The 72089-nt window shown below is 43.1% G+C and overlaps 1 long non-coding RNA gene across 1 annotated transcript; it reads right to left on the bottom strand.

Moving 5' to 3' along the window:
• Positions 1-43339: 43339 nt before the first annotated feature.
• On the bottom strand, positions 43340-68021 carry LOC117523664. The gene is made up of 3 exons (XR_004564573.1): positions 67999-68021; positions 60271-60275; positions 43340-43561 (listed from the first exon to the last, which is right to left on the bottom strand). It is a non-coding gene; the product is annotated as an uncharacterized LOC117523664 (long non-coding RNA).
• Positions 68022-72089: the final 4068 nt, after the last annotated feature.

The raw sequence follows: 72089 nt of genomic DNA, 5'->3' as shown, positions 1-72089 counted from the left end.
TAGGTCAGATAAGATAATTATAGTGGGCGATTTTAACATCCACACAGATGCTGAGAATGACAGCCTCAACACTGCATTTAATCTATTGTTAGACTCGATTGGCTTTGCTCAAAATGTAAATGAGTCCACCCACTCATCCTTACTTGAGTCCTTACTACTCATCACTAATTGAAGAAAATAAGAACAACCCTAGGTTTCTTTTCATCACTGTAGCCAGGCTGACAAAGAGTCAGAGCTCTATTGAGCCGAGTATTCCTTTAACTTTAACTAGTAATGACTTCATGACTTTCTTTGCTAATAAAATTTTAACTATTAGGAGAAAAAATTACTCATAACCATCCCAAAGCCATATCGTTCTCTTTGGCTGCTTTCAGTGATGCCGGTATTTGGTTAGACTCTTTCCGATTGTTCTGAGTTATTTTCTTTAGTTACTTCTTCCAAACCATCAACATGTCTATTAGACCCCATTCCTACCAGGCTGCTTAAGGAAGCCTTCGATCTTAAATATGATCAATCTGTCTATTAGTTGGCTATGTACCACAGGCTTTTAAGGTAACCATTACTTAAAAAGCCATCACTTGACCCAGCTCTCTTAGCTAATTATAGGCCAATCTCCAACCTTCCTTTTCTCTCAAAAATTCTTGAAAAGGTAGTTGTAAAACAGCTAACTGATCATCTGCAGAGGAATGGTCTATTTGAAGAGTTTCAGTCAGGGTTTAGAATTCATCATAGTACAGAAACAGCATTAGTGAAGGTTACAAATGATCTTCTTATGGCCTCAGACAGTGGGCTCATCTCGGTGCTTGTTCTGTTAGACCTCAGTGCTGCTTTTGATACTGTTGACCATAAATTTTTATTACAGAGATTAGAGCATGCCATAGGTATTAAAGGCACTGCGCTGCGGTGGTTTGAATAATATTTATCTAATAGATTACAATTTGTTCATGTAAATGGGGAATCTTCTTCACAGACTAAGGTTAATTATGGAGTTCCACATGGTTCTGTGCTAGGACCAATTTTATTCACTTTATACATGCTTCCCTTAGGCAGTATTATTAGACAGCATTGCTTAAATTTTCATTGTTACGCAGATGATACCCAGCTTTATCTATCCATGAAGCCAGAGGACACACACCAATTAGCTAAACTGCAGGATTGTCTTACAGACAAAGACATGGATGACCTCTAATTTCCTGCTTTTAAACTCAGATAAAACTGAAGTTAATTGTACTTGGCCCACAAATCTTAGAAACATGGTGTCTAACCAGATCCTTACTCTGGATGGCATTATCCTGACCTCTTGTTATGTGCAGACGCAGGTTGAGGAGCGGACCAACGTCTGACCGAACCCAGCGCTAAATAACCAGAAAGCGGTTCCACAAACAAAACGATTTTATTTCCCCTCCAGTGCAATAATTAGTGTACAACATAAATATTTGGTTTGTCTGGCGGAGTGAAGGACGGCGCGCTCTCCAGCGCCCAAAAGGATCGAAGCCTCGGCGCTTCTGGACTCAGATTCACCGCCAAACACCCCCCAGGTGGACACGACAAACTGACTCTCTGAAGGATGGAAAAGGTGAGGTAAGTCAACAGACCTACAGCAAATATCCTTCAGAGGCACACACTATCAGCAACACATTCAGGTCTGAATTTAAGCTTTATGTAAATGAGCAGCTTCTCACAACAGGTGGAGGATCATCAGCCACGGCAGTGAGAAGCAAACTGCACAATTCTCATCAATGTTCAAATATACTGCGTAACAAAATGCCAAATTACTATTAACGATCATTCAGACAATAATCACCTCTGATGTGTGCTGACAGCATGTGTCCCTCACCCGTCCTTCACAGGCACGATGTGTCAAACCCTGGCGCAGTCCTCAGCGTCTCACAAACGAACGTCACAAGGTCGAGTTCCCGGCAATTCTGCTTGAACCACTCATGGCTTAAATGCAGAACGCCATCTCATTATCTGCTTCAGCTGAAAGGCTTTAAGTTTACACGTGAGCATCATCCACAGGTGCTGCGAGTCAGTAGGCCTGCACGTGAACATCCTCCACAGGTGCAGCTAATAATGCTGATGAGGGTGAAGGACTCTTCTGCCAGCACCTTCTCCACAGACAAAAACCAGTTTGCATACCACCTGGAGAGCAAAGAAAAGAAAACAACACAAAAACATCCAGCCAAACCCCCCAACACACAACACCTCTAGTAATACGGTGAGAAATCTTGGAGTCATTTTTGATCAGGATATGTCATTCAATGCGCATATTAAATATGTAGGACTGCTTTTTTGCATTTGCGCAATATCTCTAAAATTAGAAAGGTCTTGTCTCAGAGTGATGCTGAAAAACTAATTCATGCATTTATTTCCTCTAGGCTGGACTATTGTAATTCATTATTATCAGGTTGTCCTAAAAGTTCCCTGAAAAGCCTTCAGTTAATTCAAAATGCTGCAGCTAGAGTACTGACAGGGACTAGAAGGAGAGAGCATATCTCACCCATATTGGCCTCTCTTCATTGGCTTCCTGTTAATTCTAGAATAGAATTAAAAATTCTTTTTTTTACTTAGAAGGTTTTGAATAATCAGGTCCCATCTTATCTTAGGGACCTCATAGTACCATATCACCCCAATAGAGCACTTCGCTCTCAGACTGCAGGCTTACTTGTAGTTCCTAGGGTTTGTAAGAGTAGAATGGGAGACAGAGCCTTCAGCTTTCAGGCTCCTCTCCTCTGGAACCAGCTCCCAATTCGGATCAGGAAGACAGACACCCTCTCTACTTTTAAGATTAGGCTTAAAACTTTCCTTTTTGCTAAAGCTTATAGTTAGGGCTGGATCAGGTGACCCTGAACCATCCCTTAGTTATGCTGCTATAGACTTAGACTGCTGGGGGGTTCCCATGATGCACTGAGTGTTTCTTTCTCTTTTTGCTCTGTATGCACCACTCTGCATTTAATCATTAGTGATTGATCTCTGCTCCCCTCCACAGCATGTCTTTTTCCTGGTTCTCTCCCTCAGCCCCAACCAGTCCCAGCAGAAGACTGCCCCTCCCCGAGCCTGGTTCTGCTGGAGGTTTCTTCCTGTTAAAAGGGAGTTTTTCCTTCCCACTGTCGCCAAGTGCTTGCTCACAGGGGGTCGTTTTGACCGTTGGGGTTTTTCCGTAATTATTGTATGGCTTTTGCCTTACAATATAAAGCGACTTGGGGCAACTGTTTGTTGTGATTTGGCGCTATATAAATAAAATTGATTTGATTTGATTTAACAAACGGAGAAGACAAAACCTGATTGCAGCACGGGCGAAGGGAATGAGAACACTACAGTTGTAATTATCAATTTCATTGTCTAAAACGATCACACCACATAAAGTTAAGCTCAGCGCTGCTCTGGCTCCAGGCAGCGCTGTGGCCACGGATCATGCTCGAGACCAACAATCGCAAAAGCGGGATTTGTATTGATTATTATGTAGTATAATCAGGAAAGTGTTATCTAACATATGCATTGATTTGTATAATGGCACTGTTTATCATGTTGATCATTTTCATTTTTATGTGGATTCCTGTGCTGGTTCATTTTGGTGTATAATTTACGCCACCTCTCGACCTGGTGTATATTTTCAGCGCACCAACGACCACATTGATAAATGCCAAGTAGCGCAGCCATTTTGGCGTACACCCCATATACGCTCAAATATCGCCGTACGCATGTTGATACATGAGGCCCAATGTGTAAAAAAGCAGCCTTTCATAGGAAGGTAAATGACCTGTTCTCAAGAGAACCAGCCAAAGTGCACTTTCAGCTGAAAAAAAAAAAAAGGCCTCAGAACAGACACACCCAGGAGCTGAGAGAGAGCAATACTGAAAGGACACCTGGGAGGCTTCACACCAAGGTAATGCCTAGTAGGTGGTGGATGCGAGAGTTGACCAGAACAAAAAATAGTCACAATCAGAATGGCACACATTAATCAAGTATGATCAGCCGACCAGCCCCATCCGCTGGTATGATCCAGACCAACTGGATTAACAAGCTAACAGCACTACATAAGTGACTGGAAGGACATATGAATCAGCTGCAAGCATCACGGTGTCATCTGGACTTTGTGTGAGAGTCATCCTAATCATGAGGGATCTCAGCAAGGAGAGGGTGATGCTTTTAAACTACAGGCCCCAAACCTGCCTCACTTTGGCCAAGGAAGTCACCACAAGTGAGCATCAATTTACCAAGTTTACCATGCTGATGTTCAGAGTAAGCCTGAGCAATCCCATGTAAGATTATCACAAACAGAGGGTATGGGAACAGGTACATGTTCAGAAGTGGTGTGACAATGCTGTGATCTTTCTAGAATGGTAATAATGCTAAATGGACTGCATTGATATAGACCTTTTCCATCTATATCAGATACTCAAAGTGCTTTACAGTAATTCTCACATTCACCCATACACACACCAGTGTCAGGGTGCTAAAGGCAAATAATATTTTCTTTCTTTCTTTCTTTCTCTCTCATGGGTTGGGTTGAGATTTTGGTCTTCATCTTTATGGGTTGGGCGATGTGAATTGGCTGTCATGAAGGGTCAGGCGGATGTGAGTGTTAAAGAAGCTGTTGTTAATCATGTATGTAAAGAAAGAGCCACTGGCAAGTTCAATATTTTGGAACTGTGAGCACCATGGAATCTGAATGTGCATCTATAATTTTGACCCTATGCGACTTGTTCACCAAATTCCCTTTTTTATCTAATAGATAGGTACCGTAAGCAATTATTCTGTTGGGGTTCTGGTTATGTGGCTCCTGCCCAGCGTTCTTTTTTATGTCTCTGTGTCTCCCTATCTGTGTGTGTGTATCTGAGCTTGTGTGAGTGTGTCTGTCTTAATCTTGTGCAAGTGTGGATGGGTGTGGTGTTCTGGAGCGCGTGGACCTGCAACACTGTGCCAGTGTTAGTGTGGGTTTGGTAGGGGTGTGCGTTTGTGCATGAGTGAGTGTGTGTGGATGGGTCGTTGTGTCTGAGCCTCCTGGCATGTGCTGGTCTGTGTGTGTGCATGTGGGAATACATACGTGCATGAATGTTTTCTGATTGTTGTCTTTGGCTAGGCGTAGTCCGGCTCTGTTGCGGCTGCACGTAGCAGGTGTCGGTGTCTCTGTGATCGGGTGTGATATCTCTCGCTCTATGTTTCACTTTGATCCTCTCGTTTATTTTTGATCTTCGTGTATTATGTTTTTTTTTTATTCTTACCTGTTAGTTCCTGATCCACAGTTGCACTCTGTGACTCAGGATTGTGCACGTTTGGCTGGTGCTCACGGTCAGCGCCCCGCCTCTCACACATACTCTGTGTCCCACCTTTTGTATTTATGTCTTTGATTTCCTCTCCGTGATTCTGTTTTAGGTTTACGATGTACAGCTTTGGTAGACGTCTGAGTTCTAATTTGATAATCACGGTTATTTTCTTACTAGGGTCACTTGTAAGTTGTATGTGACTTTCAGTCTGCTCGTTCTGCCTCGCCCTCATGTAATCATCACGTGTTCAACTAGTGAACAGGTATTTAAGTTACCCTTTTGTTTGTGCCAGTTGCTGGTCGGTTTGTTCTCATTCCTTGTGTCTCCTGTTTATTCTGCCTTTGGATCTCCCTGCAATTGAAAGGCTTGTTGTGTAAGTCAGTGATTCTCAACCGGGGTGCCGCGGCACCCTAGGGTGCCGTGATCGATCGTCAGGGGTGCCGTGGGTATTTTTCATATTCGCGATTACCATGAATTATTTATTTTATCCATAAAGCATAAAACGACTCAGCCTCGCGTGCTGCAGCCTCGCTCTCGTCTTAAGGCGGGACAATAACAAGGAGGCTGACGGCCGATTAAAACAGTGCCGTCTCCTTCAAAAGCCGTCTAAAATGCGGAGCTGTTGGTGTGTGTGTCAGTGCCTGTGTGTGTGCGCGCGCGCGCGGAGTTAACAAGCTGCAGACTGCGAGGGAGGGGGTGGGTGAGGGAGATTCCTGAATGCAGGCGCGACACGTTCAGTGCGCAGCGAGCACGGAGCAGAGAGAGGATTTTAACCCAAGTGAACGTTAACAAAACGGAAACATGAAGCTGCCTTTACTTCTCTCAAGGTGTGATTCTGCCGTTACCGTCCTGTTCACACCATGTGCGCGTCGTATGCTGAATTTATCAGATCATGAGATGAAATAAATGGTCAAATAGCTTTAAAAACATATTTAAAAAATGAGAATATATGAATGAACTGAGCCACAAAAAAAAACAAAAAAAACAATGTTCAGACGCAGAGATCACAAAAAGCAGGTGAGAACTCTGAACTTTAACAGCTGTTATTTTCCAAAGGTATTTATTTGTTCAGTCTTGAGCTTAATGCAGTGTTTAAGCACAAAACGTGACTGATAAGGAGAAACAATTTCAGAAATGCAACAGAAAACCACAAATCAGAAAAAGTTGGGACTGTATGTAAAATGAAGATAAAAATAAAAATGTTGCACCATTCCCAGTTTCTCCACTCACAGAAGCCAAAAGTTTTTCCAGAGTTGTGTAATTATACTACAATAGTAGAATATAAAGAAGGGAAAAAAAAAAGAAAAAAAATAGACAATATATTCGTCAATCGCAATTATTTGTCTGACAATTAATCATCTCCAGAAATTCATAATCGTGACAGCCCTACTTGAGATCAGAGCGCAAAATGCTTGAGGATTTTCGAAATGCGGTGTTTTCTGTATCGATTTTCTATTGCGATAATTGGGTTCTGCGCAAAACCAGAGGTAATAGCATTATAATATTATTTTGGTTGGTGGTGTGCCGCAGGATTTTGTAAATACAAAAAGGGTGCCGCAGCTCAAAAAAGGTTGAAAATCACTGGTGTAAGTGACACTTGGCTCAGTTTTTGAACTGTAGATTTTTGTTGTTCTACCTTTTGTCTGAACTAAGACGTTTTGCACTACTGTGGGATTTTTGGACTCAGTCATTTTTGTTATCACTGCTGTTTCTGAATTTTGGATCATTAAACACCTGCTTTTTGCACGTTACCTCTTGTGTTAACTGCCTTGCATTCTGGGTCCATTTCCTCCTGTTGTTGGCATTTATTGTAACATATTCTACTCCATAAAAATCGTAGTTCAAAGCAATCACTGAAAGCACAATATTGATGAGTGCATGTAAACGTCTGGCCATGACTGTTCCTTTACCTCATCTTACCCTTTTTCCTCCTTCTTGTCTACCTTATTGTTTTTGTCCTCATTTGTCCACTGTTTTGCTCTCTTGGTGCTCCTGAAGGCCGCTTTCAGCCTGTGGTCCCGCTCTTCCTCCGACTGTAATACATTAGGAGGATTAACATTCCAACAGTAAGCCTCTGCAGCCTATGTCCAACTTACAGAGCTTTTCTGTCCTCATCCTCAGACCCTCCAGCCTCTGCTAGCTTGCATGTAATTTCCCGTTTGCCTGAGAACTCCCTGTTCATCTGAATGCTGTCCTATAACATCAGCGCCGTGCTCACACAAGTTATATATCAAGATACTGCAGATGTTGCTGCTTCTCTGTTTTTACATGTAAAACATCTATTCCAATAATTGCCAGTAAAAGGTCTTTTTTGACAAATAAAACATATATTAAAAGGGAACCCCCTTTGGATTTTTTAAGATTTAAGTCATAAAAATAATTTTCTTTGGCACCACTATATTAATATTTGTTAGCCTTTTAAATACGGGATTCAATATGACATTGCCAATATGATCAAAATTCACATTGTTTAGCAATAAAAGAATTGGAAAAATTCCAAAAGAACAGACAATCATGAACTACTTATGGTAGCAGCCCATACGGTCTATGGTGGCAATGTCACAGATCACGTGGGGGCTTCCTCCAACTTGCGCAATGGATGCTGGGAAGCACATGACAACAGCCAATCAGTGACATCAGCTGGCTGCTCTGTCAAATAAAATAATCCAACATTGCGGAAAGCATTCCAAAACAGCTTGTTCTCTAAAACTCCCATATGTTTCTCATATATTTTGTAAACGATAGTGAGAAATAAACACTGCTAAATCTGAAAATGCTGTTTTTGTAACCAGATAACACCTCTGAAGTGATTTACACGACATCTTATGGATGTTAGTGTGCACGCCCCATGTACACGCATCACGTGAGGTCAAAGGTAATGTCCGGTAATATCAAAAACTCATGCATTCACACACGGGCTTCCTCCTACAGATGTGGAATTATGGAATTCCCCCAGATGAATATATTATCTTTATTAAAAAGAGCTGTAATTTTGTAGCACGTTTAAAAAATAAACCGACATTATAATGCTTGGATCGGTAGAAACTAAATTTTGTCAGTTTTGTGAAATTTGAAAAGCCGTACAGCTTTAATGTACAGAACAGGAAATCCTTGAAGAATCTGACCTCAACCAAGTTTAATTTGTGCACATGTCACCTCTCCAATCTGCACATTAATACATTCAGATTTTAAACTGAAAATCTGTCATCAAAATTAATACCTGGATTATCAATCAATCAGAACTAGATTTTCTGATAACTACAATTTTTCCACCAAGTTTGACAAACTTGGATCACTGGCTTTAAAGTAGTTTCCCCACAAAAATGATTAGAACTGAATGTATGCTGATGTCTAAGGATTCCCAGTTATTGTGACATTTGTCTTCCAGCCCTTTACAGGGTGGCAGAAAAATCTCCAAGATGAAAAGTGTGGATAGATGTTTCACTTTGATTGAAGTGAAATTTAAATCCAGTGTAAAATTAAAACCTGAACACAAACACACTGTGGCTCTGGTTTCAAACCCGTCCTAGATGCTTCTAATTGACCAGTATTTATCCAGGAGCCCAGGAGAGCGGAGTGCATGGAGGACTGTTTTCACAGAGGATTATCCCAACACACTTCACAGAGAAAAAAACAAAACATTCTCACTGCATCGTGGGCCTCAGATTGGCCCCTGCTGGCCTGTTCACTAATCACACAGACAGCAATGTGCATCCTTTCAGGTCACACAGGAGACAGGTTCTGAACCGGCCTCAATAACAAACAGTGCTTCATTTACGCCAACAAAATTGCTTATTTTAATCTGCTATGTGGCTATTTTCTAATGCACTCCATGAAGTAATTTTGCTGTCATGCAAAATATACTGTGGATGCACCATGGTCTATGGAAATTTCTTTAAGTACTTCATTTTGATCCAGTAGGAGTTTTAATACAACAGCTGGTTAATAGAAGAGCTTTATGGTGTGAGAGCTTCACTACAGCATGATGAATGACAGAGAAGACAATAATGGAGGCTGAATCACTGACAGTGATCTGACATTGCACAGCTGTAAGCGTTGGCACTCTAGTGCCATCTAATGGAATATGAATAAAATGCTCAAACCTACAGAGAAAGAAAGAACTTGAAACAAAGTAGTGATGCAACTCAGGTGATTGATTGCTAAGTGAAGTGTCAGTGTGTTCAATCTCTGAGCAAAGCTGAGAGCTGAAGGGTCCCTGAGCAAATAACTGAATTCCACTACTGTTAAATCTTGGGGTAAATGCCCTTTATGACCTCACATAAATGTGAGATAAAACAGTGGAGAAAAAAATCCTGTCCTCCACACAGGTGTGTGTGTGTGTGTGTGTGTGTGTGTGTGTGTGTGTGTGTGTGTGTGTGTGTGTGTGTGTGTGTGTGTGTGTGTGTGTGTGTGTGTGTGTGTGTGTGTGTGTGTGTGTGTGTGTGTGTGCGCAGAACATATGTATATACTGGGGGCTTTACTTTCCACGTCTTTTCTCGACCTTCATTCAGCCCCCGGTACTTTGTTGATCTTCTTATGCTTTCTATCTGATGTTGCTCTCACCTGGAATGTGCCACAACTGCCCTTTTCTGCTCCTTGTCAATTATATTCCAGTATATTCAGTTGGTTGGCCCTCACCTGTTTGTCTGGAACTTGAAATCTCACAGCACCGTGGTCCCTTGTTTTGTTAGTGGAGCTGGTTATTGGACACACTTGTGGCAGCTGCAACACGCTCCTATTTATATATATATATATATATATATATATATATATATATATATATATATATATATATATATATATATTTTTTTTTTTTTTTTTATTTATTTCTACCTCATTTTCTTATTTATTTATTGCTTACCTTGCACATGGTGTTTGATGCACATTTTCTTCTACTCGCACTCTTGTGTGTTTATTAAGAGCTGACGTAAAGTGAATTTCTCCACTGTGAGATCAGTAAAGTCTTATCTTATCTAACACCTACAACCAATCACCCTCAGTATTTCAACCCTGGCTATTCACTTCATCTTCGCCTGATTCTTGCATTCCTCTGTGTGATAAGTTGGACTAAAACTCCGTAGAACATTGTCTCCATCATTTCTCAGTCAGTGTTTCTATATTTTATTGGCATCCTGTCACTCTTATTTTTATTCTTTATTTACTTATTTTTTCTGCTGCCATCATCCGCTCCACTGGCTCCACTTGGCCTTGGCTACTGCGAGCCTGACCTCCCTCCAGACCACTGGTGACTTCTTCTGTGCTTCAGTATCTACTCCAGTGAACACCATCAAAATTCTCAGTGTTAATAAAGCTTTCAGCATTTTTATCAACTGTTTCTTGCAATTAAGTCCACTTGACTGAGTCCCATTTGTGACAGAACAATCTGGCCAGCGTCATGCAGCCAGGAAGGGCAGACCCCATTCACATGACATTTTCCTCTCTGAAAACACTCATAGGACAACATGAGCAGCAACGCAGAACTTTAGGGAACCAAAACCAAGCAATGACAGCTGAGGTAACCCAGCTTTGTGCACAACTCACTGCTCTCACAAACTCTTGCGCAGCTTACTCCAGCACCACAGTCCACACCACCAAAGCTTCCAGTTTCGGTCTCCTCACCACCACAGTTAGTACATTCAGCACACAACACATTTGTCTGTAACCCTGAACAGTGCTCCGGCACTTTAGACTTATGGCTGCCATTCTCCCTTCAGTGTTCAGTTTTTCTTTTTTTCCCAGTGACCAACTACTTATTCTACAGATCAATCCAAAGTAGCGTACCTTACACCAGCTTGATGAAGGGTAGGTAACAGCTCTGTCCATGAATTCCATAAGGTTAGTGTTCCATAAGATCATGTGACAAAATGGCTTTTTTCCATCCACCAGGGCATTGTGGGTTCCAATTCCACATTTTAGCCCCCAAGTCTGCCGAGTGCTTTTGTTAATGCCGTTAGTGGAGTGCCGAAAGAATGAAATGGATGATCCAGAATGATTTCAGGATGATCCAGATTCACTTGATGATCTGATCACACTAATCATCAAATTTGACAACTGTTGAGAGAGAGAAGGTGGGAGAAAGACCAAAGGGCTGGGTGCTTGTCCTCCATTCAGATCCAACCCAGTCTCACATTTTATTTCATGCCCCATCACGAAAAGCGCAGATTTTCGTGACACTTTTATTTTGCTATTTATAATCCTCCCCTTCTCTTAACTCTAACCATAACCAAAGAGTAAGTGTCTACCCTCCCCTAACGCTAACCATAACCCCCGACGCCCCATCACCCCACATGTTGTGCCCTTGTCACGAAATGAATTTGTGCCTCGTTACGAAAAACACACAACTTTCATGCCCCTATCACGAACCCATAAATTAATGTACTTTTTCTAATACTGCCACAAACTGCCGAGAGACTGGGTTGTTCAGATTCCTCTGTGGCCGGCACGGATGGCATGGTATTGTCTCAGATCACCCATCGTACAGTTCCACTACAACTGGTCACCTCAGGAAACCACCAAGAAATTATTCAGGTTTTTGTTTTTTCCTCTTCCATCCCATTATGTATTTATTTTTGTCAGAGCAAAGTATGAAAAAACAAAACCAAAAACAAAAAATGGGATGGCCCATTAGTACAATTTTCTGGTAGGGTGAGTCCTGCCTTCTTAGATATCTCCAATCTGTCATATTCTCTATGTTTCAACATACAAACTGCCTGATTTATCTCATACCCATGATCTCGCTGAAGTATTCAGTAAGGACCGGACACTTTCTCTTGTACTTCACTGTCCTTTTGACTGTTCTACTGAGTTAGTTCCAGATGCGCCACTAAGATCTTGTCAGTTGTAAAACCTTTCGCTCCCAAAAAGAGAATCAATGGAACATTATATCAAGGACTCACTAGCAGCAGGCATAATCGTCTTTGTCGCTGTTAGGTGTGTTTTTTTTTTTTAAGATGTGACTGCGTCCATGCATTGATTTTGGGGTTTTCTACTCTATAACCATTAAAAACAAGTATTGACTTCTTCTCCTCAACTCAGCTTTCAAACCAATCTGTGGCACCTCAATGTTCACAAACCTTGCTCTCCGGAAAGCCTACCGTTTGGTCCGTATCAAGGAGGGAGATGAGTGGAAAGACTCAGTTTTTTTCAGTTTCAATTTATTTTCATTTATATAGTGCCAAATCACAACAGTTGCCTCAAGGCACTTCACAAAACTAAGATCTAACCTTACTAACCCCCAGAGCAACAGTGGTAAAGAAAAATGTGAGGAAGAAACCTCAAGCAGACCAGACTCAAAGGGGTGACCCTCCGCTTGGGCCATGCTACAGACATAAAATACAGAACAATTCATTTCAGTTTGTGCCAACAAAGACTGCCTTTAATATGCCTCTCTAGGAACTGTAACATCTGGCCATGCCCCCAGTCTTACCAACACTCCTGCCACCTTTTAAGCCTTAGTAAATGATGTACAACACCAATTCAAATGAAGTTGGGACGTTATGTAAAATGTAAATAATGACAGAATACAATGATTTACAAATCCTCTTCCACCTATATTCAATTGAATACAGCACAAAGACAAGATATTTAATGTTCAAACTGGTAGACTTTGTTGTTTTTATGCAAATATTTGCTCATTTTGAAATGGATGCCTGCGACACGTCTCAAAAAAGTTGGGATGGGGCAACAAAGGACTGGGAAAGTTGATGAATGCTCGAAGAACACCTAACTGGAAACAGGTGAGTGTCATGATTAGGTATAAAAGGAGCATCCCCAAAAGTCTCAGCCGTTCACAAGCAAAGATGGGGTGAGGATCACCATTTTGTGAACTGCATGAAAAAAACAGTCCAAAAGTTTTGGAAAAAATGTTTCTCAACATTCAATTGCAAGGAATTTAGGGATTCCATCATCTACAGTCCATAATATAATCAGAAGATTCAGAGAATCTGGAGAACTTTCTACACATAAGCGGCAAGAACAAAAACCAACATTGAATGCCCGTGACCTTCGATCAATCAGGCGGCACTGCATTAAAAACCAACATCATTGTGTAAAGGATCTTACCGTGTGGGCTCAGGAACACTTCAGAAAACCACTGTCAGTTAACACAGTTTGTCGCTACATCTATAAGTGCAAATAAAACGCTACCATGCAAAGCGAAAGCCATACATCAACAACATCCAGAAACGCCAGAGGGCATCCGGAAAAGATGCCCGAGCCACCTCAGCTGGCTCTTTTTGACGTGGAGGAGCAGCGGCTCGACTCCGAGCTCCTCCAGAGTGACCGAGCTCCTCACCCTATCTCTAAGGGAGCGCCCAGCCACCCTGTGGAGGAAACTCATCTCAGCCGCTTGTACTCGCGATCTCGTTCTTTCGGACGGGACGTGGAATATCACCTCACTGGGGGGGAAGGAGCCTGAGCTTGTGCAGGAGGTTGAGAGATACCGACTAGAGATAGTCGGGCTCACCTCCACGCACAGCTTGGGCTCTTGTACCCAACTCCTGGAGAGGGGCTGGATGCTCCACTTTTCTGGCGTTGCCCACAGGGAGAGGCGGAGAGCTGGGGTTTCATTGCTTATTGCACCCCAGCTCAGTCGCCATGTGTTGGAGTTCACTCCGGTAAATGAGAGGGTCGCGTCCCTACGCCTTCAATCAATCTACGTTCCGATCCTCACCTATGGTCATGAGATTTGGCTCATGACTGAAAGTACGAGATTGCGAGTACAAGCGGCCGAGATGAGTTTCCTCCGTAGGGTGGCTGGGCGCTCCTTTAGAGATAGGGTGAGGAGGTCGGTCACTCAGGAGGAGCTCGGAGTCGAGCCGTTGCTCCTCCACGTCGAAAGAAGCCAGTTGAGGTGGCTCGGGCATCTTTTCCGGTAGCCCCCTGGACGCCTCGTTGGAGAGGTGTTCCAGGCATGTCCCATTGGGAGGAGGCCCAGGGGAAGACCCAGGACACGCTGGAGGGACTACGTCTCTCAGCTGGCTTGGGAATGCCTTGGGGTTCCCCCGGAGGAGCTGGGGGAGGTGTGTGTGGATAGGAGGTCTGGGCGGCTTTGCTTGAGCTGCTGCCCCCGAGACCCGACTCGGATAAAGCGGAAGAAAATGGATGGATGGATGGATATTATCTAAATAGTTATTATCTGAACCACATTTTACCAGGAAATTCCCATTACGAATGATTTATTGCTTTATGGCAATCGTATGACAATTTACCTCTGTTGCCATCTGTTTGCCCAGTGTATTTTTATATTTTGGCGGACTTTGATTATTGATTTAACCGCGGAATATTTAGATGACACGATTTGGATATATTGGTGTATATTTGTATTGTAGACAGGTTGTTTTTACTAACCGAAGACAGATGGAAAGCCGCTCTGCGGCAGGGATAGACCGTCTGTAATTCGTGTCCTGGAGGTGCATGGCGGCTCCAATGCAGGACAGGAGTTCCTCAAACTGAGTCCTGGAGAGGCGGAAGTACCCTGAAAGCGGCCGTCATCCAGACGCAGCTCCTGCAGCAAATGATGAAACTCCCCGAACTGGGAACATCTCATGAGGATGCTGTGAACCCAGGGACGACACTGCTGGCAACGTTTGTCTGCTTTCCACAACAAACAGAGCACAGCAACTTGCTCCGTGTGATCAAGGTCCGCCATGATGACTTGACGCTGAGCGGAATGGAAGCTCCTCCTATTTGATGACGCATTGGAGTGAATTTTCACAGCGAAAGTCCACCCAAGCAGAGCAACAAACCAGGCAATGGTGGCGTGTCTGTCGCCTGGCAACCCCCACAAATTTGTAGCGTCTGATCGCGCCCGGTGTGAACGCGGCATAAGAATATCGTCATTCTGTTAACATTTTGCCTAGCTACTTACCAGGTTGTCAGTATCAATCTGTCCTTGGGTCACGTCTTTCTCCTCCTCCTCCTCCATCTCCTCGACCTCCGAATCCACCTGGATTGCTACTTCTTCCTCTATGTTTTGCCTACGACTCTGTTCCACCGAACTCTGTGCCACCTCGACAGCTTGTGCACTCAGGGCTGCTTTTGATTTTGACGGTGCTGCACTCGTTGATGGCCCTGCATCCGCTGCTGTGGCCGAAGCACTGGCAAACATATCTGTAATTTTTGCACATTTTGCTTTTGAGCTTTTCTCTCGCAGCTTCTCTGCGCCTCTCTTGGGTTTCTGTTGTTCATCCATTTCGATAGCCGGATATTCACTTAACTCTCTCCAACTCTGTTCAGCTCAAATCGCAGAAATTGATAACCTGGGTCAATGTGAGAGGGAGGGTGGGCCAAGGAAGGCTGAGAGATTTCATTGGATTAGCCCAGTGTCCTTCGAGAGATCCTACCAATGGCCACATTTTGTGTTTCAAATACCGTCAAGGCCGAGATATATATATATATATATATATATATATATATATATATATATATATATATATATATAAGGGATGTGAATCGTACAACTCACGATTCAATTCGATTCCGATTCTTGGGGTGACGATTCAATTCAGAATCGATTTTCGATTCAAAGATCTCTGAGAAATAGTTATATTACTTAAAAAATGTTTACGTTTAAGAAAATGCAGCTTTACAAGGTTAATCAAGTGATTCTAGATGTAAATTTACTTATCTGCTTTGCTCGTTCGGAGTTGGCTGGCAGGTTAGCGAAGCACTCGTCAGTAGTCGGCAGATAATGCTGCTCCGCTCCTTTTAGCTCCGGGTGATAGCGTAGCATGTGGGCTTGCGGATTTGAAATGTTTCCGAAGTACTTGACTTTCATTTTGCAGATTCTGCACACTGCATAAGTCATGTCAAGCTCCTTCTTACGCAGCAAATAATAAAATCCAAAATGCGCCCAAACGTTTGCCTTCAGCAAAGACGGTGCTGGCTGAATTAGCTCTTTGTCCGCCATGCTAAGCTACAGCCACTGAACTCTCGCAGCTTCACAGTGCTTTAATAGCGAAACAAAGCATGCAGCGAAACGAGACGAGTCATTGGATAAATGCTGGGCTTTGTCCCGCCCATCGGAAGCTCAGCATGTCTGGTGGTTTATGGGGCAGTGGGCTGGCCTCGGCAGGCCCGGACGCCCAGCTTCTGCATGATGATTGGATGATCTGTCTTAGGCTGAATCCTTTTGATTGACAGCGAAATGAGCGAATCAGCGATCTTTTGGTATAAACATCCGTGGGAGCATTTTCATTCTTTTCTGAGTTGAAACGGAGACTTTCCTAATCCTCTCTGCATTTTCTTTGTTAAAAACGACTAGCGACCAATCGAGCTTCTATTTCTGGTGGGGTTTTTTTTGTAGCTGCTTGTGTTTGGAGACTGACTTCTATCGCAATTTCTGTCCCTACCGAGCAGCGGGTGCCACTGAGCTCCTCCACCGTCACAAAGCACTCACAGGCAGAGACACTTCACACTAGCCTCGCGCCAGCTAGCGAGCTATCGTAACGGGCGTTACTCGCTAATAATAATAATATAATAATTATAATATATATTATATATAATTTTGGACTGTTACGCTTATTTTGGACCGTGTAATCAACCGTTTCTGCAGCGCAACTCCACTTTAAAGCGTGAATCACTGAAGCAATGGTTCGATTTGGCTCGTGGCTCTCTGATTCGCTGCTCCTCAGAAGCGGCAAGCCCACTTCCCAACCGCTCCCAAAGCCACCAAAACATCATGAGTCATTCCTGTGTGTCTCTGCAGCGCACGAGTGTTTGAAGCACGCTGGACCACCCCCACCCTTGCGGGGACGCTGTAGTACAGAAGCCGTTGCCTGACAAACAGTACACGCAGCGAGTAAGCAAGATTATGTTTAAAAAAATGCTTTTAAAAAATCGATTCTTGGACATTTTGAATCGATTCAGAATCGTAATAAATAAGAATCGCGATTCGGACGTGAAAACTGTTTTTTAATATATATAAAATTATGACAGCCCCGGCCCAAAATATGCGTCTGCCCACTGGGCATTGCCAGATGGCCCCTATAGCCAGTACATGCCTGACTATCATGACAGTTCTCTGTGCTCCTGTCCTCACTCACACTACCGGCACCATTGGTCTGTCGTCCCTGATTATGGGGAATCTCATCTGGGAGATTGAGAAGGTTGTTAAAGACACCCAGAAACACTGTCCTAATCCAGGGGGACAACCCCCGAGTCATCTCTTCATCTCTCCCTGCACCTGATGGTCAGAGTTGCAGTTCTGTCACTCCTCCAAATTGGCCTGTCACCTTGGTATTAATTGGACTTTGGACATAATTAAAAGACACTTCTGGAGGCCCACACTAACCTCTGATATGAAAGACTTTGTTACCTCATGTAATATCTACGCCTGGGGTGAACAAGCACACTGTCAACCTGCAGGACCTCACCAGCCACTGCCCATACCCACTTTCCCCTGGTTCCACATCAGTTTGGACTTCATCACAGGGCTACCTCTTTTTAGTGGTCAAATGATCATTGTAACTATCATAGATCGATTCTCCAGACTTCCATCCACTCACAAGATGGCTGACCTCTGCGTTCACCATGTGTTTTAGTTGCATGGCATACCAACGGACATTGTGTCGCACCAAGTACCTCAGTTCACATATCATGTGTGGAAGGCTTTCTGCATGACTCATGGGGCCTCAGTCAGCCTTTCCTCTGGCTTCCACCCCCAGACCAATGGTCAAGTGGAAAGGGACCAACCAAGAACTGGAATCTGCCTTACACTGCGTCACATTGAATTATCCATCCACCTGAAGTACCCATCTGCCCTGGGTGGAGTATGTCCATAACACATAGGTGAGCATGGCTGATGGGGTTTCTCCATTCAAGCAGTCTCATATTGGACCAGGTTTTGACCCCAAATGCGATCTGGCTGCAGTTGCTTCATTCACTGCAGATCCACCCAACCTTGGTCCTGTGTCCTGTGTGAAACCAGTCCACACTAGACTGCTGTGCCTTTGGCCGATCCTGCTGCACCACCCAGGCTCACAGATGGTGATGCTGTCTTGATTGTTGGATATGCTTGGTTTACAGTATTTGGTGAACTGGGAAGGTTATAGACCTGAAAAGCATTCCTGGGTTACCCGCTACCTTATTCAGGACCCATTCCTCCTACAGGACTTTTATCATACCTACCCGGATAACTGGTGGGTCACCTGGAGGCTCCCATTGGGGGGAGGGGTAATCTTGTGTTGCTGTGCTCTCTCTCCCTTTCCTCCTTGTTTTGCCAGTGGAGTAGGTTATTGGACACACTCGAAGCAGCTGCATCCAATACATGACACCATCCATCCTCCCTTCAATATGATGCAGTCGTCCTGTTCCCTTTGCAGAAAAGCACCCCCAAAAATAAAGTTTCCACCCCCATGCTTCACGGTTGGGACGGTGTTCTTGGGGTTGTTCTCATCTTCCAAGCTCTGTTTTGGTCTCATGTGACCACATGACCTTCGCAATCATGATCGCAATATACTTTATTTTCCCAAAAAGAGAAATTAATCTTGGACTTATATGCTGCATACAAAGCACGATAAAAACAATAAAAACCACACCCAATACCCCGCATAAATATGAATATAAATATGACACATCAACAATATAAAAAACAATCCCCCTCCCCCCTTTTGCATACATCCTATAACCATGGAGCCATCACAGAGTTCTTTCCACCTTATGCAATCTTATTTAAAAGTTTGATAGATGTAGGCACAAATGACTTTTTAAAGCAGTTCATCTTAAATTTTGAAAGAACACGTTCCCTATCCTGTTGAACACGATGAAATAAACAATGTAAGTCTCCCAATGGTCTTGGTAATTTATTCTAGCTTGAAGTCCGTCAATGGTTGCACAGAATATGAAAGTTTGCAGAGGGTGAAGGCAAGGCAATTTATTTAATTAATTTAAAGCCTGATTTATGCAACTGCTGCTCATTAACTCTGTGTCATGCAATGACATGCGTGGCAGTTTGAAAGTTCTCCGTCTCTGGATTATGATTTATTCTGGACTAATTTGACAATCATCACCTCCAAATCAAAGGTAAGATGTACAGTTTCATCTTTTACTGACTTCGTGCTTTAAAAGTGATGTGGACTTTTCTGATCAATTTATCAGCGTGTGCGCTATATAATATGATGGCAGACGAAGGATTAAAAGCAGAAAAGTGTCAAATCACAGCCTTTTGTGTCTGATTTTACAGGTGCACGTCAGGCTGCAGGTCTGAGTCTGAACACCGTTTGAAAAAACTAAACAGTCCAACTTTTAATCACAGAAATGATTCCTGTCCCACTTTCCACAATTCGGCGAGTGTCAGAGCTGAACTTTAATTTGTACCTCTGCACGTCTGGACTGCTCAGAGTTTTTAATGGAAATACATTGTGATCAGATGGGACATTTTATCTGATGTGAGCGAAAAATCTGCTGTACAAAATCTGTAATATACGGCGTTTATTACATGGAAAACAATACAAAAACTTTGGGACTTTTTTTGTCCGGTGATTGTGAATATCTGGTTTATACGATGATGGTTTTGGTGAGTTTTACTGTACATGAGACTGAACAATAAATGTACCTCACAAAACTTTGATGATGATGTCGGCTTCCATCCCACACGGCTGACTTTATTTTCCCAAATATTTCTTCTGTTCGGATCTGAAGGGATTCTGTACATCTTGAAGTCCTTGCTGTGACTATTTGTGCATCTAAATGCACAGCAACCCGGCATTTTCAGTGAATAAATAAGTAACATACCTGATTTACTTGCAGACGCATTTAACAGCCAATTCAATTTTTGCCCCAAGATGGCACCATGAGTCACATGACCGATTTTTTTGACTCATCATGTCACCACTCTCTTTGGCCAAGTGGTTAATGCACTTGGTTTCAGTGCGGAAGGTTCCCGGTTCAAATCCCACCCCTGCCACATTTCTCCATGTAATGTAGAGTTGTGTCAGGAAGGGCATCCAGTGTAAAACTTGTGCCAATTTAACATGCAGATCCACCTTGGATTTGCTGTGGCGACCCCAAGTGCAACAAGGTAGCAGCCGAAGGGTCTTACTATGTCACCACTCTCTCTAATAAAGGCACTCTAGCATAAACATCTGTAAAAATTCCACCACAGCTGTGGTCTACAGTATCAAAGGCAGCAGTCAAGTTGAGCAGGACAAGAACAACGTAGTTGCCATTATCATTTGCCATTAAAATGTCATTAAAAAAATTTAAAGGGCAGTTTCTGTAATATGCAATGTTTTAAAACCAGACTGAGAAAGCTCCATGATGTTGCATTCATCAAAGAAAGTTTTTAGTTGTGCATCAACAATTTTATCCAGAATTTTAGAGACAAATGTCAAGTTGGAGATTGGGTTGAAATTGGCTAATACAGTGCTCTCAGGACAACAGACATGGACATTAAAATCACAGACAAGAAGGACACAATCATAGTTAGGCATCACTCCTACAAGGAAGTTTGAAATCTCACTTATGAACTCCTTCTTATATGTTGGGGGCTGGTAGATGATGGCACAGATCAACAGATCTGAGTGACCAACTTCAAAAACACTCAGCTCAAAACTGGAAAAGGATGCAGGACACTGTTTACAGTTAAAAAGCTCCTTTAAAAACAGTCACCGTTCCTCCACCTTGGTCCAGTGCCCATGATAGACTGCAGTATCATACTGTGGATCACTTCTTCTCAGCTATGAATGTTTCTCCTCGTTGAATGCTGGCATTGTCCCAACGGAACCCATTGTACAGCTATTCCTGTGGGACCTGTCTGAGCAAATATTTTCAAAAATGGATGACAACAGCTTTCTTTTGAAAAGTCCCGCTGAGTAATGAGGCACAAGTGGCAGCACTGGAGACATGCCTGTGGTGCTGGCACAGCTGAATGTGCCATGTTTGATTGTATAGCTAAGAGAGGGAGCGTGGAGCCACGGCTGCATAGCTGGCAGTCTCAGAGCGCCACGTGTTGGCTCTGTAGTAAGAGAGGAAAACAACACAACCTAACGCCCTGTCTCTCACACACTGTGAATGTACTGGGGCTCAGTGTTACCTTCCTCACATTATACTTTATACACACACACACACACACACACACACACACACACACACACACACACACACACACACACACACACACACACACACACACACACACACACACACACACACACACACACACAAAAGGCTTAGACCTGTTCAAAATGTCAAATGTTACAAAATCTTTTGGGCCACATGTTGTTCTGGTTCCACTAATAAAATAAAAGATCTGTGCCAAATTTGACTGTAATCAGACATTGTTTAGGGCTCCTCCACAAAGCACAAATTTTCCCCAAAGCAATGTACAACCCCTGGCAAAAATTATGGAATCACCGACCTCAGAGGATGTTCATTCAGTTGTTTAATTTTGTAGAAAAAAAGCAGATCACAGACATGACACAAAACTAAAGTCATTTCAAATGGCAACTTTCTGGCTTTAAGAAACACTATAAGAAATCAAGAAAAAAAAATTGTGGCAGTCAGTAACAGTTACTTTTTTAGACCAAGCAGAGGAAAAAAATATGGAATCACTCAATTCTGAGGAATAAGTTATGGAATCATCCTGTAAATTTTCATCCCCAAAACTAACACCTGCATCAAATCAGATCTGCTAGTTAGTCTGCATCTAAAAAGGAGTGATCACACCTTGGAGAGCTGTTGCACCAAGTGGACTGACATGAATCATGGCTCCAACATGAGAGATGTCAATTGAAACAAAGGAGAGGATTATCAAACTCTTAAAAGAGGGTAAATCATCATGCAATGTTGCAAAAGATGTTGGTTGTTCACAGTCAGCTGTGTCTAAACTCTGGACCAAATACAAACAACATGGGAAGGTTGTTAAAGGCAAACATACTGGTAGACCAAGGAAGACATCAAAGCATCAAGACAGAAAACTTAAAGCAATATGTCTCAAAAATCGAAAATGCACAGCAAAACAAATGAGGAACAAATGGGAGGAAACTGGAGTCAATGTCTGTGACCGAACTGTAAGAAACCGAACATGTAAATTTCCACAGTCATTGATGATATGGGGCTGCATGTCAGGTAAAGGCACTGGGGAGATGGCTGTCATTACATCATCAATAAATGCACAAGTTTATGTTGATATTTTGGACACTTTTCTTATCCCATCAATTGAAAGGATGTTTGGGGATGATGAAATAATTTTTCAAGATGATAATGCATCTTGCCATACAGCAAAAACTGTGAAAACATTCCTTGCAAAAAGACACATAGGGTCAATGTCATGGCCTGCAAATAGTCCGGATCTTAATCCAATTGAAAATCTTTGGTGGAAGTTGAAGAAAATGGTCCATGACAAGGCTTCAACCTGCAAAGCTGATCTGGTAACAGCAATCAGAGAAAGTTGGAGCCAGATTGATGAAGAGTACTGTTTGTCACTCATTAAGTCCATGCCTCAGAGACTGCAAGCTGTTATAAAAGCCAGAGGTGGTGCAACAAAATACTAGTGATGTGTTGGAGCGTTCTTTTGTTTTTCATGATTCCATAATTTTTTCCTCAGAATTGAGTGAGTCCATATTTTTTTCCCTCTGCTTGGTCTAAAAAAGTAACTGTTTCTGACTGCCACAATTTTTTTTTCCTGATTTCTTATAGTGTTTCTTAAAGCCAGAAAGTGGCCATTTGAAATGACTTTAGTTTTGTGTCATGTCTGTGATCTGCTTTTTTTCTACAAAATCAAACAACTGAATGAACATCCTCCGAGGCCGGTGATTCCATAATTTTTGCCAGGGGTTGTAGTAATCCAGTAATACCAGTAATGTTCTCCTCTGGGTGACCAATCAACCACCACTTTTTGCGATTAGAAGCCATCACATGTACCTGTAAAAGAAAAATAATGGCATCAGAGTCTTCTCCCATTAGGGTGATGTTGCCTTTCCAGCGGAGGGAGAGGAAAATGTGTCACTCTGGGGGAACTCAAAATTTTATCTGATTGAGTTCAAATTCGGTCTGCCCCTATAAAACCCCAAGTGGAACAAAAACATGTGGCCCGAAGTCTCTCACAACTTTTATTTTTTCACATACACATACACACATGCCTAGTTAATTTCTGTAGAAAACAGGTGGGGAGGTGATCTGAGCAGCTCTCACTTCTGGTGTCAAGCGCCCAGCCCCGTTGGGCTCCGGGGACGATGTCAGGTCAGGAGTTTGACCGGGATGGTCCACCTGTCAAACGTTAACGAAGGCGTCAACCTCACAGATGACAGAAACCTCCCCCTCCAGTAAATGGCTCAATAATCTTAAGAGAAACGTTGTTGAAAAAAAGAACAACACTAGTTTCTCACCTCAGGAAGTTTGACAACAAACTACAACCTTACTTTTATCCATATGAGCCATCTTCTGTGCTGGAAAAATAATACTGATCTGAATGAGTGGAGAAAGTGTGGGGGCTGTCTACAAAGAGCAAAAACAAGACACCAGAATAATATTCAATAAATTCAGGTGTGGTGTCACCAAATACACTGCACACATCAGTGGGGTCCTGCTGGTTATATTACAACACTCAGTTTGGAAAAATGTCATTGTGGAAAAACTTTGAAGAATTTTTTTAAATTTTCAATAGCATTATTATATGGTGTAGTGACACGAAATTTTCTGCACACATTTCCACAGCATGTACTGTGGAAAATGTGCAAAAATTGAATTTTAGTGATTTTTTATAATTAAAATAAGTCATTGAATGGGTGATGATGAATATCATCAGTGCATATGTCCCACAGGTAGGTTGTGAGACAAAGGAGAAGATAAGGTATTGGAGAGTGAACACAAGCATGAAAGAGTGGTGATAGGAGCAAACTTCAATGGGCATGTTGGTGAAGGGAACAGAGGTGATGAGGAAGTAATGAGTAGATGTGGTGTCAAGGACAGGAATGTGGAAGGGCAGATGGTAGTTGATTTTGCAAAAAGGATGGAAGTGGATGTGGTGAATACCTACTTTAAGAAAAGAGAGTTATCACAGGATGACATATGAGTGGAGCAAGGTGCACACAGGTGGACTGCATTATTTGTAGGAAATGCAAGCTCAAAGAAATTGGAGGCTGTAAAGTGATGGCAGGAGAGACTGTAGCTAGACAGCACAGGATGTCTAGCCTGCAGTTTAGCACAATTAGCTAAACTGCAGGATTGTCTTACAGACATAAAGACATGGATGACCTCTAATTTCCTGCTTTTAAACTCAGATAAAACTGAAGTTATTGTACTTGGCCCCACAAATCTTAGAAGCATGGTGTCTAACCAGATCTTTACTCTGGATGGCATTACCCTGACCTCTAGTAATACTGTGAGAAATCTTGGAGTCATTTTTGATCAGGATATGTCATTCAAAGCGCATATTAAACAAATATGTAGGACTGCCTTTTTGCATTTACGCAATATCTCTAAAATCAGAAAGGTCTTGTCTCAGAGTGATGCTGAAAAACTAATTCATGCATTTATTTCCTCTAGGCTGGACTATTGTAATTCATTATTATCAGGTTGTCCTAAAAGTTCCCTAAAAAGCCTTCAGTTAATTCAAAATGCTGCAGCTAGAGTACTGACGGGGACTAGCAGGAGAGAGCATATCTCACCCGTGTTGGCCTCTCTTCATTGGCTTCCTGTTAATTCTAGAATAGAATTTAAAATTCTTCTTCTTACTTATAAGGTTTTGAATAATCAGGTCCCATCTTATCTTAGGGACCTCATAGTACCATATTACCCCATTAGAGCGCTTCGCTCTCAGACTGCAGGCTTACTTGTAGTTCCTAGGGTTTGTAAGAGTAGAATGGGAGGCAGAGCCTTCAGCTTTCAGGCTCCTCTCCTGTGGAACCAGCTCCCAATTCAGATCAGGGAGACAGACACCCTCTCTACTTTTAAGATTAGGCTTAAAACTTTCCTTTTCGCTAAGGCTTATAGTTAGGGCTGGATCAGGTGACCCTGGACTATCCCTTGGTTATGCTGCTTTAGACGTAGACTGTGGGGGGTTCCCATGATGCACTGTTTCTTTCTCTTTTTGCTCTGTATGCATCACTCCGCATTTAATCATTGGTGATCGATCTCTGCTCCCCTCCACAGCATGTCTTTTTCCTGGTTCTTTCCCTCAGCCCCAACCAGTCTCAGCAGAAGACTGCCCCTCCCTGAGCCTGGTTCTGCTGGAGGTTTCTTCCTGTTAAAGGGGAGTTTTTCCTTCCCACTGTAGCCAAGCGCTTGCTCACAGGGGGTCGTTTTGACCGTTGGGGTTTTTCATAATTATTGTATGGCCTTGCCTTACAATATAAAGCGCCTTGGGGCAACTGTTTGTTGTGATTTGGCGCTATATAAAAAAAAAGTTGATTGATTGATTGATTGATGGTGGTTTGTAGGATGAATTTACTGGTGAAGAAGAAGAAGAAGAGAGGGAGAGCTCAACAACAGATCAGATGGTGGAATCTGAAGGAGGGAGAGTGTTGTGCCACACTCAGCGTGGCAGAGGTACAGGCAGATGTGGTGCTGAGGCGTGGTCCAAAAAACAAGCAGAGTTCAGAAGAAAGGCATGGCGGAGTTCAGAGGCAGAGACAGAGGCAAGGTCAAAAACAAGCAGGCTCAAACACTGGTAGGCAATCAAACAGGGACAAAAGAAGGCTGTGCAAAAATACTGGGACAACTACAAAATGTGCGACAAACTGGTGGGGAGGTGGTGAACTCAAAAGGCTTAAACAGGGCAGGAGATGATTAGGAGAACAAGACACAGGTGTAGGAGATCTATCTGGAAGGGGGGTGTGTCAAACAGAAGGGAAAAGACACACCCATACCAAACCCTGAACATCAGACAAGAGAGTGCAGTAAGACAAAAAGCAAAGTGAACAGGACCCAACTAAAAGATGAACCTAAAACCACAGTGATCTAAACAAAATACCAAAACCAAAGATGAACAACACCCAAGGCCTAATAAATAAGAAATAAAATAAAGAAGATCCAACACCACAGAACAAGAAAATAAACCAGGAAACCAAAGTAAGAACTAAAAAGGGACCAAAAAGAAAATAGATTCTAAGACAAAACTAGAACAGAACTCACATGTGGCAAAAGTGATAATGAAAAATACAACTAATGATTACACAATGGAAAACAATGGCTGGACAGAAACTAGACACCTGACTAAAGTACGATTAACAGAGACACATGACTAAGGTATGATAAACAGAAAATAAATGATGAACAGAAAACGAAACCAGTGGCTATAATATAACAAACAGAAAATCAAAGACTGAGGATTAAAGAGGTGGACAAGGGTGCAGACAGGGGACAAAATGTGACACAGGTCAGGACAGGAGCCAATCCTAATAGTGTTCAATGCTTATTTTATCCCCTGTCTCTGTTTGTAGTTTAAAAGAGGTGTATAAACATGAATAAACATCTTTGTGGTAAGTGCTGAAGTAAAAGTGCACAGGCCAGGAGGCCTGGATGCCATAAGCATCCTGCTGTAATACCACTGAAACAAGATGTTGAGAAAGTCTTTCAAGCCTATGACAGCACCCAGTCAGCTGTTGAGTCCACAGGACCAACACCTAGTTGATTCCACCTATCTCGCCTGTTTGCCTGAGCTAGTCAGGCAAGTCCAGACGTCTTTGTCTGCTTTGACATTGAGTCTGGCCCATTCATTAAAGGTTGGGACTTCGTTTCAAGATTGAAATGCTGGTGGCACTCAAGAGGTAATCTGTTCCTGATGACTCAGATGCATGTTGATATTGCCGCTTTAAATGGCAGCTGGATTTCTACATGAAAAAAACTGAGCTTAGTCTGATATTAATGATCATAGCAGAGTTCCTGGGAGGCATCATGTGTCCTCCATCATAACGTGACTCCCAGTTGGGTTAATACTGTGCGTAAAGGCGGACAGGAGGACGAGGGGCCCATATCTGGACCATCACAGCCGGTGTGTGGAGCTGCCACCTGTTGCTGCTCTGTGATACTGATATGGCTGTGAACACTTTCTACAATTTTAGACGTTGCTTTGGCAAGATTGGATTTTTGTGATAGTCAAGGGGGCGATACAGACGGGCGTCCCTCGTGTGTTCCATGGGGAGGGCTTGTATCTGCAGCTGTTGGGGTTAATGACAGTTTATCCCCATTTGGGACACATGTCCCGATCAAAGGAGGCCCAAGAAGTGCTGAAAATGACCTCATACGTCCCTGCTGAGAGATGACAGCACCTACTTGACGCAGACCTCCTAAACACTCTCACGTTTTGTTCCGGCAGCTTACATCTGTAAAATGAGCCTGTTCTGTGCCATAAAACCAATGTTTACGCCTTATTTGTTGTATTTTGAAGTGATATGTGAGGGAGCCTATTCTGTCTCAGTATGTTTTACATTCTGTTCTGAGTATCCTTCACAGGGATAGTGTTTTCCATGTACAGACTTGAAGTGTCCTCTGATGGGCCACTATGCTGACAAGTTCACTGTGACAAATGACATTTCAACCATGAAGTATTTGCCCACCATAGGCAGTTCACAGCCTTTTGGTTGTAAGTACAGTGCTCTTTTTGTTTTCTTGTGAGTGATCTCTAAAGTACCTGAAAGCCACACTGCAGTAAAACTACACAGTCAGGTAAAATTGAAATTCATCCATTTGAATTACAGAGATTACAGAGATTAGAGCATGCCATAGGTATTAAAGGCACTGCGCTGCGGTGGTTTGAATCATATTTGTCTAATAGATTACAATTTGTTCATGTAAATGGGGAATCTTCTTCACAGACTAAAGTTAATTATGGAGTTCCTCAAGGTTCTGTGCTAGGACCAATTTTATTCACTTTATACATGCTTCCCTTAGGCAGTATTATTAGACGGTATTGCTTAAATTTTCATTGTTACGCAGATGATACCCAGCTTTATCTATCCTGAAGCCAGAGGACACACACCAATTAGCTAAACTGCAGGATTGTCTTACAGACATAAAGACATGGATGACCTCTAATTTCCTGCTTTTAAACTCAGATAAAACTGAAGTTATTGTACTTGGCCCCACAAATCTTAGAAACATGGTGTCTAACCAGATCCTTACTCTGGATGGCATTACCCTGACCTCTAGTAATACTGTGAGAAATCTTGGAGTCATTTTGATCAGGATATGTCATTCAATGCGCATATTAAACAAATATGTAGGACTGCTTTTTTGCATTTATGCAATATCTCTAAAATCAGAAAGGTCTTGTCTCAGAGTGATGCTGAAAAACTAATTCATGCATTTATTTCCTCTAGGCTGGACTATTGTAATTCATTATTATCAGGTTGTCCTAAAAGTTCCCTAAAAAGCCTTCAGTTAATTCAAAATGCTGCAGCTAGAGTACTGACGGGGACTAGAAGGAGAGAGCATATCTCACCCATATTGGCCTCTCTTCATTGGCTTCCTGTTAATTCTAGAATAGAATTTAAAATTCTTCTTCTTACTTATAAGGTTTTGAATAATCAGGTCCCATCTTATCTTAGGGACCTCGTAGTACCATATCACCCCAATAGAGCGCTTCGCTCTCAGACTGCAGGCTTCCTTGTAGTTCCTAGGGTTTGTAAGAGTAGAATGGGAGGCAGAGCCTTCAGGCTCCTCTCCTGTGGAACCAGCTCCCAATTCAGATCCTCTCTACTTTTAAGATTAGGCTTAAAACTTTCCTTTTTGCTAAAGCTTATAGTTAGGGCTGGATCAGGTGACCCTGAACCATCCCTTAGTTATGCTGCTATAGACGTAGACTGCTGGGGGGTTCCCATGATGCACTGTTTCTTTCTCTTTTTGCTCTGTATGCACCACTCTGCATTTAATCATTAGTGATCGATCTCTGCTCCCCTCCACAGCATGTTTTTTTCCTGGTTCTCTCCCTCAGCCCCAACCAGTCCCAGCAGAAGACTGCCCCTCCCTGAGCCTGGTTCTGCTGGAGGTTTCTTCCTGTTAAAAGGGAGTTTTTTCCTTCCCACTGTAGCCAAGTGCTTGCTCACAGGGGGTCGTTTTGACCGTTGGGGTTTTACATAATTATTGTATGGCCTTGCCTTACAATATAAAGCGCCTTGGGGCAACTGTTTGTTGTGATTTGGCGCTATATAAAAAAATTGATTGATTGAATTGAATTGAACATTGTAGAGCAGGTAGCTCAGTTGGGCAGGAGTGGAGTTTGCAATATGTTGACCTCTGTTCAATTTCCCATCACAAAACTTATCTGTGTCCTTGGTAAGCATTGCCCAAGTCCACCCAGCTGTAAATGGGTGACTGAAAGTGAAGCAACAGTTAAACCTAAGTAATTATCTATACAGTACACAAAATGTACCCACTGGTGAGAACCAAATATCCAAAACACTTGGACTGGACAAGAAATGGACTTTGGAAATGTCAGCTCCCTTATGCATTGGCCAGTTGACTAGTATGAATAGCAGACCGGTTCAAACTGTCAAATGTTACAAAATCTTTTGGGCCACATGCTGTTCTTGTTCCACTAATAAAATAAAAAGATATGTGCCAGATTTTATTGTAATCAGACATTGTTTAGGGCTCCTCCACAAAGCAACAATTTTTCCCCAAACAAGCAATGTAGTAATCCAGTAATCCCAGTAATGTTGTCCTCTGTGTTGTGTGGGCCGCTGAAGAGGAGGTACTGCTGGCCCACCACCATCAGAGGGCGCCCTGCCTGGAGTGCGGGCTCCAGGCACCAGAGGGCGCTGCCGCCTTATGGGAGCAGCCTGGGTGACAGCTGTCACCCATCACCGGACACAGCTGTTCCACTCAGCACAGAGGTATATCAGGAGGACGGTGTCTCCACCTCAGTGCCGAGATATCGCCTTTAGACGAAGGTAACGTTCTCTGCATTTATATTCTGACTACATAGCTAACAGATTTGTTAAACCTTTTCAGGACAGCTGAATTGCTTAGATAAGTACTCACCTGCCTGTCATACTGTAACTGGAGGTGGAGGCGGCTTCTCCCCTCTCCGTTGCTGGGTGCTGTCGCATCCACGCCTGTGTTGTTGCTCTCTCCCGCCAGCAGTACCGGATCCGACGAGCAGAGGCAGTGGCCACCTGGGAATTCAGGACTTGGCGGTTCCAGTATTTCCAGGGTTCGGTGGCAGAGGAGATCTGGGTGGTTTCGGTTCGACTGAGACGGACGTCTCCTACCTTCGAGCCTGCCCACACGACACCAGCGGATTCGACCCCAAATTGTGATTGTTGTATTCATTGTGCTCGTTTCACAATAGTAAACCTTGTTATTCACCTTCCTCCATTGTCCGTTCATTGCGCCCCCTGTTGTGGGTCCGTGTTCCTACACTTTCACAACACTCTGGGTGACCAATCAACCACCACTTTTTGCGATTAGAGGCCATCACATGTACCTATAAAAGAAAAATAATGGCATCAGAGTCTTTTAGGGTGATGTTGCCTTGGCAGCGGAGGGAGAGGAAAATGTGTCACTCTGGGGGACCTCTGGATCTTATCTGACTGAGTTCAAATTTGGTCTGCACCTATAAATAAATCAAATATCTTGGCTGCACACTGTCTGCAATGAAATAAAAGTCCAAGTAAATGTAAAAATCACTGTAGGGGGTTTTATTTTTCATTTTCCATATCATCCCAACTTTTTCCGATGTATTTATTTATTTATTTTGTTTTATAAATGGATTTTTACTGTATGATTTTAACAATTCATTCAAAATTCTTCATAAAATCAACAAATAATTACAAACTTAAGTCTGTTTTTAATTGACTGACAAACTAATTTGCAATTTTTGTAAAATATACAGTGAACCATCTGTCCAGGGTGTATGCCACTTCTCACCCAGTGACTGCTGGGATGGGCTCCAGCTCCCCCTTAATTTGAATAAGATGGTAGATAGAAGATGAATAAGTGAATGAAAACAGTGTTGTGGCATTAATGTTGGCTGATTCAGACTGTTGTCCCTGTTTCCTTATAATTATTCCAAATTATGTAGTTTCCAGGGGCTGGAGTGAGCTGCACTAGCTGGCTAGTGAGTATTAAGAGCAGGTGTTTCCTGAGCAGCCATGGTCTGTTGTTGTTCGGTGAGTGGTTTGATTTGTTGTTGGTACTAAACTAAAAGAGTGCACTGTGAGCTGAGCACCTGATGGGCTGGGTCTGCCCTTGCTGAGTTTGTGGTGTGGACAGAGTCTTTTGTCAGGACCCATCATCAGACAGCAAGCTAAGGATGGAGAAGCCAGGGCCATATGGAACCAGCGGAGCTGCTCCCAAACTTGAATTCTGCTTAAAAGAAACGTAGAAAAACGAACATATACACAAGTACTGTGAGTGCTGTGTTGAGTGGGGGCGGAGTCTCTGAATGTGTTCTACCTCTGGCACTGTTTCAGTCTTACACCGTCCTCACGCTAGAGGTCGAATCAGCCTGAAAGCCATCTGAATGAAAATTCAACCTTCATTTGTGCAAAGTCGATGTTGTGTGGGCCGCTGAAGAGGAGGCACTGCTGGCCCACCACCACAAGATGGCGCCCTGCTTGAAGTGCGGGCTTCAAGCACGAGAGGGCGTCGGAGCGACCGGGAGTGACAGCTGTCACCCATCATCCGTACCAGCTGTCACTCATCCACTACTCATCACCACCACCATAAAGGCCGGACTGCAACTCCACCTCCCCGCTGAGAAATCAGCTACCATTCAGGTAATTTCTCTGCTGAACCTGATTCGAGCATTAGTCTGATCTCTTTTGCAGCCGTTTTCCTGGGACGGATTCCCTGTCTGCTGAGTTGGCGTTTGGTGTGGACTGCGACGGCTTCGCCTCCCACCCCACCCAGATAAGTGGTTGTCTCAGGAGCTGTCTGAGTGTGTTATTGGAGGTGGAGGTTCTCCCTCCTAACTGAACACTGACTGTGGGATTACTGAGTGTTCGAACTCACACTCATTAGTACTGTTTCTGTTCTCTGCCAGCAGTACCGGGTCTGACTGCTGAAGACAGTGGCCACCTGGGGCGCAGGGCTTGGCGGCTCCGGTGTTCTTCAGATCCGTTGGTGGTGGAAGCTCGCCAGACGTCTTCTATCTTTGAGCCTGCCCACACGTCACCTTGTATATAATTGACATTCCACCATATTGGTATTGTCTGTACTTCGTTGTGCGATTCACAACATTAAATTGTTACTTTTTGGCTTATCCATTGTCCGTTCATTAACGCCCCCTGTTGTGGGTCCGTGTCACGACACTTTCACAACAGGATTTCTCGGCCAGCGTCATGGATCCCGAGGGGCGTCAACCATCGCTTGAACAGCCAATGGAAGAGCGAGGTGCACAGGCGCCAGCAGGAGGCGTGTTAGGTGAGCTGCAGCACATCTTAACCGCTTTTACTGCTCGGTTGGACTTAGTTACCGAGCAGAGCATTATTCTCAATCGAAGGATGGAGGCTCTCACCGCCCAGGTGGAAGCGCATGCTCAGGGCGCTGCTGCAGCACCTCCTCCTGCTGACCGTATGCCAGAGACAGACATTCCAATGGTCGTTCAACGAACCCCCCACCTTCCCCTGAAGCATACATAAGCCCTCCGGAGCCGTACGGAGGCTGTGTGGAGACGTGCGCGGACTTCTTAATGCAGTGCTCGCTCGTCTTTTCACAGCGTCCCATCATGTACGCGTCAGACGCTAGCCGGGTGGCTTACGTTATAAATTTGCTTCGAGGAGAGGCACGCGCCTGGGCTATGGCGCTCTGGGAGCAGAATTCACGGCTCCTAACGATTTACACTGAGTTTGTGAGGGAGTTCCGACAGGTGTTCGACCACCCTCATAGAGGCGAGACCGCTTCAAGCGTGCTGCTGTCGATACGACAGGGGTGTCGAAGCGCAGCGAAGTATGCAGTTGACTTCCGCATCGCGGCAGCGCGAGCCGGCTGGAATGCTGTTGCGCTCCGTGCCGCCTTTGTAAACGGACTGTCTCTGGTCCTTAAGGAGCACCTGGTGGCGAAGGACGAGCCACGGGATTTAGACGGGCTTATCGACCTGGTTATACGGTTAGACAACCGATTAACAGAACACCGACGGGAGCGAGGCGAAGGGCGTGGTCAGGCACAAGCCGTCCCTCTTCCTCCCGGGTCCGAAATGGAGCCGACTTCACCACGCTCCACAGCCAGGGCTCTCCACGTGACGACAGCTCCCCCTGCTGATGTTGCTATGGAAACGAGCAGGGCCAAAAGCGATCAGATCAGAGACAAAGGAGGCTGATCCGTGGAGAGTGTTTTCTCTGCAGCTTAACCGAGCACACACAGAAAGAATGCCCCAAACGGTCAAAACAGCAGCACTCGTCCTTAGAGACTGGGCTAAGGGTGGGTCACAACACCCACGCAGGGAGACCCCGACAATCTGCACGTATCCCAGTCACGATCCTGAGTGGGGATCTAACCCTTCACGCCCCAGCACTGGTGGACACGGGGTCAGAGGGGAATCTGCTGGATAGCAGATGGGCAAAGGAGGTTGGGCTCCCTCTAGTGGCCTTACCGTCACCATTGTTGGTGCGGGCACTAGATGGCACCCTTCTTCCACTAATCACACACCAGACACAGCCAGTGACATTGGTGGTGTCTGGGAATCACAGGGAGGAGATTGTGTTTTATGTAACACCTTCTACCTCCCGAGTGATTTTGGGTTTTCCATGGGTGTTAAAACACAATCCCCAGATTGATTGGCTGTCTGGGGTTGTGGTTCAGTGGAGCGAAACCTGCCACCGGGAGTGTTTAGGATCCTCGGTTCCACCCGGTGTGACAGCTAAGGAGGAGGTTTTAGTCCCCCCCAATCTGGCAGCGGTGCCAGCCGAGTACCATGACCTTGCTGACATCTTCAGCAAGGATCCGGCACTCACGCTGCCCCCGCACCGTCCGTACGATTGTGCCATTGATTTGATACCGGGCGCTGAGTACCCGTCCAGCAGGCTGTACAACCTCTCACGTCCGGAACGCGAATCAATGGAGACCTACATCCGGGACTCATTAGCTGCCGGGTTGATCCGGAACTCCACCTCCCCGATGGGTGCTGGTTTCTTTTTTGTGGGCAAGAAGGACGGCGGACTCCGTCCATGCATTGATTACAGAGGGCTGAACGAGATCACGGTTCGCAACCGATACCCGTTACCTCTGTTGGATTCAGTGTTCACGCCCCTGCATGGAGCCCAAATTTTCACGAAATTGGATCTTAGGAATGCTTATCACCTGGTTTGGATCCGGGAGGGAGACGAGTGGAAGATGGCATGTAACACCGCGTTAGGTCACTTTGAGTACCTGGTCATGCCGTTCGGCCTCACCAATGCGCGCGCGACGTTCCAAGCGTTGGTTAATGACGTCTTGCGGGACTTCCTACATCGGTTTGTCTTCGTATATCTAGACGATATACTCCTCTTTTCTCCGGATCCTGAGACCCATGTCAAGCATGTACGTCAGGTCTTACAGCGGTTGTTGGAGAACCGGCTATTTGTGAAGGTGAGAAGTGCGAGTTCCACCGCACTTCTTTGTCCTTCCTGGGGTTCATAATCTCCTCCAGCTCCGTCGCCCTTGATCCGGCCAAGGTTGCGGCGGTGAGAGATTGGCCCCAACCAACAAACCGTAGGAAACTACAACAGTTCCTCGGTTTTGCAAATTTCTACCGGAGGTTCATCAGGGGCTACAGTCAGGTAGTTAGCCCCCTGACAGCCCTGACCTCTCCAAAAGTCCCCTTCACCTGGTCGGATCGGTGCGAAGCCGCGTTCAGGGAGATGAAACGCCGGTTCTCGACTGCTCCGGTTCTGGTGCAGCCCGATCCCAATCGCCAGTTCGTAGTTGAAGTGGACGCCTCTGACTCAGGGATAGGAGCCGTGCTATCCCAGAGCGGGGAGTCCGACAAGGTTCTCCATCCATGTGCCTACTTTTCCCACAGGTTGACCCCAGCTGAACGGAACTATGACGTCGGCAATAGGGAACTTCTTGCGGTGAAGGAGGCTCTTGAGGAGTGGAGACACCTGTTGGAGGGAGCATCGGTACCATTTACGGTTTTCACGGACCATCAGAACCTGGAGTACATTCGGACCGCCAGGCGTCGGAACCCCAGGCAAGCCCGCTGGTCGCTGTTCTTCGGGCGTTTTGACTTCCGGATCACCTACCGCCCCGGGACAAAAAACCAACGATCTGACGCCCTGTCCCGGGTGCATGAAGAGGAGGTCAAGACGGAGCAGTCAGACCCCCCTGAAACCATCATCCCCGAGTCCACTGTCGTGGCCACCCTTACCTGGGACGTGGAGAAGACCGTCCGGGAGGCCCTGACACGGAGCCCGGACCCGGGGACAGGTCCGAAGGACAAATTGTACGCCCCACCAGAGGCCAGGGTTGCGGTCCTTGACTTCTGTCACGGTTCCAAGCTCTCCTGTCATCCAGGGGTGCGAAGGACCGTGGCAGTGGTCCGGCAGCACTTCTGGTGGGTGTCTATGGAAGCCGTCCGGGAGTATGTCCAGGCCTGCACCACCTGTGCCAGGGGCAAAGCCGACCACCACAAGGCCCAAGGCCTCCTCCAGCCTCTGCCCGTGCCTCATCGCCCCTGGTCTCACATTGGCCTGGACTTTGTCACGGGCCTCCCGCCGTCCCAGGGCATGACTTCCATCCTCACGATAGTGGACCGGTTCTCCAAGGTGGCCCACTTCGTGGCCCTCCCGAAGCTCCCGACGGCCCAGGAGACTGCAGACCTGCTGGTCCACCATGTCGTGCGTCTGCATGGGATTCCATTGGACATTGTCTCGGATCGTGGTCCTCAGTTCTCCTCCCAGGTCTGGAGGAGTTTCTGCAGGGAACTGGGGGCCACCGTCAGTCTCTTGTCTGGGTACCACCCCCAGACGAATGGGCAGGCAGAGCGGACAAACCAGGAACTGGAGCAGGCCCTCCGCTGCGTGACCTCCGTGCACCCGACGGCCTGGAGTGACCATCTGGCCTGGATCGAGTACGCTCATAATAGCCAAGTTACATCTGCCACCGGCCTCTCCCCATTTGAGGTGTGTTTGGGGTACCAGCCCCCATTGTTTCCGCTAGTGGAGGGAGAGGTCGGGGTGCCCTCGGTCCAGGCCCATCTGAGGAAGTGCCGTCGGGTGTGGCGTACCGCCCGCTCTGCCCTGCTCAGAGCCCGGACGAGGGCTAAGGCCCATGCAGACTGCCGGCGTTCCCCGGCCCCTGCATACCAGCCCGGGCAGGAGGTCTGGCTATCCACAAAGGACATCCCCCTGCAGGTGGAATCCCAGAAGCTAAAGGACAGGTACATTGGACCATTTCCCATACTCAAAGTCCGCAGTCCGGCCGCAGTGAAGCTGAAGCTGCCAGCTTCACTGCGGATACACCCTGTTTTTCATGTGTCGAGACTCAAGCCCTGCCATACCTCACCACTGTGTGCCCCGGGACCAGCGCCGCCTCCTGCCCGGATCATCAACGGGGAGCCCGCGTGGACAGTACGCCGGCTCCTGGATGTCCGTCGAAAGGGCCGGGGGTTCCAGTATCTTCTATAAGACGTCTTCGAGCCTGCCCACACGTCACCTTGTGTATAATTGACATTCCACCATATTGGTATTGTCTGTACTTCGTTGTGCGATTCACAACATTAAATTGTTACTTTTTGGCTTATCCATTGTCCGTTCATTAACGCCCCCTGTTGTGGGTCTGTGTCACGACACTTTCACAACAGTCGAGGCACAATCGAGAACCTCTGACAGCTTTCTGTGTGCACTCCAAACAGTTGAGCAAATTCCAGTCGAAGTGCAGTCTGATCACAATGTGACTGTATTCTACAGATTCTCACAACATAAAAACAGCATTCGGAACAGTCTGATCGCACTCGAGAGACATTTGTCATGGTCAGGCACATCAAATCCTACCGGCATGTCCCAATTGAGCTCTACATGCACCTCCACTGAATCCCATCTGGGTGTGCAAAGGAAATATTATGTGCAATGTCTGTGGCAGGCATACATCTTGTGAACTAGACGTGAACATTCAATCAAACTGAAAGCCCTCTGTGCCACTGCGAGTCAATGTGTCTTAGAGCCGTGGAACAGCGTGCACATCCACAACAAAATCGATAAACCTTATTCATCATCCTATAGCAAGTAATTAAATGATTTTTGAAGAGCCTTTTGAAGCCATCCAAGTTACCAAGCGACTTTATGTTATCCGGGCACAAATTCCAAATATTAACACCTTTAACAGAAACACAATGACTTTTTACTGTAGTTCGAATCTTTGGTTTTTGAAATAATAATAATAATGTTCCTTGCAAATTATAACTGGAGTCCCTCATTTTGACATAATCCTTCAAAGCCTATATAAAGGAAAATCTTGATCCAGAATCCAGATCCAGCTCATCTCTAAAATTCAGTGGAGTCTTCCAAGCCCTAATACAGGGCTGGGCAACTTGTTCCAGAAAGGGCCAAGAGGGTGCAGGTTTTCTTTGCAGCCACTGACGACACCAGGTGATTTCACTGATTAATATCACTTTGAGCAGGTGGAATCAGTTAATCAGTGAAAATGCCCTAATATCTATCAGCGGTGCACATTTGGTAAGAATACTTGAAGTAGTTTTGATGTAATCCTTCAAAGCTGCAGATCCTGATCTGGATCCGGATCAGTTCCAAAACTGAATGGAGTCTTCCATGCCCTAATATGTATCTGTGACGAAACTTTTGCCAAAATCTGTGCAGTAGTAGATGTAATCCCGCTAACACACACACAGACAGACAAATAAACAAATAAACAGTGATGATTTTATTGCATCCTTGGCAGATGGATGTAATTGCATAATTAACAGGAAATAAAAGGTTGAGTTCTTCCTCTAAAAACTGTTGAGGTCTAAAGGTTCTTAAAACATTCTGGACTCACACGCCATTCCAACTCATTAGAGAAACTTTGCGTAATTTATTAGCACCCTTGAAACATGTCTGCTACCTATTTTATAAACACTAACCAATCTAGAGCCCGTGGATCCCCACAGACAACATGCCAGTTTCATTTATATTCTGTTTCATTGTTTTGTTTTCAGTAAAAGCAGAATTTTAAAAATTTTAATAATGATAAACCTGAATTCTTGTTTTTAAATTTAAATGTGTAAAATGTGTGAAAGCCCAACAGTGCCCATCTGTGTCTCTTCTTTCTTTTCTTTTCTTGGGGAGTCACTGCCCATGACATCATGTGGAAGCACCTCCCAGTGGCCACATGAGGAGCCGCATTTGTTTTCTTCTCCAGAATATAAATGAACATTCGAGGATGAAGGTGTATTTCATTTCAAAGAAAGCTGCAGACAGTCTGAAGAACTCACAGAAAAACTTCACATATTTGTGTTAGCAAGCTGCAGCTGCATGACAAGGTCCAGCTGCAGACACTAGAGGGTAGCATAGCACTACCACCAGAGGGCAGCAGCTGTGTGGGTGGGGGACAGAGTGAGATTCACACCACAAACCAGGGAGGTCATATTTGTAAGCTTTGTCTTCTCACTAAGATGACATCACCTGGTTAGAGTGAATAAACAGAGACCTGCTGCTCAAACAGGTTTCTAAACGTGTCCTGTTTTCTCACTGATACAACATGGACAATCCTGATCAGAATGATTGGCATCCCTCTATTTTAAGCACAGTTTTTACATTGTATTCAGAAAGATATGCAGATGAAACAGTTGTTTATCATCACATTTTTTTTTAAATGTCCAACACGATGGAGCAACAACAACAACATACAATGACAAACTGTATGTGAGATACAGTCACTGGTTTTGAACTTTATTGACCTCAGTCATTAAGAAATACAGTAATAGTAGTTGTGCTGTATGGTAAATAACTTCCATTTGCATCTGTTCCTGAAGATATTTTAAATTCACAGGACCGGACCACAACACTTTGGTTATAATTTAGGGGTGTCAGTGAGACTGTAAGACTGACTCAGCTCATGTGACAGCTATTTATTATATATTTATATATTTCATTTATTTATATAGTGCCAAATCACAGCAAAGTCACCTCAAGGCACTTCACACAAATAAATAATCAGGAATCAGAAAAAAAAAAAAAAAAAAAATTAGGCATCAGAAAGACAATAAATACAGTGTAATTTGTCAGCATTATTCATTCATTCATTCATTCATCTTCTACCGCTTAGTCCAATTAAGGGTCGCGGGGGGCTGGAGCCTATCCCAGCAGTCATAGAGCGCAAGGCGGAGTACACCCAGGACAGGACGCCAGTCTGATTTGTCAGCATTAAACAACAAGAAAAACAGAAATACCAAGGTGATCACCAGCCACCAGCCCCAAGCCCCAAGCCTGACCAAAACACCCAGAATTTAGATAAAGTTGAGGCCGCGGCCCGCTCTGTTGCCTAATAAAATTAATTAAAAGATTAAAAAGCATAGCAACACACTATGCCAGTATGCTAGCCATACAAAAGGGAAAATAAGTGCGTCTTAAGTCTGGACTTGAAAGTCTCTACAGAATCTGACTGTTTTATTGATGCAGGGAGATCATTACACAGAACAAGGGCACGATCAGAGAAAGCTTTGTGACCCGCAGACTTCTTATTCACCCTAGGGACACAAAGTAGTCCTGCACCCTGAGAACGCACAGCCCCAGCCGGTATGTAGAGTTTAATTAGGTCAGCTAAATAGGGAGGTGCCAGTCTGTGAAGAATATTATAGGTTAGTAGCAGAACCTTAAAATCTGATCTCACTGTGACAGGAAGCCAGTGAAGCGATGCCAAAATGGGGGCAGTGTGGTCAAACTTTCTGTTTCGTGAAACAGTCTGGCAGCAGCATTTTAAACTAATTGGAGACCCCCAATGCTGGACTGTGGGAATCCAGAAAATAGAACATTGCAGTAGTCCAATCTAGAAGAAACAAACGCATGAATCAGGGTCTCAGCAACCGTCATAGACAGGATGGGATGAAACTTTGCTATATTTCGCAGGTGGAAGAAAGCAGTCCTCGTAATATCTCTAATGTGGAGGTCAAAGGACAATGTAGGAACAAAAATTATCCCAAGGTTCCTTGCGTTGTTAGTGTGATGTATGACACACAAGCCTAAGATAAGCATTAGCTGGTCAAATTGATGCCTATGTCTCACTGGACCAAGAACCATCATTTCAGTCTTATCAACATCTAAAAATAGGAAGTTGCTAGACATCTAGCTTCTCACTGATGCAAGGCAGGATTTTATGTGGATGAGATTACCACATCAGTTATCAGCATGTATAACTGAGTATCATCAGCATAGCAGTGAAAGGTAATCACAAAACGCCACAATATGTGCCCAAGGGGTGCCATATAAAGGGAGAAAAGCAGGGGGCCTAAGGCGGACCCCTGTGGAACCCCAAATTTCATGTCACTAAGGTTAGAGGTAGTGTTATTGTACAAAACACAGTGAGAACGACTGGTCAGGTATGACGTCAACCATGCAAGGGCACTCCCAGTAATCCCAAAATAATTCTCCAGCCTATCAAGTAGAATATGACAGCTACATATACATATGACACTGTGTTCTCTATGAAACCACATCTCTTCTTCCTAATGACAGCCTCTGTTGGAGGTTTACAGGACTCTACGGATAAAAATGAAATGTGAGTAAAGGTTCTTGGAACAGATCTAGTTATATTTATGTTTTCTGAGAAGCTTACACATTATGTGGAAAGTGATGTGTTTTTCTGTGTCACATTGCTTTTGAAGAAATAAAATATGAAAATCTGTAACTTTAAAACTGGCCATAATACAAGATAGGGATAAACACTGAAAAACAACTCACTGTCACAATATGAAAATAAAATCTGAACTGGCCTCATCATGTCAGTGACTGGTCACAGTACCACAACAACAGATTTCAAATGTTTCATCCTTTCTTTAAAAACATTATTCAGTTCAGAATGATGTGAAAATATATGTGTGTGCTGAGTCAGTGTGAAAATAAGCAGCTACAAATGTAAAATATGACTTGTTCACACTTGTTTAAAATATGCTTGTATTGTATTGTAAGAGCTAAACAGATTCCTACAATCTCAGCAATGAGTCTGTTATTAGAAAGAAAAGATGACATGGTTTCATTTGATGGTGAACACGCAGTCATTTGTGTAACTGTAGATATAATAACAGACCAGGGCTTAATTTGAGGGGGAGCAAGCCGGAGCGCGCTCCGGAACCTCTGACGTTGGCTCCGCCAGCTATTTATACTGGATCCGTGATCCGCCACCTCTCTTGATTAACAAAATATTAAAAAAAAAAAAATCACCCTCACTGCCAATCACACCGCCGCCCTCCTGTCTGCTGTGCGGAATTGTGCCAAATCTGGCAACAGGTCCAGAGGCTACGCTCACTGTTTTGATCCGGATGTTGACCGTAGTCGCAGAGCTCCGTGGCCACCGAGAGAGGACTTGGATTCTTTGCGGGTCCCGCATCCGTTCCCCCGGAGGCAGTGAGTGAAGGGAGAGCTGCGCATTGTGTTCTGCGTGTGTCTGTTTATAATCTTCTCGCACAAAAGAAAAAAGAGAATGTTTGCACAAGAGAGAAAAGTGAGAAAATGTTAATGCCTGTTTGAGAAAAGTGTGTAGTGAAGGGTTTTACAGCCTTAAAACATCTATAATAAGTGTAAAAATAGCGTTGACTACTTCGCGGATTTCGTTTATCGCGGGTTATTTTTAGAACGTAACTCCCGCGATAAACGAGGGACCACTGTACATCATTAAACAGGAATTTGTACTCTATCCGGATTTGGTGTGACTAGTGTTATTAGGCATAAAATACATGCCCAGTTTATTTTTGGTGTGGCGCACAGCGTTGTTCGCAAGCCCCCCCCCCCCCTTCTTTTTTTCTGCACCGGAGCCACCCATCCTCTGCACTCCGGGACCTCCCACTTTACAAATTAAGCACTGTAACAGACGTAGTATGTATTGTAAGAAAACCCATATTCATGGTTTGGTTTGGTGCATGCTCTGCAAACGAAAAATCATGCATGCACAAGAAGGTTCCTGCACATGTCCACTAAATGACAAATCACACGCTGCATGAAGGATAACACAAAAAGTTTTTTCACTCATGGTTAGTGGCTGTGTGAAGGCATTTATTGTCAAAAAATGTATACTCTTTTTAAATCATAATGACAACAGGAACTACCCAAATGACCCTGATCATACCCTGGTGATTTTGGCCTGATAACATGCACACAAGTTGACACAAACAGGTTTGAATGGCTACAAAAGGTAACCATCCTCACCTGTGATCTATTTGCTTGTAATCTGTGTGTGTGTATAAAAGGTCAGTGAGTTTCTGGGCTCCTGGCAGACCCTTGCATCTTTCATCCAGCACTGATGTTTCTGATTTCTGAGTCATGGGGAAAGCAAAAGTATTCTCAATTGGATCTGTGGGAAAAGATAACTGAACTGTATAAAACAGGAAAGGGATATAAAAACATATCCAAGGGACTGAGAATTCCAATCAGCAGTGTTCAAACTCTAATCAAGAAGTGAAAAATGAGGGAAAGCAAACCACAGTCAGGTATACCAACAGAAATTTCAGCAACAACTGCCAGGAAAATTGTTCAGGATGCAAAGAAAACCCCACAAATGACTTCAGATGAAATAAAGGACTCTCTGAAACAAAGTGGTGTGGCTGTTTCAAGATGCACAATATGGAGGCACTTGAAGAAAAATGGCAGCATGGTCGAGTTGCCAGAAGAAGGCCATCACTATGCAAATGCCACAAAGTCTCCCACTTACAGTATGCCAAATACCACAGAGAACAAAGTCATTTGCAGTGATGAGACCAAAATGGAACTTTTTGGCCACAACCATAAAAGTTACATTTGGAGAGGATGATGGCCTATGATGAAAGGTACACCATGACTACTGTGAAATAGAGTGCCTTAATTAGAGAGAGTGCCATCAACTCAAAACATGGCACCATTTTGGGTTCAACTGCGATGAACTACTGAATCAGCCTTTAATGTTTTCATCATTAAAGGCTTAAATCATTTTACCACATGTAGCAACACATCCAGGTACAGGTATTATCAAAATAAATCTAAAAATAGTTAAGCTCTCAAATTTGCATAAATGTATATTTTGAATTTTTTTTGAATTGAATTGAATTATTTTATTTCGACACACATGGTTGAATAAAAAGAAATACAATATTTACAAACACAAAACAAAACAACAATACAGCAAAACAGAAAACAAAATACAATAATCCAAAAACTGACCAAAATCAAAACCCATGTGACCGAAAGGGGGTGGGTAGAAGCATAACTTATCAAGACCCACCCCTTATTCCATGAAATCAATAAATACACTCACTAGTAATTAGATTCACACACACACACATGTATGCAAATATATATATACATACACACACACACACACACACATGTATGCAAACATATACAAGGTCTATTAGAAAAGTATCCGACCTTATTATTTTTTTCAAAAACCATATGGATTTCAATCACGTGTGATTGCATCAGACAAGCTTGAACCTTCGTGCGCATGCGTGAGATTTTTCACTCCTGTCGGTTGCGTCATTCGCTTGTGAGCAGGCTTTGAGTGAGGAGTGGTCCACCCCTCTCGTCGTTTTTTTAATTGTTTAGGAATGGCTCAGAGACTGCCGCTTTGCTTGATCAAAATTTTTTCAGAAACTGTGAGGGACATCAAAGTGGACACCATTGGAGAAATTCAGATGGTTTTTGGTGAAAATTTTATGGGCTTCAAAGAGATTACGGAGTGTTACCTCTGCACGAATTCCTCCGCACGTCTGTCTCAATGTGCCGAAAAAGTGCTGATGTCCACGTCTTTTCACAATTCCTGTGCTAGCCAGATGACATCCTGGATAAAACACAGCGTCCAGTTTGGAAATGAACGGCACATTCCACTGTTACAGGAGTTTTTGTCATGGAAAGAGGAGCGGAGGCTTCGCACGTCGTGGCGGTGCCGCATGGCGCACAGCAACGCCGTGATGAAGCCTCACGGGACATGTTCTGGCATGTCCAGGCACATCCACAATTTCTCAGATAATCACTCGATGGAAAAAACCATCGACAGCTGTCTGAACACCATCTCAAAGCCTTCCTGTGAGATCAAAACGGAGGTGGTTTTGTCTCGCTCCAGTAGCGAATCCATCGTGACGCGCGAAGCCTCCGCTCAGCTTTCCGTGACAAAATCTCTTGTTAAAAGTCAAATCTGCCGGAAAATGGTTGATGTCCAGCTCTTGTGATAACCAGAGAAATTGCACACGATGGTCACGGATTCATACAGCCATCTGTTTAGAAATGAAATGGTCGCTCAGCCTGTCGATGGCAGCTTCGGAGCGCGGCGCACCACCAGTCGCTTTGGGCCGTCCTTAAAGTGACAGTAACACTCCGTAATGAGCGAATGACGCAACTGACAGGCGTGGAAAAACTCATGCATGCGCACGAAGGTTCAAGCTTGGCTGACGCAATCACACGTGATTCAAATCCATATGGTTTTTGAAAAAAATAATGTCAGATACTTTTCTAATAGACCTCGCGTATATACACACACACATCCATATATATATATACATACACACATATATACACACAAATACTTGTACAATACATATACCATCACATATGCTTCCCAGTCATGTTACAGGACATACCCACATATACCTAACCATACGAGGGCTGTCCATAAAGTATAGGTCCTTTTTATTTTTTTCAAAAACTATATGGATTTCATTCATATGTTTTTACGTCAGACATGCTTGAACCCTCGTGCGCATGCGTGAGTTTTTCCACGCCTGTCGGTGACGTCATTCGCCTGTGAGCACTCCTTGTGGGAGGAGTCGTCCAGCCCCTTGTCAGAATTCCTTTGTCTGAGAAGTTGCTGAGAGACTGGCGCTTTGTTTGATCAAAATTTTTTCTAAACCTGTGAGACACATCGAAGTGGACACGGTTCAAAAAATTAAGCTGGTTTTTGGTGAAAAATTTAATGGCTGATGAGAGATTTTGAGGGGATACTGTCGCTTTAAGGACTTCCCACGGAGCGAGATGTCGTGCAGCACTCCCAGGCACCGTCGTCAGCCTGTTTCAAGCTGAAAATCTCCACATTTCAGGCTCTATTGATCCAGGACGTCGTGAGAGAACAGAGAAGTTTCAGAAGAAGTCAGTTTCAGCATTTTATCCGGATATTCCACTGTTAAAGGAGATTTTTTTAATGAAAGACGTGCAGACGTGGGAAGTCCTTAAAGCGACAGTATCACCTCAAAACCTCTCATCAGCCGTTAAAATTTTCACCGAAAACCAGCTTAATTTTTCGGGCCGTGTCCACTTCGATGTGTCTCACAGGTTTAGAAAAAATTTTGATCAAACAAAGCGCCAGTCTCTCAGCAACTTCTCAGACAAAGGAATTCCGACGAGGGGCTGGACGACTCCTCCCACAAGGAGTGCTCACAGGCGAATGACGTCACCGACAGGCGTGGAAAAACTCACGCATGCGCACGAGGGTTCAAGCATGTCTGACGTAAAAACATATGAATGAAATCCATATAGTTTTTGAAAAAAATAAAAAGGACCTATACTTTATGGACAGCCCTCGTACATACTTACACACAAGCAAACATTACATACTTGACACAGTCACTTCACGACGATCCCACTACAATATTTTGAAACAATTACTTTTTTGCAGAGTCGCTTAAAACATGGCAGAGAACCACACGTTTTGATCTCAATAGGAGACTCATTCCACATCTTCACCCCTGTCACGGATACACAAAAACCTTTTACATTAGTGCGAATTAATGGTTTCTTGAATAATACACAGCCACGTAAACTATACTCAGAATCCCTCATTTCGAACAGCCTCTGGACATGTCTCGGCAAGGCTTGGTTTTTTGCTTTAAACAAAATCTGTAGTGTAATGTACTCCACCATATCTCTAAATTTTATTACGTTCAAAGAAATAAATAGGGAATGAGTTGGTTCACGAAAGTGTTTATTGCACATGATACGTATCGCTCGTTTTTGTAGAAGGAATATTTGATTAGTGTTTGATTTATAAGTATTTCCCCACAACTCAATGCAATATGTCATGTATGGTGCTATTAATGAATGGTATAATGTAAGTAACCCTTCCCCTAATTTGGACATTTTTGATTTAATAAAGTTTATATGTACTTTCCAACTTAGTTTATTGTCAATTATAACACCAAGGAATTTATTCTCTGTTACTACCTCAATTTCCGTATTGTTTATCGTCAAATTTTTAAATTTAGGTAATTGTTTATTTCCAAATATAATACATTTAGTTTTCCCAAGCTGGAGTGACAATTTATTAGCATCAAACCAAGCCTTGAACTTTCCCAATTCGTTCTCCACCATGTCCAGAAGCTGTTCGACATTATCACCACTGCAAAACACAGTTGTGTCATCAACAAAGAGGACACACCTCAGTGATCTCAACACCCAGCTTATATCATTAATATACACTAAAAATAACAATGGACCCAATACTGATCCCTGCGGCACACCACACGTAATTTCCCGGAGTTCAAAATCGATATTGTTAAAGTGAACACACTGAAATCTACCATGTAAATAACTATTAATCCAATCATATGCAAGACCTCTGATTCCGTATTGCTGCAATTTAGATAATAGTATTCCATGATTAACTGTGTCAAATGCTTTCTTTAAATCAAAGAAAATGCTTACTGTGTATTGTGTTATGTTTCGGACGCGGTCGGAGCACCGACCCAGCGTTTGAAAGGACCCAGCATAAAATAAGCAGAGCACGGTTCAAAAGATAACAGAATTTAATAAACATAACAGTGGGTGCAGTGCTAAACAACTAAAAAGTCCGCGGTCTGGTGAGGTGGAAACACGGCGCGCTCTCAACAGCGCAAACGGTCCAGAGCCACAGCAGTTGGACCCAGGGACCCCGCCGACACCCCCCAGGTGGCCGCGACAAACCAAGTCTGTGAAGAAAGAAAACATGGAGGTGAGTCCAACTCCACACAGAGAGACACAACTCAAAGGTGCACGCAATCAGCAAACACTTCCTGGCTTAAATCTATACATCAGCTTCTCACCCTGCAGGCATGGAACAACTCAGTTCAAATCTCCAGTGCAGCAGAAGCTGATTAGACAATTAGCATAACGTGACAGCTCGATACAACAAGGTGTGAGGGACACCAAATCCACTGTCATTACTTCATAAAAGTCACCAAAAACCAAATTACCTCAGGAAGTGTGCTGAAGAGCGTGAGACCTCACACAATCCTCCTTCACAGACTGTGGCGTCAAACCTGGAGCGGTCTCTGCGTCCGTGATGGTGAGATTGTTCTCCTGACATCGATCTCACATGTCTGCTCACAAGGTCGAGTCTCTGGCAATCACACACTGTGCATTCAAGGTTTAAATGCAGCAATCTCTGATCAAGACAAAATACACCACAGCTGTGAGTCCTGATGACCTGCATGTGATAAGCCTCAGGTGTTCAGGGTGAGGTCCTAATGCTCAGCCACTCAGTCCTGAATGCAAACCACCTGGTGGGAGAAACAGAAAACAAAAACCAAGCCAGCCAAACACCCCAGCCCACAACATATTGTTTATTATCAATTGCAGTCGCTATATTTTCCACCAAATCCATCACAGCAAGTGATGTAGTCCGAGACTTTCTGAATCCGTATTGTTCTTCGCAGAGTATGTCGTATTTTGATAAATAGTCCTGCAGTCTCTTAGCAAAAATTTTTTCTAAAATTTTGGAAAATTGTGGCAAAAGTGAAATGGGTCTATAATTAGAAAAGGTGTGTTTATCGCTGGATTTAAACAGAGGTATTACTTTGGCTGTTTTCATTTGAGAGGGAAATGTACCAGTGCTCAGTGACAAATTGCAAATGTAATTGAAACGTTTTACTACACAATCAATAATTTTTTTCAATAAAGCCATATCCAAACTGTTAAAATCAGTCGATTTCTTACTTTTGGAACCATACACCAAATCAATTATTTCTCTCTCATCAGTGCCACCAGTAAACATTGACATAGATTTATTAAATGATGTATTATTGACCCAGAAGTTGTTATTCGACGAGTCAATACTACTAGCAAGATTTTTCCCAACATTAACAAAATATTCATTAAAGTGGTTAGCAAGAGACTTGTTGTCATTAATCATATTGTTACTATTTAAATGAAAAAATGAAGGATAATCTCTAACATTTTACTCTTATTTATTATTTAATTTATAATATTCCATGTGTTTTTGATGTTTTTGTTGTTTGTTATTTTATGATGATGTATTTAATTAATTTAAAGCCTGATTTATGCAGCTGCATCTCTGTAACTCAGTGTCATGCAATGATGTGCGTGACAGTTTTAAAGTTCTCCGTCTCAGGATTATGCTTTATTATGGACTAATTTGACCCTCAACAAGCTTTTCTTTCTACAAAAAAAAAACACCTCCTAATCAAAGGTAAGTAGAACTTTTCCTCTTTTACCGACTTCATGCTGTAAATGTGCAGATTTTTTTGATTCATTTATCAGCGTGCGCACTGCAAAAACTATTATAATATGATGGGAGGGAAAGGATTAAAAGCAGAAAAGTGTCAAATCACAGCCTTTTGTGTCTAATTTAACAGGTGCACATCAGGCTTCAGGTCCCAGTCTGAACGCAGCTTGAAAAAAATAAATGGTCGATCTTTTAATCACAGAAATGACTCTGATCCCACTTGCCTCAAATCAGCGAGCTTCAGAGCTGAACTGTAATTTGTACCTCTGCACGTCCATACTGCTCTGGGTTTTTAATGGAAATACATTTTACTCTTCCTTCCCCCACGGAGGTCCCAGACCTCGGGAGTCCCTGACTCCTTTTTCCAAAACAAAAAAAAACAAAACAATTTGACTCAGACTGTTTCCGCAACACCTGCCTCTCTTCCAGACATCAGATTTTAGTCATGTCCAATATGCATAATTTCATATAAGAGGTTTGAGCTTACCTTTTTCTGCGTGCCCACTGATGTCTGAGACGATTAGGGTGTTGTCCAGCTGTTTTCTTTATTCGATGAATTGAGCCTCCTCAAATCTTGGTCTTGGGGGGGGGGGTGGACACTAGGATCTTACATCACCACTATCTGAATCAACCAGTCTCTTTATTCCCTCTTCTCATTACGTTGGGGTTGCCAAGTTTTTTGAAGCGGATCTTTTTACCACAGTATCACATGACTGTGAACCCAAAACATCAACATGCCATGGTGTTCCACACCATGGCATATCCAGCATGTCCCACTGGAGGTGGATTCACCGGCCAGCAGTAATCCCACACCACCACAACAGAGATAAAAATAAAAACCAAGCCCGGCTGCATGTCACAGCGCCAGCGCACCATCCGACTGGACAGGCATGTCATGTGACACGTGATTGCAATGTCCACATGGTCAGTCCGTCATGTGACAGCCTGATTGACAGCCTCACAGAAAGATCAGTTTGGGCAGCTCAATTGCCCCACAGCCTGGAGCAGTGAGCCCATTTATGTGCGCATGTTGCAGCACTGGACAGGCTGGCGTGTTGCTGGTCGATGATGTGATGTCCATATTGACATGATCACACGTGCACACACCCACTACAGTTATGCATTTGTCAGGAGACCATGGTTGACATGTAATCACATCATGGGTTGAATGTCATTCAAAATCATGCGTTCCTGCAGCTTGTGCCGATCCACACGGCAGCTACTGCGTCAGAGCAATGCAAAGCTGGGGAACACATGTTGTCATATGTGTTCCAATCACCCATCTGCAAGGCATGTGCATGCAGTCAAAACTGTACCTGAACACTGCATCATGGCTACATACAGCTGGTGAACACATATCATACCATGCAAATCATTACCTCTCAACACGCCACCACAATGCATGTGTATCAGCGGGCTCTCCTCACATGGTATTAAATAAAAACATGTCACTTTTGCAGCGCGGTTACCAGCATCTCAGTGTGCACTGGATACCATCAGCAAGGCTGCCCCATGTGAAAATATTCATCTGATCATGTGAACAGCTGGTGAGCCAAGTGTCACACCACGTGAGTGAGAGCGCATGACTTCATTCATGTCAGTACACTTCCTTCCTTGTTTACTTCCATGGCCATGGTTCATGAACATAAAGGAACAGAAGGGGAATAATTCTTGTCTGCTTTTTATAACAGGAATTAAATATTTTAACAGGCAAATGAAATCCATTTGTTTTCTCATGTCCAACACAGACCGTCAAGTCATCAGACATCAATTACATATCATAAAAAAATACGAAGAACTTTATTAATCCCAAAGGAAATTGTTTTGCTAGAGTGCCGAAACAACAACGGTAAACATTGCTTTTTTAATTATTATTTTGATTTTTTTTTCTTTTTACATGGAGAACAGACTCATTACCAGTGTAGCGTAATTAAAATAATTTTACGTTATTAAACTTTGGCCACTCACAGTGGCAACATAAGATGTAGCAAGTTTAAATATATAATAATTATTACGATCCAAAAATGTAAGGGGCCTCACCAGCGGCAACAACATAACTAACAATTTTAAGATTTAATATGGGTGGACTAAAAATGTAATGGATTTGAATATTAAGATTTATTAATCTTTAATATTGAAATGTCCTCCTTGTGGGGATGAAGGTAAGTCACGCCTCATTAGTAAAGCAATATTTATTTGGAGTGATATTTAATTACCTCAAAATTATTAAGGGCACCACCTATTTAAAGCATATGTACTTTAATTTAAACAATCATTAATTAATCGGTAATCATTAATTGGTCTCAAATCTAAAAGTCATAATTTCTACAGTACAACTGACCAACACTGTTTCAACCTGAACGCAATAAACCTAGTTATTTACATATATTTATTCATAAATATACAAGAGATGAACAGGTTACTGGCATTTGTAGATATGAACAATGATTAAATAGTTACAGTATATTATGGACACATTTTCAAAGTCAAAAGTCAAAGTCGGCTTTATTGTCAATTCTGAATGAATAAACAATCATAAATAGTCCATCAGTGTGGGTTTTTTAAATTAATTTAAAATCACAGACACAAGATACGAGCACTTTTCATGAACAACACCCTCAATGCAAAGAAAAAGTGATGATGCGGTGGAAAGTGGCAGGCGGTTGTGCAGGCAAGAGAACAGAGCTACTCTGGTGTGTAGGCTAAAACGTAACGACAGGGCCTCTCACATTTGCCTCATCTTCCCTTCTCCACTGGGAACTGAAAAACTGCACTTTTTGCGATTGCTTCAGTGATTGCAGCCAAAAACGAAACAGTACACCATTTTCCGTGTGAAGTTATGCTGTGTTTATTACGTTGGTCAATGGCAGGCTGTGCCCAGAAGTAGTCAAATTCCACAATATCACTTAGAGGTTCAAACGAGACGGTGCTGCCCTGTTGAAGAAAGTGAGTCCAAACCTTTGGCTGGTAGTGTAAATGGTTGCTTAGGGAGACTTAGATGAGGTGTACTACTTTGCATTGTGCAGTTTTTTTCTATATTTGGCCATGTGGCCCATATCTCTGGGCTCAATAGAACATGCAGGTGCCTCAGTGTTGAAGACCCCAGCAACTGAAAAAATGCCCAGACTTCACCTGGCTACTGGTGGTGAGAGGTGGGAAGCAACAATTATCTCCTGGGTTGCTGTTATCTTGTCCTGTAGTGCAGTGGATGCACCAACATATGGCAACAGGGCATGCTCCCAGACCGGACCTGAGCTGAAGTGTGACCAAATGTAGTCCTGACTGAGTCTGTTTTACTGTGCAAAAGGTGCTGTGTGCCATTACAAAGCTGGCCAGAATAATAAATCATGGGTACATCTACAGATTTACTACAGCAAAGAAAGTACAAGAAGATAGTCTGAAGTGGTTAGGACAGAGAATAAAAGTACAGAAGAAAACTGGGAAGCCTGAAGTGGACGTGGTTGGACAGAATAAACAAACCTAGAAGGAAAGAATCTGAGTGAGGAGGTGCAGGGCCGGACTATACGAGGTCTGTCCATAAAGTATCGTACCTTTTTATTTTTTTTTTAAACTATATGGATTTGATTCATATGCTTTCACGTCAGACAAGCTTGAACCCTCGTGCGCATGCGTGAGTTTTTCCACGCCTGTCGGTGACGTCATTCGCCTGTGAGCACGCCTTGTGGAAGGAGTGGTCCCGCCCCGTCGTCGGATTTTCATTGTCTGGAAATGGCGGAATGATTTGGGGTTTTTTTCCCATCAGAATTATTTCAGAAGCTGTTAGAGACTGGCACCTGGAAACCATTCGAAAAATTTATCTGGCTTTCGGTGAAAATTTTACGGGCTTCACAGAGAATAAGGACTATTACTACAGCTTTGTAGCCGTGATGACAGGCACGAACCACCGGATTATTTCTAAACGGATGGCTGTGTGGAGCTGGGACCATCGTGTGCACTTTCTCTGGTTATCACAAGAGTTGGACATCAACCATTTTCCGGCAGATTTCACTTTTAACAAGAGATTTTGTCATGGAAAGCCGCGCGGAGGTTTTGTGCATCACGACCGATTCGCTGTTCAAGCCAGACAAAGAATGCCTCCGTTTCGGCGTGTTAGAGGACAAGTTGCGACATGCCTATCTCGGCTTTCAATGCTTACCAATCGAGTGAGTTATAAGAGAAATTGTGGAGAGCTGGGCATGTAACTTGTCCTCTGACAAGTTATTGCGTCCAACTGTTAATGTCTTACTGTGTATGCTCACCAAGCTAACTGTGCCTCAGCGTCACTGCCTGTCAGCACAGGCACAGGGTAAATATTACCCTTATGAATGTTGAAAGGCTTTGGCTGAATTTGTGCAAACACAAATCAACAGAAAATTACATGGTGTGATCAGAGTCAGTCACAACGAACATGTCTAATGCATCATATATATCTGTAATTCCACAGGGCCTGTGTGTGTGTGTGTGTGTGTGTGTGCGTGTGTGTGTGAGTGAGAGAGAGAGCTTGTTTGCCAAGAACTTATTAATCTGTCCGTGGCCTTTTGCTGCTTTATGAAGTCCTGATTGTGTTCCATTGTTTTGGCATCATTTATTTGAGCACACTCTGCAATCATGCTTGTAAATATATGGCTTTAAAAGGCTAGCTGCCATTTCCTTCATGCTGCTGTGCAAAGTGCATTTGAAATCGCTCCGACTTCTCCGGAGCCGAGCCATGAGTGTTCACACAACACCAATCAGAAGAAAAACCCTCTGCTTCAAAGCTTCCAGCTTGACAACATTAATCATATTAATAAAGCAGCAAACTGAATGTGTGGGCTAAGAGGTCTGTGTGGGGGTGTCTTCTAAAAATCCTCTAAAGACACCCGTCTTTGTTTCTCCTTTCATTATTGGCTCATTGTAAGTTAAGGCTAATGACAAAATAGCAGTCTAATTCCTGTAATTATGTGTGTCTGTCAGAGGAAATGTGCCAATGACAGCATGTCTTTCTGATCTTTAAACCAGTAGCTTGGAGGGGGAGCTCATTGTTAACAATGAAACATTTGCAGGCAGGTCATGAATTAGTGAGGTACGTTAAGACGGGGGTGGCTTCACTCCCCTGGGGGATGCTTGCACAACAAGAGTAACCCCTGGTTGCAAGCCACAACTATTCTCGTTGGATTATATGAACCCTTGATTCTCTTTACCATAAGATCAGATGAGCAACTTCACAGTCAAAGCAGGTGACCTTCTGGCATAAACTTTAAATCTAAGAACATAATGACAGTCAGTGTTTCTGTTGCTGCAGGTATTAAAATCCTGTGACTAAGTTATTACTCTGTATGTGCTTGACAATGATGCTTTAAATTAATTCATGGATGCGTTTTCTGTTGCTTATCCAGGTCCAGGTGATGATGGCAACTGACCAAGCAGGTCGACCCACACTTCCCAGTCCTTGGCCTTGTCATCAAAATGCTTTCCATGAGAAAGAGCAATCCATTTTTTTTGCTTAGCAGTTTTTGAAATTACAACACCATTGTTATCCATTTAAAAGGTGTTAGTGTAGATAAATAATGAATGTCTATTTTTGTGCAACATCAAGAATATTTGCACAAGTTGATTATGGGTGTATAACCACTAAAATCTATTCAGGCGGCCCTTCGCAGAGTGCCTTTATTACTCTGTTAGTCTGTATCGGAGCAAAGTTGTTAAAACAAAAAACAGTTACTATGAATAAAGTGACTGAAATGTTTACCGCAGAAATCATAAATGAAAGGAGTAAAAATATTTTGGTTGGTTGTCTGTATAGAGCACCAGGGTCTTGCATAGAATTGTTCACAGACAAAATTCATGAGATGATTGACCAAATTAATAACAAATCATTAATTCTGTGTGGTGATTTTAATATAGACTTAGGGAATCCCAAAACATTGTGATTTTAAGTATTACATGAGAAGTCTGGATCTATACCCTGTGATAACAAAACCCACAAGGGTGACGACACATAGTGAAACTATAATAGACAATATATTTACGAATATACAGGGTAAATGACTCAGTGGTATTCTCATGACAGATGTAAATGATCACCTCCCTGTAGTCACAATTCATGAGAAACTGTGTTGTGACACTGTGCAAGATAAAACTACTAAATTTCTAACAGATAAATCCAACAAGGCTATAGAGGCCTTCAGAGAAGATCTCAAGAAACAGAACTGGGAAGATGTGTGGGATAGTGCTAACAATACTTTCATATCTACATTGATGGATTTATATGACAAAAATTGTAAAATAACTAAAATTAGTGCTGATGTTAAGAAAAATACTGTTAGCAATCCATGGAATCCATGGATGACTAATGGGCTCAAAAATGCCTGCAAGAAAAAAAAAAAACATTTGTATACATCTTTTCTAAAATTACAAACTGAAGATGCTGAAGTTAGGTATAAAAATACAAAAACAAATTGGTAGGGATTATAAGAGCAAAAAAAAAAAAAAAAAAATTATTATTATAAATTGTGAGCCAAAAAAAAAGAGATAATGTTAGCAGTGTTTTTCTGTATAAAGTACAAGTGAATGAAATTTTGACTATTGTCCAGAAATATGGCAAGAAAAAAAAATTAAAAAATCAGCCGATTACACAGATATAAATATGTTACTGATAAAGCAAATTATAGGTGAAGTCATTGATCCTTTTACATATATCTGCAATTCATTATTTAGTTCAGGGATATTTCTGGATACCATGAAAACTGCTAAAATCATCCCACTTTTTAAAAAGGGAAATAAGCATGATTTTTTGAATTACAGATCCATATCATTACTCTCATAGTTTTCTAAAATTCTCAATAAGTTATTTGGTTAATAGGTTGAATAAATTTTTAAATAAAAACACTATTTTAAGTAACTGTCTACATGGATTTCATTCTAATCACTCAAATGCCCCATGAATTGACAGGAAATTTCAGATGCTATGGATTAAAAGCATTATTTTCTAAGTATCTTTGTAGACCTTCAAATAAGCTGTTGCTTCTTTCTGCTCCTTTTCATTCATGATGAATGCTACTGTTGCATTTGCCTTTTAAATGAATGAAATAAATAAAGTACAGTAAGTACAGTATCGGAACATGTTTAATGTATTTGAACCACTTACACAGAGGTTACTAATGTGGTCATTGGCAGACAGCCCTTTGCTTCACTAACAGACCCAGAGGTACAATGAGGTTCACACCTGCTCCATTGTTCATGACACAATTAAGGAGAGGAAAAAATGGTTTAATGTAACACAAGTATGTTAGTCACACATAATGCAAAACAGATAAATCCGACTGTTTTATCTCAGCAGGCAGACTGTTCCACAGAACAGGTGCATGATAAGAGAAAGCTCTGTGGCTTGCTGACATCTTTTTAACCCTTAGGAACACACAGTAAACCCATTTCAATCTACCTTGACTTTGGGTTTCTTCTTTCCATTGTTCCAGATAGGTTTATCATTTGATTGACTCTGATCGGTGTTTTGAGAGCAGAGTTGTAATCAAAACATGAACAGCATCAACATCTTTGGCAACAACAAACATGGTGGGCAGCAGCAAGAAAAGTCAGGTCACTTTGAAGAGAGCAGATTAGCTTCATGCTAAATGAAAAGGAAAACCTCAATATCCTCCACCTAATCCAAAATATAGGAAAGGGGTGAAGGGCCTTTCACACTGAATACTTTAGGCCAATCCGTCAACGTGTCCCAATCTGTCGACGCATCCGACGCATGACGTCAGATGCGTCGCTTCGGAAGCGGCAAGGGGGCAGAGATTGCCATGTCACACTCTGGCCATTTCCACAACCTCAAAAAAGTTCAGCGATCGCTGTCTTGAATTTGGGTCGCCTGAACCACAAAAAACCTTTAAAAAACAGCAGTAGAACGATTCTCCCATCACCCTGCTGGGAGAAGCTTTTTTCAGCTACTTTTCGGAGTGACGCCGACCGAGGGAGGACTGACGACTTGGTGGGATATCGATCGAACCGCGACAGCGGGCCGACCCACACAGAGAAGCCGGCCTTCAGGCATCATCACTGGGCAGAGTGAGGCAGGGGATGGAGCAAACCCACTCAGTTCGAAATATCCCACTTTTTGGATATATGCGAAGTCCCAGTTTGCCCAACGGAGTTTAGTTCTGCAGCTTTATCAAGGTGAGAATAATGTAAAAATAAAACGTGACATTTGCTGAACTGCTGTGAAGGTTTATTGATCGGCTAACGTTAGCATAGCCTTTTAGCACAGTTGATCTGAGTGAACGCTTTAATTTCTAAATGTTTCAGTCTTTTTTATTTTTACCAAATAAAGCTACAGCTTTTTTCAGACACCACAAAAGCTCAACTTTAAATAACTTATTTTTTCGGGCGTTTTTTTTCCATCGTTTTTTCCCCCCCATTTTTTTCCCCTTTTTTATATATAAACTGTTTAGTGTTTCTTTATATTTAAAGAAATATTTTTATTTGTCCCAATCAGGAACATTTGCTGTGCAGACAACCAAACTTCCATTGATGACCTGAACACCACGAACCATTTATTGATTTATTTAGCTACTTTAATTACAAGTGTTCTAAACTTTTTTTTAACAGTAATCAGAAATTCTGAGGTAACAACAACAAAAAACATTTCGAAGGATTTTTCTTCAGAAAACTGCTCCATAAATGAGAAGTCCTGTGACATGTATGTTTTGCACAGATCAGTGGTTTCTGTACCGTCCATTTTGTAGAGATCAGTGGTTTCTGCCACCCGTCTTCTGTGTTTTGGCCCGACGCGTCGTTCCTATTGGACAATGCAAAAGTACGCCACAGCTCAGAATGTCGAAAGTTGGATTGGATTGAACTTTGACTCCGTCAGCCTGCTGACAAGCGGCAATCCGTCGGAAGCGTCGGTTTAGCTCAGCTTTTGACGCTACGCATCTGACGCATCTAAAAAGCAACGCGTCTCACTGAAAATAATGCTTTTTAGACCAATTTTTGACGCATCTCACGTATTCACTGTGAAAGGCCCATTAGACCGATTTTTGATGCATCTGACATATTCAGTGTAAAAGGCCCTTCACTCTGCAAACGGTGTCTGCAAGAATGGCTGAGGCGGGATTAGGAAAAACGCACTTGCTGGAAATCCCTCAGGACAGCTTATTATAAAGCCAAACAAAACCACAACACGCAACATGCCAGTTTTTTGAGGCTCTCAAGAAACTTGTGTCACAGACTTTTGTCAACCATTGATGAGAGTGGCGTAGATGTGGGCTTTGATGACAAGCAAATGAACGATGATGCAGCATCATCATCACCAGTTAGGAATGAAAAGTACATGCTAATTTTGTATACTTTTAATGGGTTACTATATATCTGCAAAAGATTTGTGTCGTAACATGATGAAAAGATGAAATTATAGCACTGATTCTATAAGCTCAGCCACATGAAGCATAATTTAACATGCCTTTTGTGTTGTTTGTCGTTGTGCATCACTCGCCTTTTGCTGCTACATGATTAGCACCTTGTCACAGACTGAGATGACCCCCACACCAGATTTGTATATTCTGTATCTGCACATGCATAAATACAGGAAGTTTGTTCTGTACTGTACATGTCCTCTTCTCCGTTTTATACAGGTATCAGTAGCGGTTATACACTGAATTACTCCCCGGGCGAGACCCCCCCCCCCCCCCCACACACACACACACAAAAAAAAGGATATAATTTTGCACAAACAGTCATTTTTTAAATTTTATTATTATCTTAAATATTTTAGAAGTGCCCCTGAAATTGCAATTGAAATTGACATCAAAAGACTGCAGGCTACAATATAACTCTTATACAAAACATCCATGAATTGCATATTTGAATAAATGCCCTCACATGCTATATTAATCTGTCTTTTAGGGAGGAATGATTAGCTCTTTTATTAAGGAGCATATTTAGCTAAATATTTAGCTTGATGTCTGTAAAACCACCTAAAACAGTTCTGCATTTTTAAAGGTGAAAAGTGGTCTCACCATTTTTGTACTTATTTATATCTGTTGTCAACCATCAGTCATATTGACTATGGTGTAGCACCAGAGGGATTATCTTATTTGACTGGGTGGATAAATGTTAGATTTACATCCTCTGTGACAGACGCCTGTTGTAGATGTCAGTGATTCTGCAGTGTTGACTTTCCTTCCCTGGTTTCATCGTTACAGTTTCTGATGACAGTTTGTCCATTTCTGAGTTCTTGTGATATATGTTCCTGAATTTTTTTTGTTTTTTCCTGTTTGTAAGTGACCGTTATCTGATCTCACAGCAGTCATATCACCAGTGATGACATAGGAAGCAGAATGAAATCAGAATTGAATATGATCTCTGAGCACATACACAAAGGAAGGTAACAAGAAAACACATAAATTAAACTTGAGATGTTCAGGCGGCTCATAAAACAGTAAGGAACTCAAATCTCATCAAATAATTTGATTTGGCACATTCACATTCTGCTATACTCAATCTAGTTTGGTAAACAGAATATACTGTAAAATACAATACAATTAATTGTATATTTTGGTAAATTAGCTATATATTTTGTTAAACAACCAGGTTATGTGGTGAGGGTTAACAAAAAATTAGCCGCTTCAGTGAGAGCATGCGCGTTAAGCACAGAGTGAAAAGCAACATAAAACTGTGGCGCTGCCTTTATTTCTCCCTGTACTCTTCTGTCGGTGCAGGACAGAACAGTACTCAGAGGCTATGCGTGTGTTGGCGACAGTTATACTGAATTTATGAGATGAAATAAATGGTCAAAATTCCTTAAAAATGAGAATATATGAATGAACAGAATAAAAATCACACATACGTGTGCAGTGGCAGAGCCAGAAATTTTTCATTGGGGTGGCCAGGGTGGGACCATTACTCACAGAGGGGTGGCAATAAGTTGATACCTGAAATGTCTTGATGACTGTTTTCAATATTATGATTGTTACTGTAGCTTTTATTTATTTTTAGCGTGACCTTATAACAGTAGGCTTGTCCCCATTCCTATGAATTAGATTAACAGGAAATCTTCACAAATGTAAATATTAATAAACCCATATCAGCTTGTTCCTACATGAAAATGGTACATTACATTTCGTCTCTTAGTGTCTCATTTCCCCAAGAACAAAATTCATGTCAGTCATGTACATTTTGAAAGTCAATACTGACTCAGAGGCTGTGTAAGAACAAAAAAGGTCCATGAACAAATGACATGGTTGAAAGCTATCTTTTATTAAAAAAAACAAAGTCGTAAAAATGAACATATTACCTAAATTAAACTATTTATTTTCAATGATTCCAATCCATCCCAAACCCACCTGGTTCAGAAAATTAGATTCAATCATTTCCCATTTCTATTGGAAAAACAAACCACCAAGAATAAAACTAACCACTCTGCAAAAAAATAAATTTCAAGGAGGTCTAGAAGCACCAAACTTTCAATTATACTCCCTGGCAAACCAACTACAATACATATATAAATGGACACACCCTACCCAATCCGATATCATCTGGCTAGACTTGGAACAAACTCTGTGCAAAGACATAAACATATCAGACATCCCTTTTATTACAAAGTCCATTAAACACCATACATGCTTAATAAACGCGGTCACAATAGCCTCCACCCTGACAGCCTGGTGGAAATTCCACCAAATCACTAACTCCACTCTTGCCCCATCTAACTTCACTCCACTGTGGAATAACCCGGACTTTGTAAATAATAAAAAATCACTTAACTTTAACACGTGGGCTGAAAAGGGTATCACTCACATTAACCATATCTTCAATTCCAATGAACCTTTACAATTTCCACTCCTGATCCAGAGGTTTGGCATCGGGAGCAATCAGTTCCTGAAATACCTGCAATTAAAATCAATTCTACAAACAAAAATACATTTCAGATCATCAAATTTACAACTCCCACCTGCAATATCACAATTAATTAATCTATCTTCATCCAAAAAATTACTCTTCAAGAAATATCTCTGCCGACATCCAAATGGGAAAATGACTTGTCAGTTTCTCCCGATGCCAACTTCTGGAATCAAATCTGTAAAAATATTTATTTTATGACTAATAATGCAAATTTACAATTGATACAATACAAAACACTGCATAGAACACATTACACGGGGGAAAGGTTATCAAAAATGGGACTCACATCAGAAATTTGCATGCACTGCACAGAGAACTGCACAGACACATACATTCATGCGACATGGCACTGCACCCCCATCAGACACTTCTGGAAACACGTTACACAGGCACTGTCATCCTTGCTGGACTGCCACATCCCATTATGTCCCGCACTTTGCTTGCTAGGGGACACTTCAATAATTACCAAAAAAAACTATAGATTTCAAACTGGTCCTCATAGCTCTAACCATCACCAAAAAAAAACTATCCTCATGAACTGGAAAACACAAAACCGTATAAACATCAATTATTGGAGAAATCTTCTCACAGATTTCATCACAATGCAATATTCTTCACCTCCACACAGCAGAATCCCAACCCTCCCACTCAACATTAACTGACTGGGTATTGTTTTAGTTTCCTTTCGGGGAGGAGGGAAGAAGAAAGAAAAGGAAGGAGGGAGAAGGAGAAAGGGAAAGGGATGGAAAAGAGAGGGGAAGGGAAAGGAAAAGAAAAAGAAAAAAAGGGAGGGGGAAGGGAGAAAGGAGAAGGTGGAAAGGAAGAAAAAAAAAATTCAAAACCACATCACTCTTGACAGCACACCCACCTCTACCTCCCTCACAGAACCCACTGGCATCTGGTTAATATTAATAACTTTTCTCTCATAACCTCACACCAGTTGTATGTGTGTATGTATGTATGTGTGTATGTGTGTGTATATATATATACGAGGTCTGCGAGAAAAATAACGTACCTTTTTATTTTTTTCAAAAACTATATGGATTTGAATCACGTGCGATTACATCAGCCAACCTTGAACCCTCGTGCGCATGCGTGAGTTTTTTCACGCCTGTTGGTTACGTCATTCGCCTGTGGGCAGGCTTTGAGTGAGGAGTGGTCCACCCCCCTTGTCGGAATTTCTTTGTCTGACTTCTTCCTGAGAGACTAGCGCTTTGCTTTATCAAAATTTTTTCAGAACCTGTGAGGCAGATCGAAGTAGACACCATTCGAGAAATTCAGCTGGTTTTCGACAGAGCGGGACGTCGCGCCGCGCTCTGAGGCGCCGTCGTCAGCCTGTTTTGAGCTGAAAACCTCCAAATTTAAGCCTCTGTTGACCCAGGATGTCGTGAGAGAACAGAAGTTTCAGAAGAGCTCGGGATCAGCAGTTTATCCGGACATTCCACTGTTAAAGGAGATTTTGTAATGAAAGACGTGCGGACGGATTGGCCTTTTGTGGCTGCCTGCCGACGCGGCATGCTGCCACAGGAAAAACACCTCCGTGTTGATAACCATTTGTAAAAACCAGGCGGCTTTTGATGGCTTAATGTAGAGTGAGTATCTGAGAAATTGTTTAACAGCTGGACATGTTCCAACTTGTCCTTAAGGCTTCCAACGGAGGTGTTTTTCCTGTGGCGGCACGCCGCGCCGGCTGCCTGCCGACGCGCCAATCCGTCCGCACATCTTTCATTACAAAATCTCCTTTAACAGTGGAATGTCCGGATAAACTGCTGATCCCGACCTCTTCTGAAAGTTCTCTGTTCTCTCACGATGTCCTGGGTCAACAGAGGCTTAAATTTGGAGGCTTTCAGCTCGAAACAGGCTGACGACGGCGCCTCAGATCGCGGTGCGACGTCCCGCTCCATGGGAAGTCCTTAAAGCGACAGCAACACTCCATAATCTCTCATCAGCCATTAAAAGTTTCACCGAAAACCAGCTGAATTTCTCGAATGGTGTCCACGTCGATCTGCCTCACATGTTCTGAAAAAATTTTGATAAAGCAAAGCGCCAGTCTCTCAGGAAGAAGTCAGACAAAGGAATTCTGACGAGGGGGGTGGACCAGTGCTCACTCAAAGCCTGCCCACAGGCGAATGACGTAACCGACAGGCGTGAAAAAACTCTCGCATGCCCACGAGGGTTCAAGCTTGTCTGATGTAATCGCACGTGATTCAAATCCATATAGTTTTTGAAAAAAATTAAAAGGTCCGATACTTTTCTCACAGACCTCGTATGTGTATATATGTATGTGTATGTATATATACGAGTTCTATTAGAAAAGTATCTGACCTTATTTAAAAAAAAAAACCCATATGGATTTGAATCACGTGTGCTTGCGTGAGCCAACCTTGAACCTTCATGCGCATGCGTGATTTTTTTCACGCCTGTCGGTTGCGTCATTCGCCTGTGAGCAGGCTTTGAGTGAGGAGTGGTCCACCCCCCTCAGCGGATTTTCATTGTCAGGGAAATGGCTGAGAGACTGCTGCTTTGCTTGATCAGATTTTTTTTAGAAACTGTGAGGCACATCCATGTGGACACCATTTGAGAAATTCAGGTGGTTTTTGCTGAAAATTTTATGGGCTTCAAAGACATTAAGGGATGTTACTGTCGCTTTAAGGATGCCCTCAGCAGCTGTGGGGCGCACCGCGCTCCAGCTGCCATCGGCAGGCTGAACGACCATTTCATTTCTAAACGGATCGCTCTGTGGATCCGTGACCATCGTGTGCACTTTCTCTGGTTATCACAAGAGCTGGACATCACCCATTTTCCTGCAGATTTCACTTTTAACAAGAGATTTTGTCGCGGAAAGCCGAGCGGACGCTTTGCGCGTCATGATGGGTTCGCTGCTGGACCGACACAAAACCACCTCCGTTTTGGTCTCACAGGACGGCTTTGAGATGGCGTTCAGACAGCTGTCGGTGGTTTTTCAGTCGAGTGATTATCCAAGAAATTGTGGACGAGCCTGGACATGCCAGAACATGTTCTGTGACGCTTCATCACGGCGTGCAGAGGAATTCCGCACGTCTGTCTCAATTTGCCGAAAAAGTGCTGATGTCCACGTCTTTTCACAATTCCTGTGCTAGTCCAGACGACGTCCCGGATAAAAACACAGCATCTAGTTTGGAAATGAACGGCACATTCCACTGTTACGAGGAGTTTTTGTCATGGAAAGGAGCAGACGCTTCGCGCATCACGACGACAAGCGAGACAAAGAACACCTCCATTTCAGAGTGCCAGAAGGACAAGCTGGGTCATGCCTTTCAGTGCTTACCAGTCAAGTGAGTATCAGAGAAATTGTGGAGAGGTGGACATGTCCCAGCTTGTCAGTGCCGCGACGCGCAAAGCAACGCCGTGATGAAGCGTCACAGAACATGTTCTGGCATGTCCAGGCACATCCACAATTTCTTGGATAATCACTCGACTGAAAAACCACCGACAGCTGTCTGAACGCCATCTCAAAGCCGTCCTGTGAGACCAAAACGGAGGTGGTTTTGTGTCGGTCCAGCAGCGAGTCCATCATGATGCGCTAAGCGTCCGCTCGTCTTTCCACGACAAAATCTCTTGTTAAAAGTGAAATCTGCAGGAAAATGGGTGATGTCCAGCTCTTGTGATAACCAGAGAAAGTGCACACGATGGTCATGGATCCACAGAGCCATCCATTTAGAAATGAAATGGTTGTTCAGCCTGTCGATGGCAGCTGGAGTGCGACGCGCCCCACAGCTGCTGTGGGCCGTCCTTAAAGCGACAGTAACATCCCTTAATGTCTTTGAAGCCCATAAAATTTTCACCAAAAACCACCCGAATTTCTCGAATGGTGTCCACATGGATGTGCCTCACAGTTTCTAAAAAAAAATTTGATCAAGCAAAGCAGCAGTCTCTCAGCCATTTCCCTGACAATGAAAATCCGCCGAGGGGGTGGACCACTCCTCACTCAAAGCCTGCTCACAGGCAAATGACGCAACCGACAGGCATGAAAAAAATCACGCATGCGCATGAAGGTTCAAGGTTGGCTCACGCAAGCACACGTGATTCAAATCCATATGTTTTTTTTTTTTTTTTAAATAAGGTCGGATACTTTTCTAATAGACCTTGTGTATGTATGTATATATATATATATATATATATATATATATATATATATATATATATATACACTCAACAAAAATATAAACGCAACACTTTTGGTTTTGCTCCCATTTTGTATGAGATGAACTCAAAGATCTAAAACTTTTTCCACATACACAATATCACCATTTCCCTCAAATATTGTTCACAAACCAGTCTAAATCTGTGATAGTGAGCACTTCTCCTTTGCTGAGAAAATCCATCCCACCTCACAGCTTCCAAGAATTGTGTACAGATCCTTGCAACATGGGGCCGTGCATTATCCTGCTGCAACATGAGGTGATGTTCTTGGATGTATGGCACAACAATGGGCCTCAGGATCTCGTCATGGTATCTCTGTGCATTCAAAATGCCATCAATAAAATGCACCTCTGTTCTTCGTCTATAACAGATGCCTGCCCATACCATAACCCCACCGCCACCATGGGCCACTCGATACACAACATTGACATCAGAAAACCGCTCACCCACACAATGCCACACACGCTGTCTGCAATCTGCCCTGGACAGTGTGAACCGGGATTCATCCGTGAAGAGAACACCTCTCCAACGTGCCAAACGCCAGCGAATGCGAGCATTTGCCCACTCAAGTCGGTTACGACAACGAACTGGAGTCAGGTCGAGACCCTGATGAGGACGACGAGCATGCAGATGAGTTTCCCTGAGACGGTTTCTGACAGTTTGTGCAGAAATTCTTTGGTTATGCAAACCGATTGTTTCAGCAGCTGTCCAAGTGGCTGGTCTCAGACGATCTTGGAGGTGAACATGCTGGATGTGGAGGTCCTGGACTGGTGTGGTTACACGTGGTCTGCAGTTGTGAGGCTGGTTGTGTTGTGTGGGCCGCCAGGAGAGGTACTGCTGGCCCACCACCAGAGGGCGCCCTGCCTGAAGTGCGGGCTTCAGGCACGAGAGGGCGCTGCCGCCACGGACTCAGCCGGGAGTGACAGCTGTTACTCATTACTTCCTGACAGCTGTCACTCATTCTTCATCATCTCACTCCATAAAACCCAGACGTCATCTCCACCTCATCGCCGAGATATCATACTTCATTGGAGGTAATATCCTCAGCCTTTTTGTGATATTTAGTAAATCTGTTTATTGTGAGTGTTTGCAGGAGTACCGGTCCTTTTTGTGGAGGCTGTGCAAGACGGCACTCTTTTTCCTCTGAGGGATCGCTGCAACATATTGAGTGAGAGGTGGAGGTGGCATTCCCACCGCTGTTGTTACTGGGTGTACACACACCCACACTTGACTGTCTTTGTTCTTCGCCAGCAGTACCAGATCGGGGTCGGTGATCACCTGGGAATTCGGGACTTGGCGGCTCCAGTATTCACCAGGTTCTGTGGCTGGCAGAAATCGTGTGGTTCCGGCTCTTCTCAGGACGGACGTCTTCTATCCTCGAGCCTGCCCACACGTCACCTTTGTGGATTGACTGTAATGATATTCTGAGATTGTCTGTATGTTCGTTGTGCACAATTCACAACATTAAATTGTTACCTTTTGGCTCATCTATTGACCGTTCATGTGCACCTCCTGTTGTGGGTCCGTGTCACTACACTTTCCCAACAGGTTGGATGTACTGCCAAATTCTCTGAAACGCCGTTGGAGACGGCTTATGGTAGAGAAATGAACATTCAATACACGAGCAACAGCTCTGGTTGACATTCCTGCTGTCAGCATGCCAATTGCACGCTCCCTCAAATCTTGCGACATCTGTGGCATTGTGCTGTGTGATAAAACTGCACCTTTCAGAGTGGCCTTTTATTGTGGGCAGTCTAAGGCACACCTGTGCACTAATCATGGTGTCTAATCAGCATCTTGATATGGCACACCTGTGAGGTGGGATGAATTATCTCAGCAAAGGAGAAGTGCTCACTGTCACAGATTTAGACTGGTTTGTGAACAATATTTGAGGGAAATGGTGATATTGTGTATGTGGAAAAAGTTTTAGATCTCTGATCTCTTTAGATGTCCCTGTATGAGAAGATCTCTCATACAAAATGGGAGCAAAACCAAAAGTGTTGCATTTATATTTTTGTTGAGTGTATTTAATCCGATTTACAGAAAATGTAAATATTTCTCTGATTGGATTGGGAGCAATCATCCAGTCTGCATGCAGTAGAAATGTTCTCTGTTCCTACTGCGAAGCAGGGGATTACAGTCCCAAACTACTGACCATTTTAAACCATTAATGTCATTCTGAAATAAATACAGACTATAGGGGTTATTTTTATTTTATTCCAAAATGATAATTTATTCTTTAATGTTTTTCCCCATAATAATGGATTAATTCAACACACAGTTTCATGGTTTGACGCCAAAGACACTAGCAGTGAGGGTGAAAATACAGGCATTTATTGAGCAACAAGGTGATCGTGAAACAAGAAATCCAAAATGTCCAAAGAAATTCAGAAAGAATCAATTCAAAAAGACAAATAGGGAAATAAGGAGACTGTCCAAAAAGGGTGACAGCGAGGTTGACTTACAAACAGTTGAAGTACCAGTGTGGACGAAGCAAGATGGGTGGCAGAGAACCTGGGTTAAACATTTAATCGATCAGCCCCGAGGGAGCGAACAGAAATGACTAAAATACAAAACATAACAAGGGACAGGTGTGCACAACAAAAGGAACAGAGGCGGCACATGGGAGGAAATCAAATAAGTGTACAACAAAGAAAATAAATGGACAGCCTGAGCAGAACCAAATAAAACCTGGTCATAAACAACAGAGGTGAGAAGAAAAGAGAAACAACACACTGAGAAGAAAATAAAAGACAACATCTGAAATAACTACTCAATGTGGACAATAGGGTGGAGCCCTCACAAGACAGCTGTCAGAATGCTGTGCTGCGCTGGCGTCTAACACTGTCTATGCAGAACAACAGGAAGATCCAGGACGGACATGAGCCGGATCACAAGGGTGCAGAGCCCCTAACAAACCAGGGGGAAGAAGGACCGGTGCGGTGCATGGCAGAGCGGGTCAAGGCCACTGTATGTGATGAGGAAAGGAGAAGAGAAGGGAAGGACAATCACCACACTTACACAGACACACCGACAGCCTCAAACACACACATACACATTCTCCCACGTACACTCACAGCACGGACATCAGGACAGAGGAGGAAGACGGACACACACTAACATCCACACTTATTCACAGCACTGACAACACTAAGAACACACACACAGTGTCTCTCACCCACAGACCCTGAGGAACCACACACACACACACACACACACTTACATCACATACACATACTCTTACATACGCACGACTGCATTAGCGGACATGAACCTTTACTGACGCACACACTGGCATGGAAGAGTCCACATTCTCTTACACAGGATCAACCACACACACATTCACACATACTCCGACACATGCACTCACATGCATGTGCACACCGGGATACACAAATGTGGGGAGACACGAGTCATTTTTTGAGCAGAACAGCTTGCTTAATGTTTGCCTGCATTGATAATTTAACTAACACAACAGTGAAATGAATAAATCCAGTGTTTTCTTCAAAAATATGAGCTAACATCAGGACAAAAGTAAGCTAGCTTATGGACACAGTTAGGAACAGACAACAGGTTAACATTCCAGAACTTTCCATCACAGACCTATCTTGCCTATGAAAGAACTAGGTGATATATTGTCGACACCCTTCACTTCTTTCTCCTGTCTAAGCTTTTTTATTTTTCTGTTTTTCTCTCTCTGAGCTGTCTTGCCTCTCCTCCTGCAGTTGCTGTCTGTGAAAGTTTCTGCAGCAGTCTGAGGGAGCCGGTGGACTGAACCATTTACGTAAATATGGGTGGGGGGGGGGGGCATTGAGAAATGTTTCCAAAACAAATAAACTTTGTGTTAGCAATACATTGTAAATAAAATATATGTGTGATTGTAAGTTTATAACTGAGTGTCATATTATTTTGTAAGTATTATAATTGTACTGGGGCCTCACTGGGCCCCTGTCATTCATGGGCCCCTAGAATCCTTCTCCTTATTCTCCCCTTTTCTGTGCCCCTGTCCATAGATCTCCAAAGTGTAACATTACATATACATAACAATGCTCAAATTGGTTCTACACTAGCTTATTAAAAGAGCTATTTTGTGTTTTCAAGAGTGATCTGAGTGTAGTGTATGTGGACTTTTTACACCCTCAAGTCAGCCCAGTCTCACGTTTGTTTCTTGTGCTCCCGTCACGAAATGAGTCAAATTTTCGTGACAGGGTTTGTTTTAACTCACTATTACTAACCCTACTCCCACCCCCAACCCTAAACTTAACCATAACCTAACCCTACTCCTTCCCGCAACCCTAACCATAACCACCCCCAACCCCCCCACTTCACTTTTAATTTTGTGCAGCCATCACGAAATGAATTAGAATGAATTTGTGCTGCCGTGATAATGAGGCGCTTTTCGTCACAATATCACGAACCAATAGATTAATGTATATTTCATGTTGGTGAATCATGACTTGCCGTGAGACCAGGTTGCCTCAAGTATATCAGCGATGGAATAAAATGATGAGTTATACTGTATTCATGCATCTGAGCACCCCGGGCATTCACTGCAAAACCTCACTGTGTTCACTGAGAAAAACTGCTATTTTTGGAGAAGCTATGGATATTAGCTAACAACACTGAACAATGGACGTTGATAATTAACAACATTCTGATAATTAATAACATTCTGGACTCACACGTTATTGCAGCAGGGGCAAAAAATCATCTATATATTAAAAGTGAAGTGGCATCTGTGTACATGTATGCATGCATGCGTGCATTATTTTATTTAGTAAGTTCAATCTAAGTACATAATATAATTGTAAATACAAAAAACAAATGGACGACAAATGGATGACAAAAGAAAATGAAAATATTTCCATATTGTGGTCCATTCAACAATCAAAATGACAAGATAGAAGTAACAACAATAATATCTAGGACTGCAAGCAGTCACATAAGGGCCCTCGTTCCACGCGAACGCCTACCCAGGCCAGTGCATCCCCTTGTGACCAGATGTAGGCATGTGCGAACAGGGGCAACCACTCACCCCACAGTTCAAATTTCAAGCAAATCACACAATGCATGAAGTAGTTATGACATGTTGATTGTTCATCCGCTAGGGGGTGGTCAGTGTAAAACAGAGGGGCCAGGTGTGTTCAGGGGCCAACCGTCATCACACATGTGAAGTTTCAATTCAATCAGGTAATGCATGAAGGAGTTATGACATGTTGATGGGTCATACAGTAGGGGGCGCTCAGAGCACAAATAGAGGGGTCAGGTATATACAGGCAGACAATAATCACACAGTTCAAGTTTCAAGCAAATCAGTCAATGCATGAAGACGTTATGTAGAAGTTAGTTAAGTGGCTGAACTTCATTACACATGTGAAGTTTCAAGTCAATCAGGTAATGCATGAAGGAGTTATGATAAGTTGATGGTTCATCCACTAGGGGGCACTCAGTGCACAAACAGAGTGGCCAGGTGTGTTAACGGGCTGACCCTTATTACACATGTGAAGTTTCAAGTAAATCAGGTAATGCATGAAGGAGTTATGACCAGTTGATTGTTCATCCACTAGGAGGCGCTCAGAGCACAGAGGGGCAAGGTGTGTTAAGGGGCTGACCCTCATTACACATGTGAAGTTTCAAGTTAACCAGGTAATGCATGAATGAATTATGACAAGTTGATGGTTCATCCACTAGGGGGCACTCAGAGCACAAACAGAGGGGCCATGTGTGTTCGGGGGCCAACCCTCATCACACATGTGAAGTTTCAAGTCAATCAGGCAAAGGATGAAGGAGTTATGACTTGATGTTCCATGGTGAAGGGTCAAAATGGCGGGGCCATAGTGGCCACACCCTTTGACATAGAGAAAACCTTTTGATAACTTTTGATCAGTATAGTCTCCGGATGATCTGAAAGAAATTTGAAGTGCAATGGAAATCACGCCAAAATGAGTAGACCAATGGTGCAAGACAATTTTTTGTTGGTCTATGCAAGATACACATGTGCACCAGTTTTCATCTCTCTACTACAAAAAAACCCCTATGGGGAGGGTTTTTTGAAAGTTGCAACGGGGTGCTATTGAGGCATTTTGCCCCACCCATGGGCAACTTCCTGATCAATTGTAAGAAGTTGTCGTGCCTGACCTGTGTATCAATTTTCATGATGGTTTGACAAAATTAAAGTTGTCAAAAGGAAGAACGTAATTTCATGGTGAAGGGTTATTTGGCACACCGCCATACGGACAACATTACTCATAGTGATCATCACCTACGCTCACCAACTTGTTCTACAAGTTTTAAAAGTGGAATGAAGTTGATTGGGTTAACTATGTGACATCAGAACCTTGTTAAAGTAATATTAGGACATTTCCTGTCACCACCGGGGGGCGCTATGGATTAGGTGGGAAGATAATATATGCATATGTTCAGGGCAGAGCCCTCATCATGTCCAGCAAGGTTGAAGGATCTACGATGAAGTATGTGGGCGGGACAGCTGTTCGAAGTGAAACAGCATGCTCCAAAATGCTCGCAAAAGTTTGACGAACCCTAGCAGCCACGCCTTTTGAAGTACAGAAATTCTTTTGATAGCTTTTGATCAGCATGGGCTCATGATGATGTGTACCAAATTTGAAGACGATTGGATTAAATCCCTAGGATGAGTTAGTTCAAATGTAAGTACTGTAAATAGCCAAAAATGGCAAAAATTACCTCAAAATTGAAACTTAAAATCAAAATGGCCGACTTCCTGTCGACATTTCACCACAACATTAAGAGACTTTTTTGTGCGTCTCAGCGTTGTAAATGTGTGTACAGAAAATCGTGAGGCTATGACAAAAAACTTTTTAAATTTGTAGGGGGCACTATTTCACCATTTTGCTGCGAGCATGTGTGCGACCTCCAAAATATCGAATTTCGGATGAGGCCGGATGACTTTGCAAAGTTTGGTGAGTTTTTGAGCATGGGAAATGGCTGAAATTTGGGCTTGAAAAGAAAATAATAATAATAATAATAATAATAACTCAGACTGCAAGCAGTCATATATGGGCCCTCGTGTCCGTGCCACTTCCTCCGTGGGACACAAGCTGCAGAGCAGGTCAGCCTCGCCGGCCTTCTGCAGAGCATCACAGCGGAGCTCTGAAAGCGGAGGTCGATCTTGAAGTCCTGAGCGATTTCTCTCACCAGGTGCTGGAAGGGCAGCTTGTGGATCAGCAACTCTGTGGATTTCTGATAACGGTGGATCTCTCTCAGTGCCGTGGTGCCGGGCCTGTAACGGTAAGGCTGCTTCACACCGCC

This window comes from Thalassophryne amazonica, chromosome 13 (assembly GCF_902500255.1).
Source record: "Thalassophryne amazonica chromosome 13, fThaAma1.1, whole genome shotgun sequence".
NCBI classification, from domain to species: Eukaryota; Metazoa; Chordata; class Actinopteri; order Batrachoidiformes; family Batrachoididae; genus Thalassophryne; species Thalassophryne amazonica.
This window is presented reverse-complemented; position numbering and strand designations above follow the sequence as displayed.